Source organism: Papaver somniferum, chromosome 8, assembly GCF_003573695.1.
Source record: "Papaver somniferum cultivar HN1 chromosome 8, ASM357369v1, whole genome shotgun sequence".
Lineage (NCBI taxonomy): Eukaryota > Viridiplantae > Streptophyta > Magnoliopsida > Ranunculales > Papaveraceae > Papaver > Papaver somniferum.
Genome location: NC_039365.1, coordinates 2,162,501 through 2,234,589, shown reverse-complemented (window position 1 = coordinate 2,234,589; position 72,089 = coordinate 2,162,501). Strand labels below are relative to the sequence as shown.

Here is a 72,089-nt window from a genome sequence, read left to right as displayed (position 1 = left end):
ACCGCTTGTTACTAAGTGAACTCCATTAGCAATGCGCTCATCCTGGAGAAAAAACGTCCGGAGTTTTTTTGCATTGATCAGAACATTAGAAACCGGAGTTGATACTAATCCATGTATAGCTAACCGAAGCCGACGAATTTGAGATACATCATTTTGCATTTCACTTGCATTCAGAATCGTGACTTCTTAGAGCAAGAGCATGTACTAAATCATGCATTTTAAACCATTGGATGTCACCTAGGCGGTCCATCATCAAATCTTGAAAGAAAGAGTTAGACAACAGACTAAGGAAATAATCGCTACCAATATTTTCGAGTGAGATATTATTTCGTCCATTACATGGCTGAAGGAATCCTTCAGCCATCCATAGTCGAATCAGTTTTTCTCTGTTAAATTTCCCAATCTTTAGGAAATAAACAACAATATGAAAAACACTGTTTCAAATGAGAGGGCAAATTGTCGTAACTTAACTTTAATATTGGTATAATTCCGCCACTTGTATTTTCTGGCGTTTCTAAGCTTTTGTGGTCTCTGATAGATAACCAATGCCTTTAATCATTCTGTGAGTGCATAAGACCTCCCAGAAAGGTCGCTGCAAGCGGCAAACCTCCACATTTTTTAGCTATTTGCTCTCCTATGTTTTTCATATTTGGAGTCTCAGATGCTCCACCTGGAGAAAAAGCTTTGTTCTTGATAATGGACCAACACTCGGCTTCAGATAATACATTTAGATTGTACGGAGGAATTACACCCCGTACAACAGATGCAACTTCTTGTTTATGTGTGGTAACAATAATTTTGCTGCCCAAAGCGCCGACGTCTAGTACACCGTTAAGTTACTTTAATGTGCAAAAATAGCCCCCCCTGAAAACAAGCTTCCAAAACTGCCACCCTTAAGTGAAATATACAAATAACACCCTTTTGGGATTTTATAGACATTTATACCCTTATTTATAAAAGGTCTGGACCCTCTTGATTGAGTCATCTACCACCTCAGCAAAAAATTTGGCTGAGTCAGCTACCACCTCAGCAAAAATTTCACGGAGCAAATCTCTCTAATTCCATCCTCTTGTTATTTCCGTCACTTTCATCTCCTTCCCTATCAACTCTTCCCAGTTTCTTCCACTTCAGTTCTCTCTCAGAAAATAAAATTCTCTGCAAGATTGAATTTCATTGATTTCATCCTTAACCCTAGCTCTCCAACCCTTCCCTCACTTTATCTTACTTTTCTCTCAGTTTCATCTCAGATTCAATCCGCTGCAAGATTGAATCTTTCATTGATATGCAGGACAAACAATGAACGATTCACAGCAAAACACCAATACCCTATAACAGAAAAACCCTATATTTTTACATACCCAATTCGCCATCTATGAAGAACTAATAAATACGGATTAAAAGTAGGTATTTGAAAGAAGAGATTAGGGAAGAAGATTTGGATAAATGGAGAGCCAAGAGAGTGCAGGATAGAAAGATATAACCCCAACTTCAAAACCAGCAGAAGAAAGAAAAAAAGGTATGATTTAGGGTTTAAAATTATTTGTCATCAATCTGAAATTAGGATTCAATTTTGTTGGATATCAAATGAAAGTCGGCAATGTTTGGTTAGGTGTTTAAGATTTAGAATGATAAGTGGTTTTCTGAAATTTTATTTGGTTAATTGAAGATGAGATTTTGTCTTTAGATTTTTGGGGTTTGTGAAACTGAATCTTAGTTCGTTTGTTTTTATGTTAGTTTCTGGTATTACCATAGATTGTCATTTTGGTATTCTGGTGCTACAACATTCTTAAAATTATCATTTTCTGGTTTTGTGATAAGATGTGTAAATGATGCTTCAGTTGTGCTTATTGTAGGATGTTTGTGCTATTTATGAGTTTGTCTAATTCACACTGTGCACTTTGTAAATATTCACTTGTTGTTTATTATTTGGGCTAAGTCATAGAATGGGTGTTTCTATACTTATGAATAATCAGACTGACTTTATAACATTTGGCTGCAGATATGAGTGGAAGTCACTATATTGGAGATAAATGGAAATGAAATAGTTCCTCTTTTTTGTATCTGGATTTGGTACTTGCGTTTTTGGTTCTTGTAAGGATGAGAATAAACTAGTAAACCAGCATCTAATGAGAAAAATGATCCATAAAATTCATGTATGTGAAATGGATCTTCTGTTGTTGCTTAGAATGAGGAATTGAGGGTTCATATCATGGTTTAGATTGAATAATCAGGGAACTATAGTGATTGATGTAGTGTATGATGCTTACAACATTGGCTCTTGGTGGTAGGATTAAACGTTGTCAGAAGTTTTATTTTCTTCTGATATATGGCCATCAACAATGATTCTTTTGCAACTTAAAACACTGGCATGAACCTATTTTGAAATTTGATGCATAAGTGGTTCCTACTGTTGTCATTTAAGATTGCATTTATTTGGTTTGTTGAGTGTGAATGCTTTATCCTTCCACTTGTTTACCCCCATGCAGCCCAGGGTGGTTGGAAATTAGCTGTGAAGTAAATAGACCAGTGTGTGTCAGTAAAATAACGTATTTGCAAGATTGAAACGTTTGGTGGGTGTAGGGAAGGTCTACTGAAACTCTTTATTTTTGGTGTTCTTATGAGTGGGTGGTAGGGAATTTTAACTGTGACAGTATCCAGAACACAAAACTTGAAACTTGCAAGTTACGTTAAGGTGTTGCATAGATGTTGATAATTTTAGTCTTGCAAAAATAAAATATCGTTGATAATTTTAGTCTTGCAGCAATTTTAAGCTTAAAAACAATGCCTGCAATGTTTTCTTCGTTGCTAATAATGCCTGATACAAAATTGAGGTCGATTAAGCTCTATGTACAACCATGGATGAATGCTCAATTGTTTTGATGTGTGGTTTGCTTAAGCTTCATGGTTACCATTCTGACCTTCGTATTTTTCTGTTCATTGTTAGGTGATCAATAAATTCAGGAAGAAACAAATAAATCAATTAGGTTCGCTTCCTACTCTACTGTTTTTTATTTTATTTTATTTTGAAGTTGAGTGTATGCGAGAGATTATGCATAGAGCATGATGCCTAAGTCGGTGAAAATAGAAACCTGAAGTGTCCTTGCGTGAATTTTAAGAGCTTTAAATTCCAAAGTATAGCACTATTTTATGAGAATTTAGTATGCTCACAGTAAAAACTAGTTTATTGTTCAATTGGTAGCGGCTAGACAACCGTAGGGATGTGGTATCCACAGATAACGCTTTTAATTTAGTCGCCTTTTCTTTGTTAGTTTGTTTTGGTAATTAGAGCTTTCAGATTATTTATGCTGGTGCTCGTATGTGTGTGTTGGACATAGTTTTAGGTAGATAGGAACTTAGTTTTACTTAATCACTATAACTTTGTGTCGGGAGTTTACTTTGAGTAACTAAATAATCTCGATTATAATATGTTTGTAGGTTCTAAATTATGGGTGCAGGACAGAAGAAGAAGAAGTGTTCTAAAAAAGTGAAATTTGCTGATCATTTGGAGAAAATTATATCACCGAATGCCACTGTGGAGGACAAAAGAGTGGTATCTGACGATGGTGTTGAAAGGTAATAGGTGACATTTAGCCTAATGTACTGTGTCATGCCAAATTTTTTTTAATTGCTGGAGATTCATTGAAAGCTTTAGGAGAAACGACATGTGATAACAAAAGAAAGAGAGGGTATATTAAGTACTGAATTCATTTTTAATATGCTTCATCATTTAGGAATATATATCATGGCTTAGTATTTTTCCCTCTTCTAATGTCCGTTAGACTGTTAGAGTCTTTCATTTCATACATGAATTCATTATTGTTTTTTTCTTATTCTTAACTCTGATGGTACCGTTGAGCATTCCCTGTCAAATGCTGAAATGTATGCATTAATAGCCTATAAGTTAAATTTGAACAATGACAATAACAATAGTTTAGTTATTTATATATAAAAGAAAGTTAGATGCCTCTATGCGAATCCTATTTTTTCCATGTTGCTGCATTGTTCTTTCTAGGTGTATTTGGTATAAGCCACTTGTAAACGGAAACTAGACCGGTCATTCGTTGAGTCACTTTTATAACTTGAATACAGGTGGTTATTGGATTAGTTGGAATGCACGACTATTTATCTTTTTTCAATGTTGCTGCTTTCCGCTCTCAAATACTTAATTCTAAGAACTTGTATGTTGTAATTGGTGTAACTATTTATTTCTATGTTGTAGGATGTTTGTTCACCCTGCCAGGTACCGGGCTTATACGTGCAAGGTAACAACATACTCGATCCCGAAGGTTTTGAAGTGGGTGTGTAACCTGCTGTCTCCTGCCGAGCAAGAGAAATTTATGTCAACTACAATTGCCCCCTTACTGCACCTGCCGATGCAAACGTGGTCTAGTGCCTTGTTTCATTTTTTATTGGCTAGTCAGATCTCCACGGGTGATGAAGGTGATAAGGGTCACCGTGAAGAAATGCGCGTAATGGTTTGTGGAAAGGAACTCTCCTTCGGAAAGAAAGAGTTCGCATTGATTTCGGGGCTTAGTTTTAGGAAGTCGGACCATAATTTTTCTCGTCCCGCCACGAAGTCCTTCCTTAAGATGAAGCATTTCCCCGATGAAGGAAAACCAGTAACTGGAAAACGTTTGAAATTATTACTTTTTGTCAAAGTGGAGGAGGAGGAGGACGACGACGAAAAAAAATCGAAGAAATGTAGCAAAAAGGAGGAGGAGGAAAAAATATCGCGTGAATGTCACCAATCAAGCAACTCTAATGCTGAATGTGAAATTGTCAAAGTCCCACTGGAATCTGATGACAAGGTGAAATTGTCGTTATTATATGTTGTCCACAGGTATGTCCTGGGAAAGGGAGATGAAAAAGTAGTTGAGCATGATCACTGGTACCTGGTGGATAACCTCGTCGACTTCAACTCTTATCCTTGGGCTGAAATAGCGTTCAGCAGAACTATTGATAATAGCAAATCTTCCTTAGATTATCAGATTAACGCTAACAAGCCTGTTGGAAGTGAGGTGACTTACAAGAGTCAAGGAATGGCCCATGTCCTGGTGGTAAGAATCAGTTGGGTTGATATTTTCTAGTTGTCTAATTTTTTGTGATTGTTGTTTTAAAGGTTTTCCTTTTTTCACCAAGGTTTGGGGTCTGGAAGTGTTGCCGAAAGTGCTTGATAAGTTTGGAAGCAAGACTATTTTTGCAAATTGGCGCCCCCATATGCATAGTGTTACATGCGATTTAGTAATACACCATGAGCCTCTACTTACGATTTTGGAGGAGTCAAAGGTATGAAGTAATAACTACCTTAGTTACTTTATTTTTTTGTTTGCTACATTGTTAATTTGGTCGAATGACTTTATAAAATTACAGGGTGAAGTGTGTGATGACATTATGTGGCATAAAGAAGATGCAAAGAAACACAATTTAGCAAAGAAACACAAACTTCATGATCTGTATGAACAAAATAGGTTTATGTGAACCATTGGATTCTTAATCCGTATGAGACACAATAGATGGTTATTAGCCATCGATTTAGGGAGAAACCCTAAATGTCGCGAATTTGCCCTAAAGATTCACAGTAATTACAACCGTTGCCACCAATATAAGCAAAACATAACCCTAATTATCACTTTTACCTGATGTATCCCCTCTCACTTCATCAGTTCATTTGCAAACGAGAACAGACCAGCCAAAATATCTCCTCCTCTCTTTGAACTCCACCATTATCAACCATTTAAGCCCTATATGACAAAACCTCATTAAAATTCATTATAATTATTAACCTTCAACATCTCTCAATTGTGCAGCAGTTATGTTTGATTTTACAAAATCAGCAGGTACAGTTAGGGTTTTTATCAATTTTTTTTTCTCTTCTTGATTTTTTACTGGTCGATTTTCTTAACGGGGGTTTAACAATTATTTTTTATGGTTGGTTTCCGGTAGATCGAACAGCTTAAGTTGCAGTTCAGATCTTCTACAGGTAGATCTCAACATCTTTAGTCGCAGTTCATATCGGGTATACTTGATTTTATTCGATTTAGGTGATTTTTACCTTTTGTATAATACTGATGTTAGGTTTGGCTTGTTGATTTTAACCAATTTTTTTTGTTTTTGGTATTTTTATGCAGATGCATGGAGTTAGGTTTTAATATGGGATTTATCGGTTTGTTTTTAAGTTAGTTACTTAAATTGAATGACTTGAACTTTAATTTCATATGAAAGTTATGTATTGTTGTGATTTTTTTTTGTTGTTGATTTTGCAGGTTGAGAACCTAATGAAAGAAAATGAAAAACAAAATGAATGTGAAGATGAATAGAGAACTAAGTTAGGAACATGGAAACACGCCCAACTGAAGCTGAGAAGAAATTGAAGGACTCCAATTTGAAGCTAGTGAATGTAAGGACTTCAACTGAAGCTGAGAAATTGATATGGAAGTTGTGGATTAGTGTTGATGATATATATTTTTTGTTTGTTTGTTGTTTTTGATAAATTGATATGGAAGTTGTTACCTTATTGGAAGGAACTTTGTAACTACTAACTAGTGGCCAGTTTCCTGTTAGACCTGCATATGTATATACTTCCTTATTGGAAGTATATATACCTTATTGCTATATATACTTATTGTGTGATGATTGTTGAGTGCCCATCATATAGTTACGCGTTGACCAATATATGAATTATAGAAAAGATACTATGGTTTTTCTGCTAACAAAGGGATACCTAAATATAATTTTGATGGGTGTTTGACCCCCTTTGAGATGGTAACATTTTGAACATTATGTATGCATTAGTTTTCTTAGAAAACTATGTTGAAGAAGTTGAATTATGGTACATAAATACCTTTCTATATTTTATGAAAATGTATGTTCGTCTGATTCGGGATGTATTTTGATAGTTTTGTTCTGGATCAAACCTAAGCTGATGGTTTTGTTTGTCGTCAGTTATGCAGTATGAAGCTCGCTGAATACAAAGGGAGAGAAACAAAGTAGCAATGGAGAACTGCGATATTGTTCGTAAATTTATACTCTGAAGTACTATCCTGCTGCATTGCACTTGCACAACAACTTCAGTTACTACCAAGTAAACTGAACAGAAGATAAAAGGTATACTAAATTACCACTCATACACATTGCTCTACATAAACTTTTTTTTACCATAATACTGCAAGAGAAAATGATTGATTTTACTACCACTCCAGTTACATATTAGTCCCATGTAGAGCAAAATACTTCTTCCGATTAATCAATCTCCTATTAAGTACGTTATTCTCAGCTCTTATAGAATTAACACATTTGACCAGATTATTGTATGTATGGTGTAATAGATCTCCAAGAGGTGGCAACGGCGTAACTGGAAGACCCAAGTTAGCTGTTTCCTTTCTTAATCTACGACCTTCTTCAATCGCGTCATACCATTCCTCACAGGACATAACTCCATTGGCAGAAGTATCCAGATTTGTTAAAGACATACTTGAAGAACCATCATCCGCTGGTTTTGGTAGGTTGTTGGTTTTTTGGTTGCTTTGACGTCTTCTTTTTGAAGGAATTTTAGAAAAACATTTTTCCAAACATGAATTGCTCTCTGATCTTGAACCCATGTGATCGAAGTGGGTAGTTTAAATTGTAAGGAATCACTCCTAAGGGTTGGATGTCATATATATATATATATATATATATATATGTATAGAATTGTAGACTGAGAAAGCATCTTCCTACCTCACTCGTATCTAAGTTATTTGATTTTCCTTTTGTTTCTAATTTTTTTTTCTTTGTTATGTTAAATGACTCACCCATTTGCTTTGAAATTTGAATAAGCATTTACTTCCCAACTCCCACACCCCCACCTACTTTGACTTAAAATAAACTACAGGCCGCCACAATAATTTGTTTATTGGACCATTTTTATGCACAATTTTTAATAGTGATAGAGGTAACGGTTTGTCCCCTTATGGCATGGAGGTGCTGTGGCTAATGTGATGAAAAGAAATTGGTTTTCACTTTTCAGGTACAGATGAGAGGATTTGAAGGGAATGTTGTCAATGTGTGTAAACATTACCCAAGAATGGGACAAGCTTTAAATTTGCTTTTTTTTTTCTTCATCATCTCTTTTGTTTTTGAAAGGTAACACAACCCGTAAGCTGCCAGCAGAAGACTAATTGGGAAACGTGAAAAAAAAAAAAAAAACTTTTTGACTAATTGTAATTAGTCAAAAAAAGCTTGCTTTTTACTTTTCAGTTACACATGAGAGGCGCCAGCTATATTTAGTTGGCATTAAATTCCACATGTTTGCCAACATAAATATAAATGGACATCATTCAGATTCGTTTGTGCTTAATAATCTCTAGGGTAAAGAAAATCACTGTTATTATGTACATTTGTTTACAAGCTTTTATCTCAAATCATCTGAAAACAATGGCAGGATCCTCTCAACAGTCTGACGTAACCTCACTTAATTCAACTGCCCGAACAAGAAATCAATATACTACAATATATGGGAGGAATGGTGTTGCATCGGATGGTGATGAGTTTGTTGACTCTAAAAAACCTATTGCTAAGCGTGTAGTAACTAATTTCTACACAACAAAAAACGGTAGCCAATTCTGTAAGGAGTGGTTTGAGTTAGTAAAGGAGGATCGCCAGTTACGTGAAGAATGCAACAGGTTAAGGATCTCAGTCCCGGAGTCATGTATCATTTCGTATCATGGCAGCAGCGTATGGATCAAGGAAGAGAATTTTGGACAGAGTTTGTTTCAAGATCTTGCCCTTGTTGAGCTGATGAATGGTGCAATGAAGAACGATATCCGAAGGCACAAGAACGCAGAACTTGAAAAGAAAAGTGATGAAGAATGGTTTAAGATAATGTCTGATTAGTTTATTTTATATTTGAAGTCCTTTTTATTAGGTACGATGGAACTGTTTTTACTTCTAGGTTGTCCTAGTTATGGCTATATAATTTTCGTTGTTTCAATAAGAAAAGTAAATGAACATTAGCACGTTTAAAAGAGTGCATCACCTAGATACCAATCACTAAAACAACATGGTAGTAAATGATTTTTGATTCTTGTAATCAGTTCACATGAAACATGCCAGTAGAACTTACAATTAATAAACATAAGATAATTCCCAAATTCAATTACAAAAGACCTACTTTCTGTAATTTAAGGTTTAATATCAAGTCTGAGAAAAACTAATTTACCATGAGGATGAAAATATGACTAAATCCACTCTACTAATGATGCCGCCTAAACTATTTCAAACAAACATAACAAGGTAAGCAATGTCAGCAACCAAAATCACTCCAGTTCTAAGCCTTGGGACGACGTTTGCTGTTAGCATAATGCCCTGTCTGGTGACACCTTGAACAAGCTCTTTTCTTTCTAGGTTTTTCAATGGCGGACCTTTTCCTCTTGATGCTCCGACGACCAACTTCCGGTGTAGTTTTTGTAGGAAGCACCACCCGTTCTGCCACCTCCGCTGGGACATCCCAAGTTTCTGGGCTCAGCACACCATAGATTTTAGGTTCATACATAGATCTCCAAACCGATGTTTTATAATATTCCCCACAAAGGCCTTCTTCTTTTATCTTATATGTCTCACACACTGCAAGTACGTGGGGACACGGAAGATGCTGATAGTTAAACACTTTGCACGTGCAAGACCTTCGGTCAAGATAGACAGTGTGCTTCTCTTCATAGTCACCCTCGTCCACTTCATATTCGTCCCCATCGACATGGCAAGCCACAAACCTTTTTGCCACAGCCCACCGTTCTTTGATTATATCCCGTGCATGTTGACTCAAAGGATCTTGCCGATCACGAGCTAGTTGTCTACGTTCGCAGAACCATTCCATAAGGAACCTGCGAATGTAATCGACTAAATGACAGATTGGAAGACTTTTAACATCAGCTATTGTTGAATTGAAAGTTTCACAGGCGTTTGTAGTCATGAGAGTAGAACGACCTGTTCGAGCCTTCACCCTGGCCCACATTTCCGGTCCAAGATCCACTACAGATTTTAAAGCAGCGGGGCTCACTAAACCTAAGTCTCTCATAGCAAGTTCATACTCATCATTGCTAAACGCTTTTCCAGCTCTTGTAAATGCCACCGAAGCCGTGGCGTTGTGGTAGGTCTGTTTGATATTTTCTGCAAGGTCAAACATTACAGGATTGACCTATAAGTACAACATGAAGCATGCATATATATATATATATATATATATGTCTGAAATGTATCGTACAATAGGGTGGACAACAAAAATTGTTTGGACTGTACATATATGTGATATGATGCTATTGATGCTACAAAACTTGTTCTGCCACCTCCGCTGGGACATTATATGCAATATGATGCTATTGTCATTGACTTCATAACTCTATCTAGATACGCACACATAAAGACCTACAGTCTGATAAGTTATACTAAACACAAATAAAGGTTAACGTTGTATCCATTCAGATAACTAACATCAAATCTATTTAAACACAAAACTCGTGTGTTTGTAGTATATAAAGTCTTGTTAAATACCTGAAAGATGGTGGATGCAGTATACTTGATTAGCGCAAGGAAATGCCAACCTTATGGCTCTACCGATCGATGGGTGCCTGTCTGTTACCACAACAACATCTTCATTCATAGCATACTTATCGCCAAGTACTCCGACTAACTTTCTCATAAACCATTCCCAAGACTCATTATTCTCTGAATCAACAACAGCAAAAGCAATAGGATAGATCGACTCGTCGGGATCCATTCCAACGGCTGACAGTAGAACTCCTTGGCGTGGCTGGTAGGCTTCTAAAAGGTCCTAAAAATTATCCCCGGCCAAAAACTTGGTGGGCCCGGAGATATGTATAAAATTAAAGCGCAATGAAACGCGGGCCTACAGTAATACCGCAAGTGCACGGTCGTCGGTTGTAGCTCGTGCAAGTACGGGTCGATCCACAGAGATCGGGAGTGATTTGTGTGTTTAGCTATTTTGGGTTCCTAGTTGCTATTGGGCTTCTAATTGTTCTTTGGGCTTAGTGGGTTTGTTTGGATTAAATGTGAACTTATGGGCTTTTGGTCTTTAGAGTTGCACTGGGCTTTGGCCTTACAGGGAACTGAACTTGGCTTGGGCTTTGTACTTATGAGCTTTGGAGCAGCAGGAGCTAACAGGGCTGGACCTGGCAGGAGAAGTGGAGTGGCAGCAACACAAGGCAAAAAAGAGAAAGCAGCAGCAGCAGGGTTGCAGCAGCAGCTGCAGCTGCACAAGCAGTGCACAGCAGCACAAGGCCAAGAGGAAAAAAAAGAAGCAGTTAACAGGAAAAGAAGTAGCAGCAGGGGAAGCAAACAATGCAAAGCAGCAGTGCAATGCAGTGAAAGAAAGAAAGCAGCAACAACAGAGTTGCAGCAGCAGAGAAGGCAATGCAGCAGCAGCACAAGTGCTGCACAGCAGCTGCAAGGCAGTGAATTAATGATGAACCAAAGCAACAGAAGCAAAGGCCTAAGCAACAGGAAAAAATAGCAAACAAAAGCAACACAGGGCAAAAACAAGGAACAAAGCAAGTGAACCAAGGCCTAAGGCCAAGGGCAAGGATGTGAATGAAACTAAAATGAGCAAGGCTAAGGCAAGAATACAGGCAAACACAAATGGAATGGCAAGATAATCAGCTTGCTATGAGCACTGATTTCTTCCATTGCACAATCAGCACATTGCATCCTAAGCATACAAAAGGAATGGCAAGATAATCAGCTTGCTATGAGCACTGATTTCTTCCATTACACAATCAAATCAAAGCTTCAAAGGCTTCTAGCCTAGCATTCCATCACTTCATGATAATGAATTGAAACACAGTGAGCATTTAAACTAACAAAGGCACATTAAACAGAGTAAACACTTAACAGGATTAACATTAACAGGAACATAACAGGAAATTAAAAGTATGCATATCAACAGGAACATAACAATCATGAACATAAATGAAATTGAACTGAAATTAAAAACATTAACAGGACATGAAAGTCCTGGATGCTGGCTATTCCAAGCATAGTTTTTACATCATACCCACAAGGCTATTTATAGTCACAGACCCAAATTTCTCAAAACCACAAAATTAGGGTTCTTCCCCAAAAATCAGTTGAATTAGGTTTACCTAATTTCTTTGAAATTGATCCTTGAAATCGTCGACCCATGCTTTGTAATTGCTCCCTGACCTCTTCTCATGCGCCAATTGCAACTCTAGGTTACCTAATTTATCAGTTCTTCACGCCTAGGGTTTCAGGCAAAGAAGCGTGAAAAAGTGAGAAAATAGGGAACTAGAGGGATAGGGGGGAGATGGGTTTTGGTTGTTGGGCGATAGGGTGATGATGGTGGAGGTGTGGTGGTGGCAGTGAGTTGGTGGCAGAGGTGGAAAGGGTGGTGGTGTACGGTTTCTGCAGAGGGAGGTGATGGAGGAGAGGGGCTCGATGGTTTGGGAGAAGGGTGCGTTTGGGTAGGGTGTAGGTGCTCGGTCGCTAGGGTGTGAGGCGGGTCTATCAAGAGATGATGTTTCGTGAGATGGGCCGTGGGATGTGAAGCTGGTTGGTAGATCGGACGGTGATACGGAGGCAAGCGGGTATCGACCGTCGGATGAATGGATACAACGAAACGGACGGTACTTGATGGAGTTAGGTACTGTAGTGTAAGGCGGAGATATCAAACGTTGATGAACAGCAAGGGAGCGACCGTTGGATTCAACTACCATCTAATCTGAAGGCTTGGAATTTCAGCGCTGTGGTGCTCGGCAGAGACTTCGGATTTTGATGATCTATGAAGGAGCGACCGTCGGATGCTTCTGAGAACTGATCTGATGGCTGAGAACGGAGGCGCTTTTGTGTGTAGAAAATGAGGTTGTGCGCACCATTCTTCGCGGCTTCCTTGCGTAATTTCTCCCGGCTTTTCACTACTTTTCTGCTCTTTTTGCTCCGCGACTCATCCCAACTTTATTTATTACCTAAAAATGCAAAATTAATTAATAAAAATATTTATTCTTGAAAACAATGAAAATACAGAATATGGGATAAAATGTAGAATTAATGCATAAAAGATGAGTTAAATGCCAACAAAAAGGGATAGATATATACAATATTTGGCACTCATCAGTGGCCCTGTAAGATGTGTACCATCAACCGCAAATGCGGGTCTGAAACAGTTTTTGAATCCTTCAATACATACTCCAAAAGCAAAGAAATAATATAGAAAAGAATCATCCGAATCAGTTACAATCTCGGTAACAGTACCCTTGTTACGAGCACCAAGCATGTGACTATAACCAACGAGGTGTTGGTACGATTCATCAGGGCTACCTTTGATCAGCTTAATACCACGCTTGCAAGCGCTGTATCCCTGCCGGTAATTGATAACCATTCCATAATCCCTTTTTATATACTTAACCAGTTGTTTGGGCGTAAATGCCGCATCTAGTTCTTTGAATTTGTGCTTGAAAAGCTCTGCAATTCCAGTAGCGGCCGCTTTGGTTCTTAATTCAGGGTCAGTCCTTTTGTTGCTTTCACAAGTATGCACATCGTTTGCAACTGTGAGTTTCCACCACCCACAAGAATCTAAGGGAACTTCTCGCAGACGCCACTCGCATGTCTTGTCTTTGCATTTGGTAATAAACCTCTGGCTGTCGGATTTAAAAGCTTTGTACTCAAAATTTCTTTCTACTTTGGCTATTGCAAGTTTAAGTTTCAGCTCCCCCTTGCTTGTGAAAGTGTTACCCACACATAGATCATTGTACTTCATATCCTTCGGGGGTTTAGGAATATCCAGAACCGGCGCTGGAGTTGTTGTCGCATCATGAAGACATCGGAGTTTCTTGGCTGATGGAGTCATTACTGGTTCAAGACATCTCTTAGCCTTTGTACCACTAGTACTCGCTGAAAAAATAAAACACTCAACATTAGTGTGACTATTTGGTCAGGAAAAACATAATACAAAAGTACAATAACAAGAGGGACAAATAAACGTACCTTTAACACCACCATCTCCCTTGATAGTTTCATTCTTGGACTGATAATCCTCACTGGAACACGACGTGAGATTGTTAAGAGGGGTCAAGGGAGTGTGGGGAAGCATCTTGGATCCGCTGTAATCTCCAGTAGTTGTTTTGGGAGTCATGGGAGGAATATCTACTTTTACTTCTTCGCCATATTTTATTGTGTAAAAGCTTGGGACTCCACATGTCTGGCCAACATAAAAAATCAATATTTCTTCACTAACAATTTTAATCCTTTGCTTAAATGAGGTTCCCGAGACATCTATGAGGCCATACACATCAAAACAAGGTTTGTGCACGAAACCTAAAACATCCATTGATCTCTTCTTCACTTCCTCAAAAGTGTACTTATCAGGTACCCCCGCAAGATGTGTCATACCTTTGTAGTCATCATTACCTTTGTTGTGCACCCATTCACCATTGCAGTGGATGAGAACAGCTTTGCTAATCATGGCGACGACAATTTAGGGTTCTAAAATCAACTGCATTTCATGGTGTAGCAGCTGCCATGAAAAAGAAAAAAAAGATGAAAGAAGGAAGAAGAAGAAGATGAACCGCTAAAAAAAAAGAATGAAGATGGGTTATGTAAGGAAAAGAGGGGTGTAACGGGGGTGTAAGGAAGGTGAAGCGTTAGGGTCCCGTCAAACGGTAGGGTCCAGACTTCGAGAGTCTTGACCCTTGTAAAAATGTTATCACTTCGTTCATCCCCGTTGTCACCTACATGGCACCTACGTGGTCGACTTGAGAAAGGTCCTTAGCTAAGGGTCCCGACTTCTTAGTTAAAGGTCCTGACGCTGGTGCAATAGGTCCTCACCTTGTTCGTTCTACTTGTCATCTACATGGCGCCTACATGGCACCTAGGTGGTCAAGTTAAAAGGTCCTTAAACTAAGATCCAGAGGGTCCTGACTCCTGACCTTCTTGAAGGGACCCTGCATACTTAAGTACATTAAAAAAAACGATTTCTAATATTTTTTTAATATACACTTAGGGTTCGGTAAAGAGTCCGGACCCCTTGTATAGGACCCTGGCACTAAATAACCACATAAAAAATAATTATTTTAATTTTTGAAAGTTGGAAATAATATCAAACAACTAAGGGTCCTGTACTATTAGGGGCATAAATGTCATATAGTGGCATTTTTGGTAGGTTGGGGTTAGGGGTGGCACTTTTGGAAACCCATTTCCAAAAGTGGCATTTCCACCAATCCATTCCATGAAATCTTCATTCCATAGATCATCAAGTACCAGCAAATAAAGTTTATTTTCCAATTCATTTTTAACTTTATCTACCAACAGGTTCTTTAAACCCGTGAAAATGCACGGGCTACTTCATGAACCTGCCTAAAGAAGAAGTGATCAGTGTAATTCCTATGAGTGGGCCATTTATCTACGAAACTTCCTTTAAGATCATCCACATAAAATATTATGCCAATGGCATTTTGAGGAGAGCACATTTTACATCAAAGATTCAGGTCACGAAACATAAAATATTATGCTAAAACATAAACATAAAATATTATGCTACCGAAATTTGACTCTTGTAACATATTTCTTGTTTCTGCTCTTGCGAACCTAACGTACTTTTCCATCCTTAATTGCCATGAACTTTCTTGATTTCATCCATATGGTAATGTCAAAAGGGTCCTTTGCTGTTTCTTTTGTATTTCTATGGTTTTTGACTTTCGTATTTCTTATGTTTCTGCAACATGCTTCAGAATATTCCTAATATATGTCAGAAAACGCTATATCAATAGTGTGGTACTCATCTGTAATTGGCTTTTTTTCTTCTCCGGAGAATAGTAGGATGACTATTTATTTCTAAGGTTAACTTTAAGCCAGATATATCAAATGTGAATAATGACAGAAAGATTAGTAAACACACATTATATGTTAATAAATGTCATTCGAGTTTACATATCAAACAGGGGAGCTATTACAGGACAATAAACATGGAATAAACTTATGTTTCCTATCATAAATCTTAAATCTTAACAAATACAAATAAGCCAATGATTCAGAGAACTTAGGAACTAATGTGAACCTAGAAAACTCATTAATAAGCGCAAGTTCGGACACGTTCGTAGAGATAGTAAGTGTTTGAAAGAATTGATCATATAGAAGTGTGTTACCTGAAACTGAAATTTGTAGACAATATGTGTTGGGGCAATTGGTATTTAACCTAATGCTCTGATACCAATTGTTTGGACAATTGGATCGCTCTGATATCAATTGTTGGGGTTCAAAGCTATCTACGTGCTAATCTTGCGGAAACATATTAGCTAACAAGAAACGCTTGATCTCTCGGATTGCTCCATGAACCTTACTCTGATCTAGGATAAGAAGAAGAGAAAGAGAACCACACAGATGCAAGCCATAAACAAAAGAAAATAAGTAAAATACTCACAGATTTAACGTGGTTCAACAATATACACAATGTGTGTAATATTGTCTACGTCCACCAAACGGCTACGACCTCTTTATTCATTATAGAATCACCACTGAGAATACACAACTGATTGACTAAATCAATCCATCGACTCACCATAACGTGACCGAACACAAGAACTCTCATAAGCACCCTATAAGATCCAAAGTAGAGTCATTGTTTACCACATTATCTACCACAACGAGACGATCTTCTCTGCACACCCTGATATAGATTATCATGGACGCCATCAGCTCAACACTAATAATCTAATCCACCACCACCAAGATGATCTTCTCCTTAACAAGATGTCTTACCAACATATCCACATGAATATTCCATAACGACATATCTTCCGACATCGATAAGTATCCCATAAACACCATAATGATATACTCCTTCCACCATTAGGTCTCTCACATAACCACCTCAATAGGTGGGATGAATCCCTTACATCTCTACAAGATTTACATTGAAGATTGCATGACTAAAACACTTAGCCTAGAGCTCCTTATATAGGAGTCACAAACTTGGTTCCCAAGTCTTGGCCTCCTTGGATTAGGAAACCGACTCATACTAGGAAACCATGGTCAATTTAGGTATCCCATCTTAATATGGTAATTAAATCAAACTAATAATTTAACCTAAACTAGGAAACCCACGTTTCCTTACAATTCTCCACCTCGGATCATGCATTCATGCATGAGACGATCAACTGTTATCCCTTCATCTTCTGAACATCGATTGCACCATCACTGGTTGCCTACATATCCCCAATAGGAATCAAACCGAAATGTAGTTAACCCAAACTTGTTCCATAGAACCTCCACCAGAAGAGAGCAAACCAAACTTGAACTTCACCAACTCAGACTTAACAATCCAACCTTCCGGTGATTGTACAAATCTCCACCACGGTGAAAAATCCTGACCATCGAACCAACAATCATCATATGATCATCCGTTATGCAACATCTTGAGAAAATACACCTTACTCCTTTCTGTTCACAACTCCGCATTGATTGGCATAATTCTAGGTGTATTGCATGCCAACTCAATCAGACCATACACGATAATTTTCCATATGATACCAATCGAACTTAGTTACAATCATTATGCGCCTTTGATCCTTCGCCACCTTCGAACTTGCTCCATACTACGAACACATCTCCGTCTTGGCCTGCCTTGCTCCACCTAAGTTAATGTTCCTCTCTTCTAAGACACTAACTCCAAGTTGCGCACCACATCCATTAGGGTTGACATCCATAACTAATCGATCAACAAATAAAACTACCACAGTAGCCTTCATGCGTATGCCTAAGCATTAACTTATCATAACCATAGTTTTCATCTTCATTTCTAAACTCCAGCCGAGTCAATTGCTTATTTAAACAACTGATCACATACTTGCTCTTTTCCACGAGCATGTCCACGAAAGCGAGTTAACGAGATACTTTGTGTTAGTTTGTAACAAACCAACCTTTATGTTAGCTTCCAAGAAACTAATTAACCATATTGTATGTACCAAAGCATATTGAGCATGACCCTAACTGCGCACCAAATACAACCAATTCATGGATCATTTCCACTGCGTGCCAATCTCGAGCTCATATCTAGGAATCTTTCTTTACGAGCCTATTCCGATTGGATCATGATTCTACGATTATATTTCCCCAATTCAGGTTTACTCCTTTAAAAAAGCTCATAATATCTCCAACCATTGCATACATACCAAACATGTGTCCATCTTCACGGAGACTTCAATAACTGACACACCATCATTTTCTACATCACCTTAGCAACTTCAACGGGCTTTGATAACAATGTCCTTTTACAGGCATAATTGTCAAGATAGTCTTTTATCAATTTATTAAGCAAGCATGTAGTTTCGACTTCATGACAGTCAAACTGCAACACAATCGGACTCAGATAAAACTGTGACCATCGTCGAAGAATTCACTGCTACCCTCGTAACAATGCATAAAGTCACACATTCTGTCTTATGCATATCCCTTTACCAGTCTTGCTCCAAAAACATACACCAACGTTCAAAATCTGATAATCCGTCCTCACACAAAGACCCAATCACACCCAGCCATAATCTGAAACCTTCGTTAACTTCCTCAAGCTCCAAGAAATTCAAGACGCTGTTGTTTTTATAACTTGACGGAAACTATATCGTTGCTGAAAAAAATTTCTCAATAGAAATTTCTACCTTCATCTCTACAGGCTCTGTCACTATTGAAATCAATTTCAATAACTATAGCAGATGATCAAACCCCCAAATATTATCATTGTTATAATATTGCTCTCTCCAACAGAAAGTATCACACTGATCATCGGGAAATCAAATAGCCAATGCATAATAAAAGGTTGATGGAAAAACATGCCGAAATTGTATCCACTCGAATTCATGCACCGTGTTTTCTCCAAGTAGTATGCGCTAGCTCCCGTAGCCACACCACCATACACGTTGTAGTATTGTATCTTTATTATTCAAACTCTTGAAGTTTCCAAGCGATACATTTTTAATTCCTCACAATGGGTCTTTACCAAAATAAGAATGTATCCGCAACACAAATAGACCAACCTGTTTCTCACAACGGTCTTGCACTTTAACTAGCTCCGATCGACTTCAAATGGTTTATAACAAAAAAAACTCTTCGACAGAACGTCATCGACAAGAATCAAAAGATCACAAACTATCCAACTTCTCCGTCGGAAACAGTACGAGAGAAACTCCAGAAAACATTGTTCTACTCGACACAATGTCAAACTTCAACACAGACAAACAAACCCTACAAACTGTGTCGACTAACTGCTTCTTATACGATAATAAGAATCCATAGGTCCACCACAAAAAATATCACATCTCATCCAATGATCCATGTCCTGCAACTTATTTGTATCCCCATGCTTCAAATACTCAGGCTAAAAATCAAACTCTTCACTTCTAGAACATATCAAACCCTGACCAACAGTAAATACTTCCAAAAAAAAAAAACTACTACGAGATTTCCCCAAATCCTTATTGTAAACAACTAAGGCAGAACGAGTATGAATCCATGTTCACATTCTTCAACTTCAGGTTAAATACAAGTAGCAACATAATCCAATTGATGACGATTGATAACCAAATTATTGTTTCCTTGGTTTGGAACAATAATGAGACTTTGGCATGCTTATATTCCATATTTACTTCCACAAACATACAAATCAATATTTGTATCCCAACTACAATATTCTTGCCTTCTTGTGTCTTGCCAAGAAAACACCGATTAATTGAAAACCAATATAAGCAGGTCTTTCAAACAGTTCCAAGAATAGTACGAAGTATAGAGAATAAATAAACTTACTTGAAGGCATGCATAGGGTTTACGCTCCAATAAGTATCAATATCAACTCTCCAATGTAGAGCACCATAAACATCAAGACAACAATTCTTGACCATATCGAATGTAGATCACCTAATATAATCCCATTCCTTTAGAAGTACACTTCACTTTGCTTTGTTCCCAAAACTGATGAAATCAAATCTCATATTAACTTGAAAACATCAAACTATTAATCTTTGGAAGCTGTAACATCAAATCCTCAAATACTTGATGAAACCAAATCCTTCGTCTTCAAAATTTTCTTCCAACCAGAAAATCCAAAACTTTCTCTTCAAATCTTCTACCCAACCTATAGCTCTGATACCAATTGTTGAGGCAATTGGTATCTAACCTAAAGCTCTGATACCAATTGTTCGGGCAATTGTTATCTAACCTAATGCTATGATACCAATTGCTGGGACAATTGGATCGCTCTGATACCAATTTTTGGGGTTCAGAGGCATCTACGTGCTAATGTTGCGGAAACATATTAGTTAAAAAGAAACACTTGATATCTCGGATTGGTCCATGAACCTTACGATGATCTAGGATAAGAAGAAGGGAAAGAAAACCACACAGATGCAAGCCATAAACAAAAGAAAATAAGTAAAATACTCACAGATTTAACGTGGTTCAACAATATACACAATGTGTGTAACATTGTCTACATCCACTAAACGACCACGACCTCTTTATTCATTATAGAATCACCACTGAGAATTACACCACTGATTGACTAAATCAATCTATCAACTCACCATAATGTGACCGAACACAAGAACTCTCACAAGCACCCTATAAGATCCAAAGTAGCGTCTTCACCCATACGAGATAATGTTTACCACATTATCTACCACAATGAGACGATCTTCTCTATACACCCTGATATAGATTATCATGGACGCCTTCAGCTCAACACCAATAATCTAATCCAGCACCACCAAGATGATCTTCTCCTTAACAAGATGTCTTACCAACATCTCCACATGAATACTCCATAACGACATATCTTCCAACATCGATAAGTATCCCATTAACACCATAATGATGTACTCCTTCCACCATTAGGTCTCTCACATAACCACCTCAATAGGTGGGATGAATCCCTTACATCTCTACAAGATTTACATTGAGGATTGCATGACTAAAACACTTAGCCTAGAGCTCCTTATATAGGAGTCACAAACTTGGTTCCCAAGTCTTGGCCTCCTTGGATTAGGAAACCGACTCATACTAGGAAACCATGGTCAATTTAAGTATCCCATCTTAATATGGTAATTAACTCAAACTAAGAATTTAACCTAAACTAGGAAACCCACGTTTCCTTACAATATGGTTCTTGATCAAAAGGAGTAGTCACAAATCTTTGATAGATATAAAAATAGAAGTAATTTCTGAAGTCTGAACTAAACCCATTGTAGTTATCCATCGTTTGTGGATGGTGATGCAATGAAATGGTAGTGATAGGTAAAATTCCGATCAAGTAGTTTAACCACGAATAAGAGACCAAAAGAAAACTATATGCAATCTTTACATGGCGACGATTTTGTTGTATATATTGTGTTGTGAGACGGTTTTCATTGAGGAAATAAAAGTATGTCTTGAAGAGTTGTATCTGCTGATGAAAGACATTAGTCAAAACTCGAAAGATCTTGTTATTGCTTTCAATGATCACATGGTTCCTTGTAGAGAGAGTCGCATCTACTGTGAAAATATATGCCAAGAAAGTGCTGCGGAACCTGTGATCCTCTTTTATTGCTTTTCCTTAAAATGTATCTGCAACATGTAAATTTCTTGTATTCGTGAGAGTAAATCCAGATGATGGCCTCTCTGAATACAATCCTTGCAAGTTTATGCTTCAATCAGTCATTATGAACCAACCACAAAAAGAGAACTCGTGAAGATAACTAAAAGAAAATTGTCTCGCCGTTCAAAATGTTCCTGAATCCTGGATATATTATCAAAGGCCGTCCATTCTTCATCACAAAAAGTAAAATTGAATTAGTTTCTTCTTTTACCTGGAGCTAATAGGTATGCATGCACTCGATTCAACACCTACTTCTGCTGTTCTTCACTTTCAACAGTAACTTTATTGTCGGAATCATCACGATGAGGAAGACCTTTGTAAGTATCCAAAATCCACTAATGGGAATATATATAGGCTGCGCAAATTCATCACTAAAAAGGAAATTAATTTCAGGTAACAGTGTTGACCAAAAAATCAAACATAAAATTGGATAACATGCAGGCAGTGATAGAGCAAACCATATGAGTCAAACCATTACGGTTCAACATATGATCAGACAAAACTCTGAAAAATCAGATCTACAAATATTGATCAACGTAGATGTCAGGGTGATCATACCGGCCATCGCAATGATGAGATTAGCAACGGATAATAACCTAAAAAGGGGGTTAAAAAACGTCTCTTTCTTTCTGTTTGAGTATCCAACGGGTAATCAAAATAGCCGCATCAAAAGCCATGTATATTCTCTAAATTCTGGAGCAAAGGAAAATAAATACTCTCAGTCTTCTAGTATGGTTTACACTTTACACACATCCTTCGGTAAATTTCTCTAAATATGTATCTCACATGGCTTCCTTATTGGGAAGTAAACATGATGAGGATGTAGATTGGGAACGTAAGGAAAAAGAAATTCAATCTTTCTTCTTCCAAGCCGTTGCTAGATTTCCAAATCGAATCCCAAATTTGCATCACCCTGTTGTCTTCTTCTTCGTCTAGACCTGCTTGTTTCATGATAGGATTACGACGACTTTAACATGGTGTTGAACCGTTTGCTTATGCTTTATAAAAGTTCGTCCCTGGTCAAAACGTTACAACTGTTCGGAACTAAGAGAAAGAGGGATTCTCATAATGTGCCTATCCACAAAAATGATTCCAAGCGACGTTGCCTTTTCAATTTTTTTGGAGCTTTCCTCAAATTATGGCGAGGACACGTCAGATAAAAGTGTTAAAATTTAACCTGAGAACGACACGTCAGCATAAACATTCCCCCTTTATATAAAGAAGTAGTGATACATTAATGTTAGAAAAATCTGGGCATTTAGAATCAGTAGCGGACTCCATAATGTTAAGTAAGATCTTATAAAAATCAAACTCATTAGACACACAAACCCATATTTTCGTTTCGAAGTGTTTTCCTACTGACTTGTAGATGGATTGAGCCAACGTAGTATTTCCCAATCCCCCCATACCCACTATGGATATGACGGAGTCTTTTTCATGTTGATTAAAATTTACAGAAGAAGATGATGATATTGAGGAGTTTAACAACAGCATTAATATCTCCGAGTGATCATGCTCTCTTCCTACAATTGTTAAATCATCTCCGAAGAATGAAGCAGTTAGGCGCTTACGCAAAGGAATGGCAGTAGATAATTTATGTGCGCTTTGTGGTTGTAATGATGAGACACAAGATCACCTTTTTCTTCATTGCAGGGTTGCCTTCAGGGTTTGGTCAATACTACTCCCAAGTTCGTGTTGCACTTGGGTCACGCCAAGGAATATTAAGCCGCTGGCTAATTGTTGGTATCACCCGAATTTCACATCCAATGAAAATTACATCTGGAGCTTAATCCCAGCAGCTATATTCTGGTGTTTATGGACTGAACGAAATAACCGCATGTTCAATGTCAATCACGTCTACAAGACAGATGATGACCTAGGTACTGAGGCTAAAACCTTAATTCTCCTTTGGTCTTCTGCAGCAGGGAAAAGAGTGCATGTGAACTTATCAAGTTCAGTGACGACGGATTGGGAAAATTTATTCTTGTAACTAATCTTGTTTTTTTTTTTTTTTTTTGTGTTTCGCCTAGTCTGTTACTCCTTTTCTTTTAGTCTACTTGGGTAGACTTTTGTACATTCTTCATTTCTAATATATTTTCTGTTTTCCGATCAAAAAAAAAAGTTAGGCGCTTACGCTTCTCAGCAGTTTGGCCAACATATCGACTAGTCCCACTAGTCGATTCAAAATTAAACCATTGCATACCAGTTGCAATTTGGTTGAATTGTTTATTAATAGCTTTGATTTTGTGAGCCATTTTAAAACGACATGCAACTTGGTTGGAGGATGAAAAAAAATCTTGTACCTTACTGTTCATTTCAAATCGACGCATAGCTTCATATGAAAATTCATCCAGAACATCATCATCATCATAAGCAGCATCCTTAAGTCTCTTTAACCAAATTGAAACTTCAGCATTGTTCACCTGCTTCGTATCCGCATCAGATGTTTTAGCGTCGATCAACTCCATTGTTTCTCTAAGCTTTTTTAGCTCATCCTTGACACCCCAAGCCAAACTAATCTCACTTGCAACAACAGAAACCAGCCTTTTCAGAGTTCCTGATGCACCATTAACAAAAATATCTTCGACCACCATAATAATCAAGAGAATTTCAAACAGATTAAAATGATGAAAATCAAGATGAGATTGGATTGTCTCTGTATGAATATATTAACAAACTAAGAGAGAACAAAAAAAAAAGATGTTTAGATATAAAGTGTTTATGGAGATATGTTAATATTAGAGTGGTGGTATCTATTTGTATAAGATATATACCAAACTCTATCTTACCGTTAGGCACCGCACAGACCACATCGCGAAATATTTTATGTTTAATACTTTAACAAAAGTATAACCCATCTGGAATGGAGCCTTCGAGTACACTGATTCTCAATAAAGTAAAGTTAAACTTGAATAAATTTTCGAAATTATTTTGGTGGAGCGTCGGAATGTTTGAGTTATCTCCGAATGAAAATGACTCGTATTCCCACTCCTCTATTTCTTCTTTACTGTTACGATGGTTCGTGGTTCATGAGAAAATATTAAAGATAAGAAAAAGTAAAGAACGCCACTACATTAGTCTATAGAGAAGATAATATGCTCGGCCCAATGAAATTATAGGGGCATCTGAACATTATGTATTGGCCAAGAGAAAGCAAACGAGGAATTATCATTTTGAAAAGAAAACATGCAATAATGGTCCTTTAGCAAAAAGATTATCGATTCAAAACTAATTCCAGACATAAGAAATTAAGTGTATTGAAATAAGTATAATTTTATCTTGGTTAATAAATCATCGCAGATTATTTTAAGAATCATATTATTAGGGCCGTAGGGAAGATGTGTTTTGGGGGCTTAATGGGGTCATGAAATAGTGGTTTTGATAACCCCTTATCCTCTAACCCCATAATCCTTAAAATACCCTTGATTTGATTAGTGATAATTATGACGATTAAGTAAACTAATCACGATTAGCAATTGGATTATGCTAATTTAATGATTAATTTCTTGAGAATCAAAACTTTCTTTTTTCTTTTGTTTTTGATCTAGAAGAAGAAGAAGGATGATTTTGATGAACTTTCTTTAAAATTTTGAAGAAAAACTGATAAAACCTATCCTGAAACTAGTCTAGAAAACATTTCAAATGAACCCCCATTTGAAATTTTGATTGATTCAAAACCGGTTGAAACGGAAAATTTCTGAGTCTATTTAATACTTACGGCTGGGAAAATGTTATCGTCCCAGCCGTAATAGGTATTTATAGTCCGAAGATTAAGGATTCCATGCTGTAATATAAATTAACGGCTAGGTTTTTAAGAACTTCTGGCCGTAATTCAAACAAACGGCTGGGTTAGTAAGAACTCCTGGCCGAATAGTTCTGTGTTTCAATTACGGTTCAACACCCAACCGTAAACGCAATAAACAGCTAGGATACCCAGCCGTTTGTAGGCATGAACTCTCTCAACCAATGCATTTAATGCATTGCTTGACTTCTATTTTTAAACTAAACAACTAGTTTTCAAAAAACATAACTGTTATGTCATTAAACCCTATAAAAGGAGACCATTATATCATCTCTTGCTCACCCAAATCTTAGTTATCATGGGAAAGAGTTTCAACAAAATGATAGCTATCGCATCTTAGAAAATACTACCTATGATTTTGACTGATACGAATAAGGGTTTTAATTTTTATGATCTATCTTATCAATGTAATGAAATATGTATGTTTTTCCGGTTCAATGAATGAAACACCATTTTGTTTTATATTTTTTCAAGTATTTACGATCATGTTTTAATGCAGAACGACCTAACTGTTTTGACCATAATACTGAAAATTCATATTTACGGCTGGGTTTTCATTGTTTCCAAACCTTAATTGATATATCGGTTTGGAAGATGATTTCTCGGTTGGGATTTAAAAATTTACGGAAGCATATTCTGGCCGTTATTTAAGATTCCCATGTTTACAGAAACTTCCGGTTGGGTTTCCAAGCCGTAACTTTGGTTGACTTTGTAAATTTTGTAGTCGTATTCGATCAAATTTTTCACTTTCCATTCATCAATAATGTTACCATTACATAAACCATGGAGTAATACACTTAAATAATCAAGGTTGGTTGTAAATCTGAATAAACTCTCTCGCAATCTAATAACATTTTTCATGCTCAAATTCTTTGCGACGAATAACTTGGTAACGGCCAACAGGCCAGGCGACCTAAAAAAAAAATCAAAGTAAAGTTAGTGTTTTATTCAAAACTTACTTAATTAGAAGACATTTGCACATACTCACTCTATTGAGAAAGGACATTTCTGGACTCATCACCTTCACCTGTGCTAATTGAACCCTAAAAACTTCCATATCTTGGTAACTCTCCTTGAACATATCCTTTATTTGGTTCATCAATCTTCCATTTGGATTACCATTTATGGCCACAAAGATCATAAATATACGGATTAATTGAGAATCATCACTTTCACCCGCGTTAATGCCTTGATTTTCGTCATGCTTTCTCACCGTGAGCGTCGCTCTAACGATTGCCATATCTTCTTCAGTGGTGTAAGGAGTCACCATGTTTCTTCCTTTTTTTCCTACAATTGTGAGAGAGATAGAGAGGGAGCGTGTTCTGTGTGAAAAAGTAGATGGGAGAAGGGTCATTTTATAGCCAAAAAATGACCCACCGGATAATTTTTGAAAAAACTAGCCGTTCCTCAAAAACGCAACGGATTAACTCAATGCAGTTGGAGAATTACGGCCAGGAAACATATAAACTTCTGATCGATATTAGCTAGTTAGGGCTTGGAGTTTCTTCACTTCCTGGCCGTTTAAACAGGTTACGGTTTGGTTGTTTCATGGATCCAAGCCGTAAATCTGAACTTTATCCGTTTTTAATGCGTCCCATCTGTAATGGTGTTACGGTATGGTTTTATGATGGATCCTAGACGCAAATTCCTCTGTGATATCGCTGTTCATATTTTCGGCTTTCCTACCCAACCGACATAAACCAATACGGCTGGGAAAACTATCAAACCCAACCGACATCTAACATCACGGCTGGGAAAAATTTACAACCCGACCGACAAAAAATTCACGGCTTGGAAACTAGTAGAACGGCTGAGAACCTAGGTTTCGATTGGGAATTCCCAACCGATGTGGGATCATTTCCTTATTGTCTACAGATACAGAGCAATTAACGGATGGGAATGTCCCAACCGTGTGTTAATATATTTATGGTTGGGAGTTCTTTTAGTCCCAACCTTTTTGCTATTTTAAGGTTGGGAGTTCTTTGAGTCTCAACCATGTCGACCCAGTTACGGCTAGTTCGTAAAGAACTCCTAGCCGTAATTTTCCCAGAACCAGTTTTCTTAAACCATAGATTCTTTGATCTTAACTATTAAACCAATTTAAGAACAAAATAAATGGTGGATTTTTGAATATGTAGTATTTTGGAGGATTTAAATGTGTTTTGACAGATTCATTCGTCTAATCTTTAATCTCTAATTTTTGGTACAATGTATTTATATACAATAAAATCATAACAAGTCTATGATAATCTAAATCGTTGTGATCTTCTCATATTGAGAATAAATCTTAATAAAATTCAAGGTTTTGTTTGATTTGGATAAAAAAAAATCAATGTTTTGTTTGATTTTGAGAAGAAGAAGAAAAAAAAAGGTTGGGTGAATTAATTTTTATTTTGAAATTTGATTTAATTTTGATTTTAGGTATAGTAATGGTCAAGGATATATTTGACTTTTCAAATAACTTAGTTTCCCCTTATCCCCTTAGTATGTTTCATAGCACTTTAAGCCCCCAAATTCCAAACACTTTAAGCCCCAATAATAGGATTCTATTTTAAAGGAGCTGTGTTGCATTCTGATATCGTAAAAACCGTGTTAAGAAATTCAACTATAAATACAATCGAATTTCGATAAATTAGTCCTCGATAAATTAATTACTTCACTAAAATAAAAAAAATTTCTGATCCCAACTAGATTTGGATAAACTAAATTTTAAATCGATAATTTTTTTTGATCTCAACCCTATTATTTATCGAAGTTTTACTGTATATACATAGCATACGGTTTCCAAATTTAGAGTTATTTGTTTCTTCGTTTTTCTTGGCATAGTATTTTTCAATTATTCAAATATTCAAGAGTCAGTCCATGTGGAATTGTTCCTCCCTTGGAGTCTGGAGTTACCTTGAGCTAAATCCAAGTATTACAGGGCATCGCTTGGCTTTAAGGTGGAGAATTATCTTGACTAAGCTAGTGAGGAGACTTTTGCATTAGGTAACAAAAAATGTTGTAATAAGTCGTATTATCGGTTCCATGAGAAAAATGAGCTCTAAATATTGCGAGTACGCTGTACATAGCTAACATTATTAACAACCTGACACTTTTGAAATTGTTCCCCTAAATTATTATGCTTTACAGTCCAATCTTGACAAATGAATGTTCGATAAATGAATAAACTCGTCAAATAAATAATTTTCTTTGGTCCTGACTTGGGCCAAGGTGATGAATGAATAATTTTAAAAATATAACTTTTTTTTTAAAAATAGAACTTTTTTTTATAAGCATGAAATAGAACTTAGACCTATGCCCAGCATGATGTTGGAATTGAAATAGAACTTTGCCAAGGAAAATAGAACTTTCTTTCGAGCATCAAATAGAACTTACACCTATGCCCAGCATGCTGTTGGAAATGAAATAGTAAAATTATATACAGAGAGAGAAAATTACAAATATTTATATGTCTTGCTGAACATTATGAATTTACTGCTTCACCTCCATCAAATTATTGTTTTCAAGCATATCATCATACAGTTCTTCAAGAAAGGGGAGGGATTTCTTGAGATCATACGGCACTGACTCCTTCAGTTTTTTGCATTCAAAGTAGGGGTGTAAATTCGGGTAGGCAGGGCCGCCCGACCTAAAAACTAAGACAGGCCGGGCAGGCCAGGCTTAATATTTGTGAGCCCGTAAATAAATTTAGGCCGGACAGGCCGGGCACAAGTAGATAATTTGCTACCCAAAGACCGTCCAAAGCCCGCTTTTTATACGGGCAGGCCAGATCGGGCCGGACAGGCCACTATTTTTTTTTTTTTTTTTTAAGTTTAAATTTTCAAATGAACGGTATTAAATACAATATCCTTTCCTTTCCAACATCGCATATCGTAAGTGATAGTATTATTTTATATTTAAATTACACTGATAAATTTTTAATTTTAGCCTATAATAAATAATTAATTATAGTACAATAAACTTTCTAATAAGAAAATATATTACCGATAATGTTTTGAAAAGGTTAATTATAAGTAAAAAAATAATTATATATTTTATTTTTCTTGACACAAAATTGACAATTATAAAATTGTAACTTTTAAATCTTTTTAAGAGGATATTAAATGATTAATGGCACATAAAAGGCTTCAGGCCGGGCACCAGGCCGGGTATCAGGACGGGCATCATAATTAATCGCAAAGCCCGAGACCGCCCAATAAATTAATCCAGGCCAGGCCGGGTGGTCCATCACGGGCCATTACAAGCTTTGGGCTACTTCGAGTACAGGCGGGCTCGGGCGGATACAGGCAGGCCGAGTATTTTCGGGTATTATTTACACCCCTAATTCAAAGATACTTAATTTTCGAAGAGAAGTCCATAACCGTAAATCCGGTAGAGATGTCAATATATCGCAAAAACATATATATAGATCCTCAAGGACAGGTAAGGAGTTGTAGGGTCGTGGAGGGGTAACCCATTTTTCTAGATTTTTCATACATTGAATGCTCAACTGAACTGGCGAAGGGAATGATGATGTTGTTGTAGCCGTAGCTTTTACAGAACCTTTGATTTCTTCTTCTTCTTCTTGGTAATAAAAGTCTTGACCCAAAAAACTGACAGATTCCAATCTAAACAGACAAAGAACCTTAAGACATGGGAGCATACCTAGTGCTGGAAGTTTCTCACATCTATAGCAATTTGATAAATTTAACTTCACTAAATTCAGAAGATAAGAAAATGAACCCATCCACTTCGGAAACTTCGAACCGTAGAATCCTTGTATATTCAATTCTTTTAAATTAGGGTGAGGTTGGAGACCATCTAATACCATATCTTCTTCTTCATCTGATTCACCTGATTCTTCTTCTCATTCTGTTGACACTAATTTCCAATAAAGACCCAATTCTCGAATGTTTTGCTTGTCTTTTAACATTGCCCTCTCTGCATCAATTTTACCTCTCACATTTTCTAATTGTTTTATGTTTAGCTTCTCAAGTAAATTCAGGTTTGCTAATTCTTCGATCCCACTAGAATCACTCCCGACGCAGTCCTCATCTTCTTCCCTGACACAGCACGAATCTAATACTTCCAAGAGACTTAGCATTTCTATACCTCTAGTCTCACCCTCTGTGTCGTATTTCAGATTTTTCAATTCCACCCAATTCTTAATATCTTTGGGAATCTTGCAAAAATATCCAAGGTCCACAGACTCTAATTTGCAGACGTTAGTACACAAAGACTCGGGCAATTATGTTATTCCACTATTTCTCAAATCAAGAGACTTTAATTGTGTCAAAGCTCCAAAGTTACGAGGTAATACTTTTAATTCCCGACACTTCTTGAATTCCAACCTCCTTAAATTATATATTCGAGTGATGGAATCGGGTAATTCTGTGATTTTTGTTTTTGAAATATCAAGGGACAGAAGGTTTTGGAGAGATCCGATATTTACAGGTAATTTTGTGATATCTGTATCTGAAATATGAAGGAACTGCAGGTTTTCTAGAGATACAATATATATGGGTAATTCTGTGATTCCTGTACATGAAATATCAAGTGACCGAAGGTTTTCAAGTGATCCAATGTTTATGGGTAGCTCGGTGATATCCGTATACGAAGTATCTAAAGTCTGTAAACTGGTGAGCTTAAGTATAGAATCCGGTAACACTTCAACGTCTGAACCAGAGAGACCTAGATGCCGTAAATTTATCAAAGAACCAATCACGTTGAGAATCATTTGAACATCTTTTGCATTAGTAAGGTTAAGAGTCTGCAGGTTATAGAGTTGACTTATGGACGCGGCATGAGCATCTTCAATTTTGCAATTGCTAAGGAAAAGGTACCTCAAGTGTATAAAAGGTGAAAAGTGTGTAAAAGATGAAGATATAGTTTCCAGGGTGTCATGATCACCAAGCCGATATAACACACGTAAACGCTTGTTACTAACTGGACTCAAATTAGAAAAACATTCACCTTGGTAGAAAACTGTCCGCAATTTTTGTGCTCTGCTCAGAATATTAGAAACTGATACTTCTCCTTCCATAAGTAGTTCTAGACGACGAATTTCTGACAGATCATTTTGCATCTCACTTGCATTCAGAATCTTGACTTCATGGCTGCCAACGACACTTCGTGCAAGATCATGAACTAAATCATGCATTTTGAACGCTCGAATGTCACCTGCGTCGTCTTTTTTCACATCTTGAAAGAAGGAGTTAGACAACAAATCAAAGAAATAATCATTACCTATATCTTCCAGTGAGTTTTGATTTCCTCCATGATATGGATGAAGGAATCCTTCAGCCATCCACAGATGAATCAGTGTTTCTCTGTCAAATTCCAAATCTTTGGGAAATAAACAACAGTAAGTGAAACACTGTTTTGAATGGGATGGCAAATGGTCAAAGCTCAATTTCAATATCGGTATGATTCCAGCACTTTTATGCTCTCGGGTTTGTAAGCTTTTGTCATCTCTGATAGACAACCAATGCCTTTCATCATTCTTTGAATGCATAAGACTGCCGAAAAAGGTTGCAGCGAGCGGCAAACCTCCACATTTTTTAGCTATTTGCTCTCCTATATCTTTCATATTTGGGGTCTCTGATGCTCCACCGGGAGAAAAAGCTTTCTTTTTGATGATGGACCAACACTGAACTTCGGATAATACACCAAGATTGTACGGAGGAATAATACCCCGTACAACAGAAGCAACTTCTTGTTTACGTGTGGTGACAATAATTTTGCTGCCTGCAGTACCAACGTCTAGATAGCTTTTAAGTTTATTCCATTCCATGAAATCTTCATTCCATATATCATCAAGTACCAACAAGTAAAGTTTATTTTCCAGTTCCTTTCTAACTTTATCTACCAATACATGAGTGTTTGAATATTTAGGGCATTTAGAGTCAGTAATGGACTCCAAAATGTTTCGTAAGATGTTGTAAACATCAAACTCATCAGACACACAAACCCATAATCTTATTATGAAGTGTTTTTCTACCGACTTGTAGATGGATTGAGCCAAAGTGGTCTTTCCCAGCCCCCCATACCCACTGTGGATATGACTGAGACTTTTTCTTGTTGATTAAAATATACAGAAGATGATGAAGTCAACAGCTTTATTAGTTCAGACTTATCATGCCCTCTTCCTACGATGTTTGAATCATCTCCAAAGAATGAAGCAGTTAGGCGCTTGCGTTTCTCAGCAATTTGGGCATCGTATCGACTAGTATCACTAGTCGATTGAAACTGAAATTTTTTCATATCAGTTACAATTTGGCTTAGCTCGTCATTGATACCATTGATTTTTTTAGCCATTTTAATACGAAATGCAACTTGGTTGGAGGATGAAAAAAATTGTTTTACCTTACCGTTGCGGTTTTCAGATCGTCGCAAAACTTCATAGGAAAATTTATCTAGAACATCATCAGCATCGTAAGAAGCTCCCTTGAGCCTTTTTAACCTAAGTAATACTTCAGCATCATTCACCTGCTTCCTTTCCACATCAGAGATTTTAGCATCGATCACCTCCAATGTGTCTTTAACTTTTTTCAGCTCATCCTTGATACCCCAAGCCAGACTAGTCTCACTGGCAACAAAAGAAACCAGAGTTTTCAGAATTCCTGATGCACCACCAACAAGAGTATCCTCCAGCGCCATTATAGTTGAAGATGAGGAGTATGAGATTGGATTGAACGCAGCAGCAAATTCAGAGAAAAGAAAAAAGCAGAAGATTAAGAAAAGTCTTTGTAAGTAAATGATGATACAGTCGTGGTATCTATCTATTTGTAGAAGATAGAAAACCCATTAATCAACCACTTGATACAAATTTAATAAACCAAATTGAAACAAATTAAGTTAATTTGGATGGGTGGAATCCATTATTGGCACCTAATTTCATGCCGTTAAACACGAAACCCTGACAGAGAACACCCTTACAAAGACTTTTGACATATATGGTTGAGTTTCTAAATAGATAGGGCACAATAATTAACCAAATTGAGTTAGTTCATTATCATAATAAGTTTTCTTGACAGTTGTTTAATTTGTTTAACCAATCAAGTGGCAAATACCAGTTCAAGTTGTTCGTACTAATTACGCTGTGTTCTATATATATTTTAATGCAACTGGATGAAAACACCAATCAATCCGAATTCATTTAATCAACTTGATTAAGACAATTTCAGTTTTTATTTGGTAGAAAAAGAAGAAATAGATGTGAACAGGTTTTACGTGTTGCTAAATGAATGTATGGCAATTACTGGAATGTAGAAGGGATGACTATATACAATCTAAATCATGGAAGCAAACACCTGAAATATGAAATTAGTTTAGAGCATAACTCCGTGACTGAAGCTTGAATCACCACCAATTCAGTAGCAGAAGAAAATCACATGATGGCTGTTTTTTTTTACACCAGGTTTTTGGATACATTGGTTTTCAAGGCATTCTTGACTTTTTAGCAGAACGGTGGATGTCAAAAAAGAAATAATCAAAAAGCCAAGTTATGCTATTTGATATTAACCTGACCACATCCCTTTGGATATGGCTCTTTATGGGCTAACTTTTTTCAAAATATATCTTTTTATCCAACATTGTGGTCGATGCTAATGGTTCTACACGATTTTCCTCTTTTGAGGGTGTAGCTTGATCTGGGAATTAAATGTCATGAATCATTGAGTCCATATTTTCCACCCAATGGTTAAATTTTCTATAGGATTTGCAAAATAAAGAATTGATTTCTCTAGGTAGTCTATTTTCAGACTCATATCTTAGCAGTATTACTCCCACATTAATTTTACGGTTTTGGGCATATGACCCATTTTGTGGTTCGAGTATAGAAGAGCAAATGAAGGGAGGGTCATACTAAAGTAAGATATATCATATATATATACATCCATATTACAACTTTATTTAGATGTCTAATACATTTAAACATCAAGCCCAACATGTAGTGTAGACGCACATATATATAGTCTAGGTAGATCAAACTTGTCTACTCTTCCTTGAGCAAATTGGCCTCCAATTCCTTGGTAAAAACTTCCAGCACTTTCATAAAGTATGTTGGATCCGGGACATCTTTATTTGCTTTCTGATATTGTACAGACCACTTCACAAGGCTTTTATAGTTTCCATCCCTCTGTATTGGAGTGATAGCAAGGTTGATAGCAAAACTTGTGTAGCAATTTCTGAGATCTCCTTCCAGAACTGTGTTAGTAAGTGACAAGTTTGTATGGTCCATCGCAGTTATCTTCACTTTCGCCATGACGGCAGTGGGTTTATCTCCTATATATAATCATGAAAAAAAAATATATTGTTAAGAATTAGTAATTACCCATTCAAAGCACAAGATGAAAACAATTAGATGTCAGACAACTACAGACTTTACGTACCCTGTACTCTCTGTACATAGTCCCAAACAACAATACTTCCCACACCAACTTCACAGTGTCCTGGAAGAACTTGGATATTGTGGATCGTTTTAGGAGCATATTTCGGAAGCTTGTGTATATCACGAGTCATCAAAGCGTAAAACTTATCTGCAGAGCACTTGACTTTATATTCAACTTCAAGCTTATGAATTTCAGCCATTGCGCTTTAACAACAGTCTCAAGGTTATGTGACACTGAAGTGAATGATAATGCTATTCGGGTTTATATAGCCCAAAACTATATATGCTTATGCAGACAGTAACAACCATCCAAGGACCAAAATGGGACACTGATTAGAGCAGCTACGGCTCCAAGGTGGTTTGCTCTTTTTTTAGTTTACCTGTTGCGTACATTAATTAACTCTTTCCAATTCAGGTAATATAGCACCCGTTTTACGTTTCTTTTGGAAAAGCCAAAACTCATAACAATCCAAGCTGGGATAATGGATATATCTTAACCACCAAAAATAAAAGAAACCATCGTCTCGAGTCTTCAAATTGGGTACTGAGGTCATACGCTTGTGTTTGAACAGTTTCTAACGGAGGTCTATCAAACATCGGTACAATTTGGCTGGTGGTAATGGAATAAATATCAGAAAATGGGTCATTTGTCCAAATATTTTTAAAACATGGTTCAAATGGACGAATAAAAATTATTATGGGTGAAATGAACACCAAAAAACTAGCAAGGATGAAACTGGATTCATCCTGCCTTAAACTTAAAAAATAGCAAGGATGAAACTGGATGCATTCTGATGTAAATTAAAAATAAGAAAAAGTATTTAAAAATGGGTAAGATGAAACTGTATACATCCTGGCTATTTTTATATTTTTATCCATTTAAACAGTATCAAAATCTAAATGTCCTTTTCACCCAGAAATTGTTGATTTTGGTCTTTTTAACCAATTTTTTGAATAAATATCCCTTGTTTTGATGGACTTCATAAATATCCTTATCACACAATAAATATATTCCTTTTTCTCCATAAGTCCAATTGGGTCCATTAACATTTTATTTTATTTCCATATTTATCTGGTGATGATTCTGGTGGCGGAGGATATCAAATCTATGTTAGTCAATGAAACTGAGTGATTTTTCTTACTGTATTCCACAAATCTCTATTTTCACTAGTTGATAATGATGGTGGTAGTGGTGGAGGATATTGACTCTCTGTTTTGTCAGGTTTTGTTGATGATGATGATGATGATAGAGGTGATAGTCATGGCGGTGGTGGAGGAGGAAATCAATTCTCTATTATATTTAGATGATGGTGGTGGTGGCGGCGTTGGATGAGATTTCAGATCTACGTTTCTCAATCAAAATCTCAACGAAATAAAAGAATTTCTACGTACGTAATTCTAATCATACCGATATCAATTTCAACAAGATTGTCTCTCATCCCCAGCTCGTATAAAAGTAAAATCCAACGAGTTTTATTACTTCGATTTTCAATATGTGTTCTTTTCATTTTGTGTGGTTGTAGTGGGTAGCTGGTGTTATATGTGTGTTAGTGGTGATTGGATTTTTGCTTTGTTTTGATTCAACTGCTAACGTTAGAGGTGGAATTAGTGGGGTCTGAAGTTTGTGGGATTGGTAAAAGTTAGTGGAATAAGGTGTGGAGGTGGAGTTTGGAGGTGGTGCTGGTTCTGAAATTAGAGTTGAGGTCGTTTTTGGTTGTGGAAGTGGTTAAGAAGTCGAAGGTAATGCAGGTGGAAGCGGAGGATTAGGTGATAAAAGGGTGTTGGTGGTGTATTTTTCCAAATGTATAATTTTTTGCCAAAAGTATACAGTATTTGCACACAGGAACATATAAGGATAGGTGATGCTATTGGTGGAGGAATTGTTGTTGTTTATATGTTTTTATGGGATCAATTGTTGTTGTTGACCCTATTTTCATGGATCAACTACGACTGTTGATCCATTTATGGGATCAACTCCGGTTGTTGACCCAATTTTTTATAGGATCAACTACTGTTGTTGATCCCATTTATTGGATAAATTCCTGTTATTGACCCAATTTTTTATGGGATTGTTGATGGTGGTTTTTAGCTTAGGGTTATAATCGTAAACCTGTACAACTGACATGACGTCACTTTGACCATTATCACATTTATTGAATCGATCAACATGCCTACGTAAGAATTATCAGGGTACCTTTTTTTTTTATGTGTCATGTTCCACGGCAGAACCCTTAACATTGACCGACATCATCTATGCCAAACCCTAATTATTATGCTACTACGCCAAGGCATGCCATCCGCACCACTGTGCCAATGGCAAACCATGCCATCCACATCTCCGCGCCAAGGCATGCCAACCATGCCAATCGCACCACTGTGCCAATGGAAAACCATGCCAGCCACATCTCAGCGCCAAGGCATGCCAACCATGCCAGCCGCACCACTGTGCCAATGGCAAACCATGCCTGCCACATCTCCGCGCCAAGGCATGCCAACCATGTCAGTCGCACCACTGTGCCAATGGAAAACCATGGCAGCCACATCTCCGTGCCAAGGCAGGCCAACCATGCCAGCCGTACCACAGTGCCAATGGCAAACCATGTCATCCACGTTTATCGCGCCAAGGCATGTCAACCATGCTTGACGCACCATGCACGAATGGCATGCCAAACCCTTGGCCCCACCATGCCAAGCCAACCGCACCTTGCCTTGGCCCCAACCATGCTAGCCGCACCATGCGCCAATGGCATGCCAAACCCTTGGCCCCACCATGCCAAGCCAATCGCACCTTTCCTTGGCCCCACCATGCCAAGCCGTCCGTACCAAACCCTTGGCCTCGCTATTCCAAGCCATCTGCGTCATTGGCCTTGGCCCCACCATGCTGGCCTTCCCTATGCGGCTACCAAAACGAAGGCGTGTGACGATCAACGTCCATCCTTCCATCCTATATGCAAATCCTAGCCGTCCAAGGTCGCCACACAATTCATGGTAACCTTTGGCACGAAATCCTAGTTTTGGCCACGCCAAACCGCGCCAAGGCATGCCAATGGCATGCCAACCACCTTATCGCGCGATACCATGCTGGCCTTCCCCATACGACTACCAAAACGAAGGTGTGCGACGATCAAATCCCACCCTTCCATCCTAGATGCAAATCCTAGCCGTCCAAGGTCGCCAAACAGCGCATGGTAACCTTTGTCCCAAAACCCTAGTTTTGGCCACGTCAAACCGCGCCAAGGCATGCCATGCCACATATGCTAATGGCATGCCAACCACCTTACCGCGCCATACCATGTCGGCCTTCCCCATGCGGCAACCAAAACGTAGGCGTGAGACGATCAACGATCACCCTTCTATCCTGGATGCAAATCCTAGCCGTCCAAGGTCGCCAAACAACGCATGGTAACCTTTGGCCCAAAACCTTAGCTTTGGCCATGCCAAGGCATGCCATGCCACATGTGCCAATGGCATGCCAACCACCTTGTCGCGCCATACCATGTCGGCCTTCCCCTTGTGGCTACCAAAACGAAGGTGTGCGACGATCAACGACCACCCTTCCATCCTAGATGCAAATCCTAGCCTTCCAAAGTCGCCAAAAAATGCTTGGTAACCTTTGGCCCTAAACCCTAGCTTTGGCCATGCCAAACCGCGCCAAGACATTCCATGCCACATGTGCCAATGGCATGCCATCTACCTTGTCGCGCCATACCATGTCGGCCTTCCCTATGAGGCTACGAAAACGAAGGCCTGCAACAATCAACGACCACTTTTCATCTAAGATGCATATTTTAGCCGTCCAAGGTTACCAGCTAACACATGGAAACCTTTGTTCCTTGTTTGGTCGCGCCTAAACAAAACCAAAACCCTAACTTTTGGCCGCGCCTAAACTGGGCCATATTAAAGCCATAGTGATCATACGTTCATTCCACTGGCTACCAAAAGAAAGGTTTCAATAATCAACGGCTACCTTCCTCTTAAGATGCAAAATCTCGACCGTTGAAGGTCACCACCGAGCCGTCAAGTCTCCCAAGCTCAACTTTCCAGACAACAAAAACATGTTACATGTTTCCCACGAAAATACTCGAGACATCAACACATGTCACAAACTGGGGGATGCTCATTGGGTATTGGTTTGACGGTTTACAGCGTGCGGCGTACACTACGCTCGTTATAAGAAAGTGTCATAAGGATGAGGCGGTTAGTAAATACATGGAGTAATGGTGAAACGCTTTCTTTTATGGAAAATCAATTCCAAGCGTTACCGGTTACTACCTCCTCCCATTTACTCACCCGTTTTCCATTTATTAATGAGACCAGAGTACGTTTCACTTCGACTTGTATAAATACGCATTACCTATATCCACCGAACAACAAGTTCTGTTCAGGAGCATACAACACTCAGAAAACGTTTGCTAGCTTTCCTATCTGTTAGCTTCCCACTTTCTGATACAAGTCACAAAACAACTACTCTTCCATAATCAACTATTCTGGTCTCAATACTCTCTTCGCTTCCGTCCCCAAAACCAACCCTTCTCCTCCACTTTGTGACCGAAGAAAGTCTGGAACGGCCATTTCTTGGTTTAGGACGGACTTGTACAGATTGATCTCTCGAATCTAAAGTACTCCCTTGCAGTATATTGTTTAGGGTTTAGATTTGTTTCTCACCCACATCACACGAAATTACCGAAACCAGCAGAAACTGGTTTCACCCTCAAACAATTGGCGACCACATTGGGAGATTAATCTCTCGATTACAATATCAATTTCCAATTCCCGATCTCATACTTCAACCTAGACATCAAGGTGGTAGAACCAAACGATCCGCTCAGGGATCGATGACTCAGTTACCAAACGGCCTAGTTACCAGTCATGACACGTCAAGGGATGACTAGGGACTTCCCAGAGTTTAGAAGCAAACGATCCGACCAGGAATTGACGACTCGGTTATCAACCGACTCGGGGACGACTGGGGATTTTCCAAAATCACGGCGGTGCTTCCCACAAAACTCGGACTTACACCCGGAAGATTCATTTTTCGTCAGGAGATCCGAAAAAACCGAGTAAGTCTTGCTTAGACAAAATACATGGTTTACTACTTCAAGTTTTCACAAGAATGATGAAACCGATATCTATGTCATATTTTATCCCATGCTCTCTACTGACACGCAATGCTCACGGTTCCATGGTTTTCCTGGGATGTACATAGATGGGATATGCCTGCCCACTTTATTGCTACCGCTAACACCAGGACGTGAGAACAAAGATACGAGATAAAAAGGGAAGCCAACCCCTTTCATAGACACTTTTGGAATTTGAATGAGGAAATGATTTTCTATTTGAGCTACTTATGGAAAGAGGCAACTGGCCCGCAAGAGCAAGTCCGCGCCACGCCAAGCCAACGGTACGCGCTATAACCAACAGTCCGCGCCATACCAAATCCAAGCTAGAGTCCACGCCAAGCCAGCACCCATTCCAAGTCGATCCAGCACTAACAACTTGCATCTTTCCAGCGCCGGCAACTTGCATCTTTTCCAGCGCTGACAGCTTGGGTCCTTCCGGCACCGGCAGCTTGCATCTTCCCAACGCTGACAGCTTGCGTCCTTCCAGCACCGGCAGCTTACGTCTTTCCAGCGCCGACACCTTACATCTTTTCCAGCGCTAACAGCTTGCGCCCTTCCAGCGCTGGAAGCTTGCATCTTTACAGCAGCTTACATCTTTACAGCAGCTTGCATTTTTACAGCAGCTTGCATCTTTACAGCCGCTTGCATCTTTCCAGCGCTAACAGCTTGCATCTTCCCAGCGCTAGCAGCTTGCATCCTTCCAGCGTTGCACTTGAACGCCCAGTATAAGGGAATCAGCAATCCAATTTCATCACACGTAAAGATCAGGAACGACTTCTTCAAAATCGAAGCAAAGAAAATCAGCAACCTCCCTGAGTTCACAAAGACTCTCTTCCTGTCAAGAGATGCGTGATTTCTGGGGATTTCTCTCACAAAACTGTGCAGTCTATGATGAAACATTTATGCGAGATTCTATGTTTCCCCAAGGAACAACGTCAAGACATATTTGCAGCCCTCAACCGCACTGCATCAGGAAAGCAGCTGTTTTCAGCCAGGAAGCAGTTCCCAAACCCCAACCTCTCTTGTAAAGCACGATTGATAGATGAAACTGGGGACTCCTAACCAATGTTCGTTTGAAGGGTGTCCAGTTTGATAGCACACTGATTGACACAGTCTCTCCGCTTCGACGTTCGCTTCAGCAGGCATCCTCTTGAACGTTCGCTCCAGCAGCCGCTCCGCTTCAGCGTTCTCTCCATAAGCCACTCCAGGATCCGAATATGAAGCTTCAGCATTTTTGCTCCATAAGTTTCAACTTCCTCTCCAAGAACCGAACCCACTTCAACACCTCCTTCCCGCAAAGGTCGTGTCGTAGCCGCCACTCCTTCTTTCTAAAGATCTTGTCGTAGCCGCCGCTCTTCCTTACCGAGGATCGTGCTGTAACCGCCACTCCTTCCTTCCAAGTCTCTTCTGATCACATCTGCTTCCAAGAACTGTTGTTGCCCGTTTGTTGATACCAGCCAGAGCTTCACCATGGAAACAATCACTGTAAATCCTGCCGAGCACACAAGATAGAAACATGCAAACCACACTTGGGGATTGGGAATCTACACAGAATCTCTTCACTATCAAAGATCAGAAGACATGGTCAACCAAAGGTCATATCCACGACAAATTCATCTGCTCTTCAAGGGTGTAGCGTAAGAATATCATCACCTCTCTGTCTAGAAGACTCTTGCAACACTCTACGAGGCCGCGGCGGATCCCAAGCCTTCCCATAGGAAACAACTTCAGAAACTAAAGAAAAGCGCGACTGGGCACTGTTCATCGCAGTCCATCCCGACGACCATCAAAGATTCATGAGATAACTCCAGAGACGCGGCTGAAACATTTTCCTGAAGAAACAGAGGGAGCGATGATAAACAACATAACTCTATCATTTTCTACCTCTTCGCTATTCAGAATATTTCATCTATGTGATATTCTGAGCATCCCGGCATCACATCCAGAAGAGTGCAATACGCTTGCGTCAAATCTCGTGGACGTGAATTCAAGGAGATGCAATGAAAGTATGCTACACATTTGGACTACCAGCATGGGACGCTTGCACTCCCCTCAACCAGGTTATTTCTAATTTCAACATCATCACTGTTAAAGTTTTACACAAAAATTTCTCAACATGAAGCCGTACATATGCATCGAAGACTCCAAAAGCACGCCACAAAGATACATTCACATATTTGGCCATGACCATCGGATCAAACAGAAGTATAACTGGGGACTACTCACCACATCCCATTCCATAGGATAGTCCAAGATTAAGAAGATGGTTCGAAGGATGTCGCTTGGAATAAAGTCCTTGAAGACTTTGATAGAAATTCACCGACAACGCAACCAAAATATCTAATATTATCCCTAACATTGTCGTCACCGAGCACATATTTCATCCATCCGTCCCAAGAATGCGATAAATTTTGGAATCCATTGGAGAGACACTGCAGACGAAGGCGCGGATCCGGAAGGGCAACAGAAAACAGAAGAAGGTCAATATCTCTTTTCATGCGGACGGAGTTTCTAGAGTTTGAACAAAATAAAGATTCCTTCTTGCTCCATGAAACGGATGACTGGGCGTGACTATGCCACCTCGGTCCCGCAACATCCATCTTGAATTCTTCATGAATTTTACTGTCGATCTGTTTTCACCTCCCGAACGAGCTCAAAACCTAAATATTCCCGCGAAGGGGGGGATAAGAAATACTTTCTATTTAGAATGAAGGGGCGTACTGTCAAAATCCGAGTTCGTACAAGAATTCTACATCAATTTTAGTAAGGGGCGCTAATTAGGGTTGCAGCATGCTAAAATCTGAAGAAAGTTTTTACCTTCCCGAAGCCAGTCGCCACCTTCCCAGGGAGCTGAAGCAAGTTGTTATATTCCCGAAGCCATTCGTCACCTTCCCAGGGAACTGAAGCAAGTTGTTATCTTCCCAAATCAAGTCGTCATCTCCCCACGGGACTAAAGCAAGCTTCCATCATTCAACGGGCCCGCAATTCTTCCTGAATTTTATTGTCGAGCTCTTTTCACCTCCCGAACGAGATTAAAACCTAAATATTCTCGAGGGGAAAGATAGAAAATTCTTTTCCGTTCAGAATGGAGGGGCAGACCGTAAACATCTGAGTTCGTACGAGAATTCTACAATGATTCTAGTAAGGAGCGCTAATTAGGGTTTCGGCATGCCAAACCCTAATTTAGACAAAGTTGTCAGGCGCCATCACCACCATTTGATAGCCGAAGTTCTAGCGTCATCACTATTTCCACCATTCCAAGCCGACCAATGCTAGCGGCTCCATTCCAATCCGACCAATGCTGACGGATCCATTCCAAGCCGACCAATGCTGACAGCTCCATTCAAAGCCGACCAATGTTGTCGGCTCGATTCTAAGCCGACCAACGCCAACGCTCCATTCCAAGCCGCACAATGCCTGCGGCTCCCATTCCAAGCCGACCAACGCCAGCGACTCCGTTCAAGCCGCACCAACGCCAACAACTCGCTAAGCTAGTACCTCCGCGTTCCCTAGCACATCCTAAATGACGTGTGACCAAGCCAAGCCGACATTCTGCATCTTAACCAGCAATAGCCTCTACCATTTCACGGTCTAACCAGCAACACTACAAGTAGAATATACGCAAGGCCGCCAACACGAGAATCACGAACTCTCCTTAACTATAGAAAAGGTTAGTCAGATCTTCCTGACCATCTTTCCATGACTTGCCATTTCGATTTTTTCCAGGCCTGTCACCATCTTATACTTACCTCGCAACAATAATCCTGTTCCGAGCTAAGCAGAGAACTTAATGTTGATGGTGGTTTTTAGCTTAGGGTTAAAATCGTAAAACTGTACAACTGACATGACGTCACTTTGACCATTAGCACATTTATTGAATCGATCATCATGCCTACGTAAAAATTACCAGGGTACCTTTTTTTATGTGTCATGTTCCTCGGCAGAACCCTTAACATTGACCGACATCATCTATGCCAAACCCTAATTCTTATGCTACCGCGCCAAGGCATGCCATCCACACCACCGTGCCAATGGAAAACCATCCTAGCCACATCTCCGAGCCAAGGCATGCCAACCATGCCAGTCGCACCATTGTGCCAATAGCATACCATGCTAGCCACATCTCCGCGCCAAGGTATGCCAACCATGCCATCCGCACCACTCTGCCAATGACAAACCATGCCTGCCACATCTCCGCACCAAGGCATGCCAACCATGCCAGCCACACCACTGTGCCAATGGCAAACCATGCCATCCACATCTCCGCGCCAAGGCATGCCAACCATGCCAGCCGCACCACTGTGCCAATGGAAAACCATGCCAGCCACGTCTACCGCGCCAAGGCATGCCAACCATGCTATCCGCAACATGCGCCAATGGTATGCCAAACCCTTGACCCCACCATGCCAAGACAACCGCACCTTGCCTTGTCCCCAACCATGTTAACCGCACCATGCGCCAATGGCATACCAAACCCTTGGCCCCACCATGCCAAGCCAATCGTGCCTTGCCTTGACCCCAACCATGCTAGCCGCACCATGCGCCAATGGCATGCCAAACCCTTGGACCAACCATGCCAAGCCAACCGCACCTTGCCTTGTCCCTACCATGCCAAGACGTCCCTACCAAACTCTTGGCCTCACTATGCCAAGCCATCCGCGTCATTGGCCCCACCATTCCGTCCAACCCTATGCGGCTACCAAAACGAAGGCGTGCGACGATCAACGACCACCCTTCCATCCTATATGCAAATCCTAGACGTCCAAGGTCGCCAAACAATGCATGGTAATCTTTGGACCAATACACGCCAAGGCATGCCATGCCACATGTGTCAATGGCATGCCAACCACCTTGCCGCGCCATACCATGCCGGCGTTCCCCATGCGGCTACCAAAACGAAGGCGTGCGACGATCAACGACCACCCTTCCATCCTAGATGCAAATCCTAGTCGTCCAAGGTCGCCAAACAACGCATGGTAGCCTTTGGACCAAAACCCTAGTTTTTGCCACGCCAAACCGCGCCAAGGCATGCCATTCCACATGTGCCAATGGCATGCCAACCACCTTGCCGCGCCATACCATATCGGCCTTCCCCATGCGGCTACCAAAACGAAGGAGTGTGACGATCAACGTCCACCCTTCCATCCTGGATGCAAATCCTAGCCGTCCAAGAACGCCATAAAACGCATGGTAACCTTTGGCCCAAAACCCTAGTTTTGTCCACGCCAAACCGCGCCAAGGCATGCCATGCCACATGTGCCAATGGCATGCCAACCACCTTACCGCACCATACCATGCCGGCCTTCCCCATGCGGCTACCAAAACGAAGGCGTACGACGATCAATGACCACCCTTCCATCCTAGATGCAAATCCTAGTCGTCCAAGGTCGGCAAACAACGCATGGTAACCTTTGGCCCAAAACCCTAGTTTCGTCCACGCCAAACCGCGCCAAGGCATGCCATTCCACATGTGCCAATGGCATGCCAATCACCTTGTCGCGCCAAACCATGCCGGCCTTCCCCATGAGGCTACCAAAATGAAGGCCTGCAACAATCAACGGCCAATTTTTCATCTAAGATGCAGATCTTAGCCGTCCAAGGTTACCAGCTAACACATGGCAAACTTTGGCCCTTGTTTGGTCGCGCCTAAACAAAACTAAAACCCTAACTTTTGGCCACGCCTAAACTGGGCCATATTAAAACCATACTGATCATACGTTCACGCCACTGGATACCAAAACAAAGGTTGCAATAATCAACGGCTACCTTCCTCTTAAGATGAAATATCTCGACCGTTGAAGGTCACCACCGAGCCGGCAAGTCTCCCAAGCTCAACTTGCCAGACAACAACAACATGCTACATGTTTTCCATGAAAACACTCGAGACATCAACACATGTCACAAATTGGGGGATGCTCATTGGGTATTGGTTTGGAGGTTTACAGCGTGCGGTGTACACTACGCTCGTTATAAGAAAGTGTCATAAGGATGAGGCGGTTAGTAAATACAGGGAGTAATGGTGAAACGCTTTCTTTTTTGGAACATCAATTCCAAGCGTTACCGGTTACCAGCTCCTCCCATTTACTCACCCATTTTCCATTTCTTAATGAGATCAGAGTACGTTTCACTTCGACTCGTATAAATAGGCATTACCTATTTCCACCGAACAACAAGTTCTGGTCAGGAGCATACAACACTCAAAAAACGTTTTCTAGCTTTCCTATCTGTTAGCTTCCCACTTTTTGATACAAGTCACAAAACAACTACTCTTCCAGAATCAACTATTCTGGTCTCAACACTCTCTTCGCTTCCCTCCCCAAAACCAACCCTTCTCCTCCACTTTGTGACCGAAGCAAGTCTGGAACGTCCATTTCTTGGTTTAGGCCGGACTTTTACAAATTGATCTCTCGAATCTAAAGTACTCCCTTGTAGTACATTGTTTAGGGTTTAGATTTGTTTCTCACCCACATCACACGAAATTACCGAAACCAGCAGAAACTGTTTTCACCCTCAAACAGGGATCAACTACTGTTGTTGATCCTTTACACTCCTATTGTTGACAACATTTCCTTGGCTAAGTACAATTATGCTTGTAGTTTAAATCATGCAATTTTCTTCTAATGTTGAACTTGTGATGCAATGGAAGCATGACTGACTCCATGTCAGATGATGCGTGTTCGACTCACGCCAAGTTCACTCCATTTACATGAATCAACTTTCATTGTTGATCCAATTTAGTGGATCATCTACCATTGTTGATCCCCTAAATTGGATCAACTTCTATTGTTGATCCTTTTTTTTTGATCAACTACCGTTGTTGATCCCTAAATTGGATCAACTTCTATTGTTAGTTCTATTTTTATTTGGATCAACTCTTGTTGTTGATACAAAAATATCTGAACCAGTAGTGGCGGCAGCGGCGACGGACTAGTGATGGTGGAGGACTGTTGGTGGTGTAATGGTGGTGGTGAAGGAGGGGTGGTGGAATATTGGTGGTGGTGGTGGCGGTTGGTAGGTGGTGGTTGTTGAACGGTGGTGGTTGAATGGTAGTTGAATGTTGGTGGTGGTGGTGCTATGGTGGTGAAGTGGTAGAGGAAGAAATTTGTTGCATTTTGAAATAAAAAAAAATATCATATGGATGAGGGTATTCATGTAATCTAATTTTAAATGAATAGGGTTCTTAGAAAATAGGGATATATTTATTGTTGTATAAGGATATATTTATTGGTTGTGAAAAATAGGGGCATATAAAAAAATGTACCCGCTCGGCTGTCGTAAAAGGCTGCAGATACTAACGTATCTTCAATGAGCTGACTAATTTGTGTGTTACATGGAAATACAAAAACCCTATGCACTAAGCTGTCGGTTAATTGTTGGGAGGGAGAGTAACGTTTCACATAAGGAACTTTGACTTGCCGATGAAGTAGCAAAACATAGGTATGGAGGTCACTAATTTATACATTTATTTATTTATTTAACTGTCAATTAAAAATAGTGATATTTTATGTTTTACTTGTTGACCAAGAGACTAGTTGTCCAACCACTTACTCCTTTCTCTGTCCAGGAACGCGCATCGCATCCAATTCTTATCGGCAACAGAGTAACTATCTGCTATTGCACCGATATGAATAGAATTGCAGCAATCAAGAGACAATCGCAATATTAACCCAAACTCACGAGATATGACTAAAACGTATACTCAGTTATTTTACCGACCATGGATATCATGCCTTCAATTTTGCATTAACAGGAACATCGAGTCAAAAGCAGCATAAGGTTCAAATGCCAAAAATACAAATGAATAATGTCTCGTCGCGTAATTACATTCACTACGCATCGTTCAATGCCAACACCCTGTCTCACTGCCTTTTCATAAGATATACTGAGTCACTGACTCCTTCGATTGCTTGCATTTGAGCACAATGATAAGTACTGGCAGTGGTTCAAAGTTTGAACTTCAAGCCCATATAGCTTGGGTTTTGTTTTCCAATTATGATTTTGGAGTCATGGAATTTGTGGATATTTGTATGAATCCTGTTTTGAGGCATATTAGATTCTTTTGAGGCATACTAAATAATGTCAAAATAGAGTCACTAAATAAAAAACAACATTACCTCTTGTCCATTCTTTTTGATAATGGCATAACTATCCTTCCATAATTAGTGTTAATGAGTAGGATTAGATTTGATTAATTAGGAATTTTAAGGATTGATTAAAAATTAAATTGTTAGTGTTAAATTAGTAGAGAAATCAAATTTATGTGAGAGAGTTGGAATTTTTGAAAGGAAGAAGAAGAAGTGAAAAAAAACTTGGGTTTTGAGATTTTAGTGATTAGAAGTGACCAAAGTGTGTGACTCAAATCAGAGGTAGACTTCTATACGAGGTTTAATATTCTTCTTCTAAGTTGAATCTATCAAAAAGTTGAATTTTTAAAACCCAGATGAACAGTTCGGCTGATAACTTGTCAGCCGAACTTCCTTCTGTAACTCATAAATTTAGGTTCGGCTGATTCGAACAAAATCGTTGTTAGCCAAAGCTAGGTGTATTTTCATAAAACAAAGGTTCGGCTGACAAGTTATCAGCCAAACTACAATCTGTAACTGACGAATTTAGGTTTGGTTGACTCGAAGAAAATCTAGCAAAATCGCATTAGCCGAACATAGTGTTTCTCTAAATCATATACTAGGTTCGGCTCAAAATTGATATTCCAAGATCAGCCGAACTGATCTTCTGAAAACCCTAATTTCATCTTTGAGATCATATTTTATAGATCAAACAAAATAAAATCAATCAAAAACAAGATGGGTTTGTTACAAATGCATTCTAAAATACATCTAAGAGCAATTGAGATTTGGATTTCGCACTCCAACATCGCTCACTTCGATTCGTGTTTCCTTTGATTGATTGATTGCTTGATTGAATTGGAGTCCAAGATGTTTAAGTTTAAAGGTTATTTTGATTTTTGATTTTAGATTTTTGAGGATAAGGACAATCTAGTAATTAGATTGTTTAAAGATATATAGGTAATTGCACTACCTTTAGACACCCCTTATAAAACCACCCTAGATGGGATAATAAATAAGTATGCCTCAAAAAAATTCAATATGCCTCAAAACAAGTTTCATTTGTATGTGCGAAACAGTCGACCAAACCTATGTAGTCGATTTCGGCCGAAATTTCGGCGAAATTCCGGATTTCGGTCCAAGAAGACACGATTTTGTTAATTTCGGTCGGACGAAATTTTTGCGAAAATTTCGGCCGTAAACGCGTTTTTCGGTCGGAATTGATTTGTCTTGGCCGGATTTTTTTTTTCTTTTTAAATTGAGTGGACTAATCTCACGTACAAAAATTAAAAAGATTAATTCACTCACTAGTATTATTATTGCTTGTTGTTGTGTTTGAATTTCTTGAGCTAAAATTATTATTTGGTGTTGATGATGAGGAAGGTGAACAACCAGATTTACTAATACTATGTTTCTTTTAAGTGATTATCGATACGAGGATATAAAATATGAAACCGAGATTTTAAAACGAAATTTCCCCGAGACAAAGTTGTACCAGTATCTCGGTGTCGACCGAGACAATCCGAAATCCGAAATTGACTAACTTGGACCAAACTGTGTCTGATGATAGATTATGGTCACCACTGTAAATGTTTTGTCTTGGTGTTAGTGGGCTTTCCAAAAAAAATGTATATATTGGTGTTAAGACTTTGTTAGATCTAGTTACATAGATGACTGGACTCCAGACAGAAGCATAAAGCAAAAGCTGCACGGTGAAGAGAATAAGAGGTTCCAATGTCAGAATTGAAACATGTATCATTGTGATATTACTTACATTCTGGACCGTTACACAGAAACACCCCTCTCACTGCATCTCTGACGTACATAAATCAGGTCAATGATAAACACACAACTGAGGAACATGTCATAATCTTATTACAGTCGATTACGATCCTATCTATACAAGCTCAGAGATAACTCAAGCTGTTTTAGAAAGAGGCGCTACAAACCTCTCCTGTTCTTCCAGTCATTCCCCTTTCTTAACCGTCTCATCCACCGCAGCTGAGCTCTCAACAAGTGAAGGGATGAGAGCAGTGGTAGGCAGGATACGGTTGATCTGTCTTCACTGCCTATAAGACTCCTTCATAATGCCATGGCATATTGAAGCTTCTTTGACAGTGCATCCGCCTGCAAAAAAAAAAATTATTACGAGAGATAAAAAGCTTTGAGCGAGCTTATATAGGCTTCAGACATGAATTACTAAGAAAAAAAGTTACTGAAAAAGCTCAAAAATTAAATAAATAAAGCTCGTCAAAAATTAAACAAATGATGACGGTGTTGTTGCTGTAGATTTTGCAGAACCTTCGGTTTCCTCTTCTTCTTGATAATAAAACTCTTCACCCAGACATTTGACTGAACTCATTGCACCTATACGAAGAACCTTAAGGCATGGGAGCATACCTAGTGCCCGAAGTTTCTCACATCTTATGCAAAATTTTATTTTTAATTCCACTAAATTCGGAAGACAAGAAGATGAACGCATCCACTTTGGAATGTTTAAACCAAAGAAACCAATGTACTGTCAATTCTTTTAAATTAGGGTGAGGCTGGAGACCATCTAACACCATAACTGAATTATTAGCAGCCAATTCTTCTTCTTTTTCTAACCAATGAAGACTCAATTCTCGAATGTATTGCTTGTCTTGTAACTTTGCCCTCTCGGCGTCTATTTTACCTCTCACATTTGCTACACCCATATGGGTTCCTGTGTAGTGCTCTTCTTTCCTAACCGAGTAAGCATCTAATATTTCCAGGCGAGTTAGCATTTCCATACCTCTATTCTTTCCTCTGCAGCCAAGTAAGAATCTCAATTCCACCCAATTCTTAATATCTTTTGGATTCCTGCTAGAAAATCCTCCAAGGTTCACCAACTCTAATTTGCAGAGGCTACAAGTTATAGAGTCAGGCAGAACACTTTCTCTAGTTCTATACAAATCAAGAGACCTTAATTGTGTCAATTCTCCAATGTTACAAGGTAATACCTGTAATTCCCAGCACCCCCGAAACTCCAACTTCTTTAAATTACGGATGCAACATATTGAATCGGGTAATTTTCTGATTTTTGTATCTGAAATATCAAGGGATGATAAGCATTTTAGTGATCCAATATTTTCTGGTAACTCTGTGAGTTTCGTCCAAGAAACATCTAAAGTCTGCAAATTGGTGAGCCTAGATATAGGATCCGGTAACACTGCAGCATCCGAAGAGAGAGACATAGATGTGGCAAACTGTTCAAAGGACCAATTCCTTTGACCACCAGTTGAACATTTCGAGCAGAAGAACGGTTGAGAGTCTGCAGATGTTAGAGTTGACTAATGGACACAGCATGAACATCTTCCACTCTAGAAGAACTGAGGTCAGGGTACCTCAAGTGTATAACAGGGAAAGATGGAGGTCTCGGACCAGCATGAATACCAAAACCAGGCGGATATATTGCACGTAAACGCTTGTTGCTAAGTGGATTCCAAAAAGAAAAACACTCACCTTTGTAAAAAGCTGTCCGCAATTTTTTTGCATTGATCAGAACATTAGAAATCGGCGTTGATACTTCTCCTTCCATAATTAATCGAATTTGAGATACACCATTTTGCATTTCAGTTGCATCCAGAATCGTGACTTCATGACTGCCAACGACATTAATTTTTTGCAAGATCATGTACTAAATCATGCATTTTGAATGCTTGGATGTCACCTAGGCCATCTTTTACTGCATCTTGAAAGAAAGAGTTAGACAACAAACTAAAAAAAATAATCATTACCAATATCTTCGAGTGAGATGTGATTTCCTCCAATACATGGATGAAGAAATCCTTCAGCCATCCACAATCGAATCAATGTTTTGTTAAAAATGTAGACTTGATTTTTAATTTAGAAGTGTGTAGAATTATCTAGGCCCAACTAGTCGGTGTAGACTAGTCTAGAGTACTCTAGCCAATCTAGAGTCTTCACGGTTAAAGAAAAGATTAGAGCCCAAGTTCTCTAGAATATTCTGGTCAGTTGTAAAGTAGTGAATGAGTCATGAAAATTCTAGACCAAACTAGAGTAGTTAAGAGTCGGTTGAGAGCTCCTAGAAATAGGGCAGTATAGATCGTGGGGAAGGTGTAACTGAGCGGATAACCAAAGTGAGGTATAGGTATCTGAGTGTAAGAAATAGGAGTCTGTTGTAAAAGTCTGAATACGACCAAGTTATAGTGCAATAAAATTCACTTTTGGTTAAACACCAATAAAATTCAAATCATTTTCAATACCCATTTGACCTTAATCCCAAAATAATTTCCAACAAAGTAGTATCAGAGCCACAGATCCTATGGCTACTGAAATGTGTTGAATCGTAAACCTTTTCTTGACTTTCTTCACCACCTAACTACTGTGCAGCACCTAATACGGTTGTGGTGTTCATTGTCTTTACGTCTCAATTATTTTGTTGACTACATATACCTCCTCATGGAGACGAATAAACTTATCCAACATTTTGGTTGATGAACCTTGAGTTTGACATGGTATCAGAGCACCATGGTGAGATGAGTTCTTCTTTTTAATAGCGGGTGCTTTGACTTCATTGATTATGTTGGAAAACGATTAATAAAAAAATAATTTTTTAAAGTTTTAATAAAAAATTAAAATTTATTGTTTTCTTTTGTGAATGAAACTTTTTAGTCTCACATTGTGGAGTTTCCAATTTTTAGTAGTTTTAAGAAACTATATAAACTTATTAGTCCCACATTGTGGAGTTTCCACTTCTTAAATTGTTTTATTCCATTATATAAAGAAATTCACTACTTTTGTAAAATCTATGGGAAAAGGGTTGCTCTATATTTTAGAGTGACCCCTAAGGGAAAATATTTTATAGCGTTTCTTAAGAGTTCGCGATTTTCCTTAACGGTTTTTTCAGAGTTGCGTAGTAGGGTGTTTTAACCTGGAGATATCCGTCCTGTGAGGGCTATAGCATCACTCTTGAGTGTAGCCGGGCGCTAATGTCTTAAGGGCAACGTGTTGAACACGTGACTCACTCTGTTTTTCCAAAGTTTTGCCTTGTTGCTGTTGTGGAGATATGAGAAGCTCGTTCGTTTCGTCAATCGATCGATCAATTCCATTATAAAGGAGCTAAGTATCAATAACTTTTGCTTATTTTATTTTTTCTTTATTTTGATTATTGCACCCAACAATCTTAAGACATTATAATTTGTAATAATCGAAAATGGTTGGTTGGTTTGTGAATCAAGGATGTTAATTGTGGAGTGAAAAACAAAAACAATTTTTTGGTCAGCTGTAGAGTTTCGGGATTATCTCATAACCTAGAAGGAATTTCGATGAACCCTTTTGGCACAACGTAGTATACATCCTGATAGTTACCCACGTAAACTTTCAGAATTTTTGGAGTTGTAAAAGTATTTTTTTGATATTTTACAAAACAGACAAATGTTCCTGAAAAGTTCTGACGGGCAAACTTTTGTTGTTAACTAAAGTATTTTTATGGGGTAATCATGAGTTTTTTGATATGGTGGTTCAAACGAAGTTTGTAAATCTAGATATTATCTTCAAAACTCATATTTTATCTTCCGTTTCGGAACTAAGGTTTGTGAGGTGTGGTGTATTAGGTGATTGGGAAATTACCGTGTCCGTGGTCAGAGTATAAACGAAGATTGTGACATGAAATTGAAAAGGAAAATGGCTACCAGGCGCATGTGGATGAACACAAGTCTTACAAAGCTGACAAAGGCGGGAATATCAAACACAACTCTAACCGTAGTCTTCATAAGAAAGGTATGTTTCGTAAAACTGAATCCGGTGTTACTTTAATTAAGGGTGATTGTTATGTTTGTAAAATTCCGGGCCATACGATAGTAAAGTGTAGACAACATAAAACCTTAATAAGTAGAAAGTTAATGCTAATTTAGTTGAAACAAATTAGAACGAGTTTATTGACATGATGTCGGAAGTTATTTTAACAACCAATGTGAGAAACCAGAAGGTGGACTCTGGAGCCACCAAGAATGTTTGTTGAAACAGAGACCTGTTCACCTCCTATCAGAGGATAGGGGATGTCGAGAAACTCTTTTTGAGTAACTCATCTGCAATAGAGGTTGCATAAAAGGAAAAGGTCGAGCAGAAGCTCATATCTGTAATACTCTCACATTGAATGAAGTTTTCATGTTCCAAGCATATGCAAGAATCTTGTATCTTGTTCTATTGTAGATGGAAAAAGATTTAAGATCTTAATTTTTCTGGAAAACTTGTTGTAACAAGGAAGTTATTTTTTAAGCAAGAGTTATAGGACTTTGGGTCTATATAAGCTTAACGGAAAAATTGATGATGTGAACATAGTTGATTCTTGTGCTTTTTTATGTGATTGATTGTTTTATGTGGTAAGCTTGTAACCGTAAACTTATAAGTCAATGCTTAAACTGGATAGCATAGGCTGCGTACCCAAATTTAGTTTGGACTTTGAACACAAAAGTGAAATCTGTGAAGAATCAAATTTGCTTTAAAACCTTTTAGCACAAATGTTCAGAGTAATTCTAAGCCTTTAGAATTAATTCAGTTAGGCCTAGATGACATGAGTTCAACCTAAAATCACTGTGGTAAAAGATGGTTTATAACTTCCGTAGATGATTGTACGAGGTACTGTCTTGTATACTTGCTTAGGGATAAGGATGATGCCTTAGAAGCCTTAAGATGTATAAACTTGAAGTTCAAAACCAATTAGAAGCCTTGAACATAACAACTGTATCCTTAAGAAGATGATAATTCATGTTGATTAGTTCAGGATTACCTGCGGCCTTGTGGGGGGAGGCAGTCATGTTAACTAGTATATCCTGAATAGAGTACCCTTAAGGATCAGATAAAACTCCATATGATTTATGGATAGGTAGATGACCTTCTTATGAATGCGTCGAAGTGTGGGGGTGTTTGACTAAGTTTTCCATTCGTCTTCCTAAAAGAACTAGATAGAAACCAAAAATGTTGATTGTGTTCATATAGGGCTGAGTATACTTCTACATATAGATTTTTGGTTGGTGTTCTGATTTTTCAGACTTTGGTGTGATTTTTCTGACTTTGTTGTGAATACTATTACATAATCTAGGGATGCTGAGTTCTTTGAACATGTTTATTCTTAAACTGTACCTCATTAGAGATGTGTTGTTGATCCCCTAGATTTATTTTCAAATAGTCAAACTTATCTTAAAGGAAGATGAAGAGTTGAGCCTAAGAGAAGTAAAAATTAGACTTGAGACTTCTTATGAAGCCGACTTCATAACATGCCTAGCTTAGTAAGCCTACTTGTAAAGAAGCCTTGATATTACTGAAACCCCATTCTGGTAAGAAGCTTCATTTAGTGAAATGGACTCAGTCCGTCGGAACCTGACTTGGGAGGTTTATAGTTTACCTCCAGAGAGTAAGACCATGAGATGTAAATGAGTCTTTAAGAGGAAACATTAGGTATATGGAACTGTAGAAAAATATTAGGCTAAGTTGGTAGCTAAAGGCTATAAACTAAAAGAAGGTGTATATTTCCTTGATTCTTATTCACATGTGACGAGATTTACTTACGTTGAGATGCTAATTGTTATTGTTTCATAAACAAATTAGAGATACATCAGATGGATGTTAAGACGCTTTTCTAAAATCGTGAATTAGATAAAGAAATTTACATAGACCAACCTGAGGACTTTGTAGTGAAAGGTTATGATGACAAAGTTTGTAAGTTGAACAAAATTTTGTATGGTTTATAAAATAAGCACGTAAACAGTGACATGGAAAATTTGATCATGTGATAATGTGTAGTGGATTTAAGTTAATGAATCTGACAAGTATATTTACAAGTAACTTGTTAAGGATGCCTGTGTGATTGTATGCTTGTATGTTGATGATATGCTTATACTTGATACAAACATAGATGTGATTAATTCCACTAAAAACATGCGCTGAATGAGAACGTTGACTTGAAAGACTTAGGCCCTGTTGATGTAATCTTAGGGATGAGGATTAGAAATAATCTACATATAGTCTTAGTCATTCTCATTATGTTGAATTTGTGCTTAAGAGATACAATCAGTGTGATTGTAAGCCTGCTTGTACTCCGTACGATTATTCTTGTAGACTCAAGAAAAAAGGTATGGAGTATCTTAACTTGAATACTCAAGAGTTATAGGATGTCTGATGAATTTAATGAACTGTAAGTCCAGACATTGCCTATAGTGAGTAAGTTAAGTAGATATACTTGTTAGTCCAGAGAAAGAGCATTGGATGCACTAGTAGAGTATTATGGTACCTAAAATACTCTATTACCTTTTGTTTGTTTATGAAAGGTATCTTGCTGTCCTTGAGGGACTTTGTGATGCAAACTGGATAGTTGACTCAGAGGAGTCTAAGTCTACGAGTGGATATGTTTCACTCTGCAGGAAGGTTTGTTTTTGGAAGATTTCCAAAAAACATATATTGCTCAATTCATTATGGAATCTGAGAGTATTGATAGATAAAGCACGAGAGGGGGCTGAGTGCCTAAGATGCTTTTTAGAAGACATTCCTCTCTGGCATAGGCTGTGCCAGCTATATCTATCATTGTGTTAGCCAAGCTATAATAGCTAAAGCTAAAAATAACTAATCTCAATGGCGTTATTTCCATTGATTGGATAAAGTCCAAGGAGAATATCGCGCAACCTTTGACGAAAGGTTATCCAAGAGATGTTAGAAAACATCGAGGGGAGGGGCTTAAGCTCATAAATTAAACTTGCCATGAAGGATACTCAACCTTGCTGACTGGAGATCCCAAGATCAAGGTTTCGAATGAGACAACTAATTTGTGGTGGGTAAAGGTAAACACTATCAGAGAATTTTATTCTTGTCCCTTCCCTATGGTGTAGACGTGATAGTGTGACTGCATGTGAAGGATGACTTTTAAGAAGTCTTAATGAGTTCTATAGTTTCAATTTAAGATTGAAGTGGGGTGTAGCAGTAACACTCTTTATGGAAACTCACCTATCTGAATGAGGAAGTGGGCCGCTTCCTATGAGAATATGAGCTTTGATTCTCTAGAGCATTCTGAGAAACAGGATATGTCCAGGGCCAAATTGGACAAAACGGCACGAGCTTGGCAGCAATCTTGGAGATATCACCCGTGGTTGTTATCGCGAATTACATCAAATGCTAGCAGTTCAAGACATAGTTCACTGTCTCTAGCAAGTAATTGGTAATATCTCACTAAGCAAAGGTTCAAGACCTCATGGACACCTCTGCCTAAAATGGTATTTCCTGCGCTTTTTATGTGATTTTCGTTTTGATGGTTTTGGTATTACTGGAACTTAGGACCTAAAGGTCACTAAGGGTTCACTAGTTCATGCTTTTTCACTTTGGTGAAAGATACCTATAGTCTCACCATGTGAGAACTAAAGATGAAAGCTCTCAATACTATTATGATTTATGCAATCCATAGTATGACCCTGGGGTCAACACACTTTTGTGTGAGGGAGAGGACGTAGAAATGACTAGTATGATTTCAACACTTGCACGATCAGTCTGTTTGGATCGTGAGGTTGGGATGTTGATTTACCAAGATCTATCTGTGTTTTCATGTTTTATTGAGTTTTCATTCATGTGGGGGATTGTTGGAAAACGATTAATAAAAAAATAATTTTTTAAAGTTTTAATAAAAAAATTAAAATTTATTATTTTTTTTTGTGAATGAAACTTTTTAGTCCCACATTGTGGAGTTTCCAATTTTTAGTAGTTTTAAGAAACTATATAAACTTATTAGTCCCACATTGTGGAGTTTCCACTTCTTAAATTGTTTTATTCCATTATATAAAGAAATTCACTACTTTTGTAAAATCTATGGGAAATGGGTTGCTCTATATTTTAGAGGGACCCCTAAGGGAAAATATTTTATAGCGTTTCTTAAGAGTTCGAGATTTTCCATAACGGTTTTTTCGGAGTTGCGTAGTAGGGTGTTTTATCCTGGAGATATCCGTCCTGTGAGGGATATAGCATCACTCTTGAGTGTAGCCGGGCGCTAATGTCTTAAGGGCAACGTGTTGAACACGTGACTCACTCTGTTTTTCCAAAGTTTTGCTTGTTGCTGTTGTGGAGATATGAGAAGCTCGTTCGTTTCGTCAATCGATCGATCAATTCCATTATAAAGGAGCTAAGTATCCATAACTTTTGCTTATTTGATTTTTTTTTTATTTTGATTATTGCACCCAACAGATTATTCTTCCGCCTGCTTAAGGATCTTCTTGTTTTATTTCGACTACCAAGTAAGTGGTACTTACTTTTCTTATGTGATTTGTGAGTACTTAAATCCTTTTATTGGATCTTATTTGCTTTACCGGATCGTTGAATCATTAGTTGATTTTATGATTGTTACCTTTTCCAGAATTCTAGTTATTCCTTTACGCACTTACTGAAACAAGTTCTACCGAATCTTATGATAAACATGTTATTCTAAGTTTTTCTCGAATCCTATTTAATCTTGCTAATCCATTTATCTTGTACTAGTTATTTTTTGTCTTAAACCGTTTGTGTTTTTTGCGATTTGAATCTTGTTATCACTATTTTATGTTCCATACAAACAGTAGTCAGTTTTTTGATGAAGATCGCCTTACCTTTACGACTTGATTAAGTGTTTTTACCTCACTGTTTTTACCTTGATTTTGATCTTGCTAATCAATTGATCGATCTTGTTTGTTAACTTTATAGTTTTGTGTTTTTTTTGCTAAAAATAATTATCTGTGACAAAGAGCAATTGATTTGAGCTATTACCATTTTTACCGTTATAGGACTCTTTCCTACACAAGTTCATCCATATATTTCTTAGTTAGTTTTATCTAGCTGATTTGATTGTCGGAGTTACTATGTCGACAGTAAGATTTTGTGTTTATTGTGGAAGTAACCCACATTATGTAGAAAGACGTTCGAAGAAAATTGGGTATCCAGTTGGTGGGAAACCTATAGAGATCAAACGAAGAAGGACCAAAATGGGGCAGATATATGTCCATCGCTGGTTACGGAAATAACCAACACTCCTTCCTCCGTCGTCGAATCTCATTTTTTGGTTAATCCGGACGTTTTACAGCAATCTAGTAAAGATGATGTGGCTTTACTTACTACAAATTCTGAAAAAGATCATGTTGGGTACTTGACTTCGGTGCCACTAATCACATGATATTTGAAGCATCTACTTTGAAAGACGTATGTGCAGCTGAATGCTTAACGGTTTATAGTATCAATGGTGTTCCGTGTCCCGTTATTGCTGCTGGGAGAGTGGATTTGAATTCTTCCTTGACTTTAGAACATACTTTGTTGATTCCTTCTCTTTATAATAATTTTTTATCTGTATCACAAGTGACTGCACAATTAAATTGTGTAATATTGATTTACTCGACTTTCTGTTTTCTCTAGGATCTCAGTGACGGGAAGATAATAGGGCGTGGTACTAAGAAAGGGGGTTGTATTATGTAGATGATGTGTGTGAAGGACGGTCTTTGTTAGACAAAGGGTTCTCTCGTGCATTTGAAGATCAAATATTATTATGGCATCACCGGTTGGGACATGTTTCTTTTGGTTATTTACAACATTTATTTCCCACCTTATTTTCAACCTGCAAACCCTCTGATTTTAACTGTGAAACTTGCATCTTACCGAAGATCCACCGTACTACTTATCCTGATAGTTTTATCAGAAGATTAGTTCCATTAGCTTTAGTTCATTCTGATTTTTGGGGACCTTGTCGAATTACTAGTACTTCAGGATTTCGTTGATTTGTTCTATTTGTCGACGATTGCGCGCTTATGACTTGGTTTTATTTGTTGAAAAATAAAAATGATGTAGCTGGTATTTTCGAATCTTTTCATGTAATGATTCAAACACAATTTTCCACCACTCTAAAGGTCCTTCGTTCTGATAATGGTGGCGAATATGTTAATGAAGTGTTACAAGGTTATTTCCAGGAATATTGTTTAATTCATGAGACTACTTGTCCTTCTACGCCACAACAAAATGGTGTTTAAGAGAGGAAGAACAAGCAGTTACTTGAGATTACTAGAGCTGTTTGATTGGAGCAAACATGAGGCCACATTTCTGGGAAGAAGCTATCACTAATGCAGTGTATCTTCTTAATCGTGTACCGACTAGTGTTTTTAAATTTCAAACACCCTTGGATAAATTGGCTTCGTTTGTGACAATTCCTTATCAGCTTAAAGTCCCTCCACAGTGTTTGGATGTACCGTTTATGTTCACATTCAAAAACATTTGCGTATCAAGCTGGACCCATGTGCACTAAAGTGTGTTTTCGTTGGTTATCATCCGTAGCAAAAGGGTTACAGGTGTTATCATCCTTTTACTCGCAAATTTTATGTTACCATGGATGTTACCTTCTCCGAGCACGAGAAGTTTTATTCAACATATGAATCCAGTTCTCCTCTTCAGGGAGAGAGTCAAATTGAAGATTTGAATTGGATTGATTTATTTCCAACTAATAGTGAGATAAACCTTACAGTCAGTGAAGAAATTTCAAGTAAGACTCCTGATTCTACTGATGTTGGTGCGATCACTGTGACACCCACGGAAACAGTTCAAGAGGTCGAAAATATTGAAGAACCCATCCTTTCTTCACCAGTAGTACCTAAAACTAGTTACCCTTTTGCTGAAACTCCTGAGGTAAACCTCAATCTTTCGATTAATACTGACAATACTTGTAAGTTACTTGAAACTGATAAGTACCAATTTCCACAAAGAAGTAATCGTGGAGTTCCACCAGATCGTTTTTCACCTGCAGCAATTAGGAAGGTGAAATACCCTATTTCAAACTACATGTCTACTCACAGATTATCAGAAGCTGGCAAAGCGTTTGTCAGTCAAATGGAAGATGTCACTATTCCCAGAACAGTAGAAGAAGAATTGTCTAATCCAAAATGGGATGGTCCTATGAAAGTTGAGATGGTGGCGCATGAAGCAAATGGTACATGGGATATAGTCTCACTACCAGAAGGGAAGAAACTAGTTGGCTGCAGGTGGGTATATACTATCAAGCATAATCCGGATGGATCGATTGATAGGCACAAAGCAAGAGTTTTGGCTAAAGGATTTACCCAGACTTATGGTATTGATTATCAAGAGACATTTGCTCCTGTTGAAAAATCAATATTATTCGAGTATTGTTATCTTTGAAATCAAATTTAGGCTGGCCTTTTCAACAATATGATGTTAAAAATGATTTTTTACATGGTGATTTACAAGAAGAGGTCTACATGTCACTACCTCCAGGTTATACTGCTTCGAACGATGCAAACGTGGTTTGTAAGCTAAACAAGGCCTTATATGGTTTGAAGCAGTCTCCCAGAGCTTGGTTTGGTAGATTTCTTCTGGAAATGAAAACGTTTGGGTATACACAGAGTAATGCTGATCATACTTTGTTCCTAAAAAGGGTAGATGGCAAGGTAACCGCGCTTATTATCTATGTAGATGATATGGTGGTAACAGGAAATGATCTTGAAGAGATGAGTAATCTGAAGAGTTGTTTGTATTCTGAGTTCGATATGAAGGATTTGGGTGGACTTAAGTACTTCTTGGGTATTGAATTTAATCGATCTAGAAAGGGAATTTTCTTGTTTCAGCGAAAATATATGATTGATTTGTTGAAGGAAACTGGTATGAATGGTTGTGCGCCAATCGGGTCTCATATGGAACAAAATCATGGTCTTGAAGAATGTTCTGATCAAATACCAACAGACAAAGGACAATACCAGAGGTTAGTTGGTCGCTTAATTTATATTTCTCATACAAGGTCAGATATTGCCTATGCTATAAGTGTTGTAAGCAGATTTATGCATAATCCGGGTCAGTAACACATGGATGCAGTCATCAGGATACTAAGATATTTGAAGTCCGCACCAGCAGAGGTTTGATGTTTTCAAAACATGGACATCTTGATGTATCGGGTTACACTGACTCAGACTGGTGAGGTAAAAGTGATAGGAGAAGATCGACATCTGGGTATGTTACCTTTGTTGGAGGCAATTTAGTGACCTGCAAGTCTAAGAAACAACAGGTTGTTTCCTTATCCAGTGCTGAAGCGGAATACAATGCAATGGTGAAAGGCATTTGTGAATTGTTATGGTTAAAGAGGCTTATGGAGGAGCTCGGTTTCCCTACTAGAAAACCTATGAAGTTGTTTTGTGATAACCAGTCAGCAATCAAAATTGCATAGAATCCAGTGCAACATGATCGAATGAAGCACGTGGAAATTGATAGGAATTTCATCTATGAGAAACTCGAAGAAAACATTATTGAAGTACCATATGCCCGAACAACACAACAATTGGCGGATATTCTAAGCAAGGAAGTATCGAATAATATATATAACGATTCTCTTGTCAAGTTGGGCATTTGTGATATATATGCACCACCTTGAAGGAGAGTGTTGAATCGTACACCTAGATAGCATAGCCTTTAGAGAAAGTCCTTGTGTTAGAGCATTGCTCGGTCGAATTCGCATGCGTTTCTATCTCAAGCATGTTTTTCAATGTTAGTGATCAAAACTATAAGTCTTGATTTCTAGTCTACTATGGCTATGGTCTCGGACTAGGATAGAAAGTGTAGTTGATCTCAAGAACTCCATTGCAATCATCATACAAGACGAAGCACTACTCAAGGAACTGGTGGATCTTCATCGACTAAAAGGTATGTGGATACTTGAACTTATCTATCACTTAAAAGTCTATTTATCTCATATCTTGAGACAAAAGTCGTTTTGCTATATAGACTTAGATCATACACATTTGGTATTTCGAGCCGAGTTTACCTCGCCTATCTATTTCTCGAAATATGTGTTGATAAAGCTTTCGCTTTAGCCAAGTTCATCTTTACCTAGTGACGAAATTCATATTATGTTTCAGTCACTTTGAAAATTGCTCTGACGAAAAATGGTTTGTGAATAACAACTATATAACGTCCTCTGAGAATGTTTCAATGATTGAAATGAAAGTATAGACTATATAACCATTTGGAGGATATAAGCATTGTTTTGGAAACACATATATGTATAAGTCCTTATTGCTTGAACCGAAGTTTGCGAACTTTGTTTATCAAGTGAACCGGAGAAGTGTGTGAGCTAAGTCCGCGAACTAGCGAAGTTCTCAAACCCGAGAATTTCTGATAGAGTTTACGAACTTAAGTCCGCGAACCCAGTCCGCGAACTTGAGTAGGTTATGTCTAGAAACGATGTTTAGTGAACTTATCTTTATAAAATAATGAATGCAACTGCAAACCGTGGCTATAGAGTTCATGAAACGATTCATGTGAACCAAATCGTTTTTTCTTCAATTGTGTCTTGTGTAGTACATGAGATTTCCTGGCAATTGAACAACTCTCTAACTAGTTCATTTGAGTCATTTGAACTAGTCATGGTGCATAAGAATATGGTTGATATTAAAGTGATCATATGGATAACCATTTGGTTAACTATTGTTGAACCAACTAATGTACAAGTTTGGGTACGGTTACACAAGACCAAGTTTTTAAGGGTGAAAACAGTTTCTGTTGGTTTCGGTAATTTCGTGTGATGTGGGTGAGAAAAAAATCTAAACCCTAAAAAATGTATTGAAAGGGAGTACTTTAGATTCGAGAGATCAATCTGTACAAGTCCGGCCTAAACCAAGAAATGGTCGTTCCAGACTTGCTTCTGTCACAAAGTGGAGGATAAGGGTTGGTTTTGGGGAGGGAAGCGAAGAGAGAGTTGAGACCAGAATAGTTGATTCTGGAAGAGTAATTTTTTTGTGACTTGTATCAGAAAGTGGGAAGCTAACAGATGGGAAAGCTAGCAAACGTTTTCTGATTGTTGTATGTTCCTGACCAGAACTTGTTGTTCGGTAGAAATAGGTAATTCCTATTTATACAAGTCGAAGTGAAACGTACTCTGGTCTCATTAAGAAATGGAAAACGGGTGAGTAAATGGGAGGAGCTGGTAACCGGTAACGCTTGGAATTGATGTTCCATAAAAGAAAGCGTTTCACCATTACTCTCTGTATTTACTAACCGCCTCATCCTTATGACACTTTCTAATAACGAGTGTAGTGTACGCCGCACGCTGTAAACCGCCAAACCAATACCCAATGAGCATCCCCCAGTTTGTGACATGTGTTGATGTCTCGAGTGTTTTCGTGGAAAACATGTAGCATGTTCTTATTGTCTTGCAAGTTGAGATTGGGAAACTTGCTGGCTCGGTGGTGATCTTCAACGGTCGAGATTTTGCATCTTAAGAGGAAGGTAGTCGTTGATTATTCCAACCTTTCGTTTGGTAGTCAGTGACTCAGAGGCATGAAAGTATGATCCGTGTGGCTTTAATATGTCCCAGTTTAGGCGTGGACAAAAGTTAGGGTTTTGGCTTTGTCTAGGCGCGACCAAACTAGGGACAAAGGTTTCCATGCGTTAGTTGGTAACCTTGGACGGCTAAGATCTGCATCTTAGATGAAAAAGTGGCCGTTGATTGTTGCAGGCCTTCGTTTTGGTAGCCACATAGGAAAGGCCGGCATGGTATGGCGTGGCAAGGTGGTTGGCATGCCATTGGCACATGTGGCATGGCATGCATTGGCGCGGTTTGGCATGGCCAAAGTTAGATTTTTGGGCCAAAGGTTACCATGTGTTGTTTGGCGACCTTGGACGGCTAGGATTTGCATCTAGGATGGAAGGGTAGTCGTTGATCATCGCACGCCTTCGTTTTGGTAGCCGCATGGGGAAGGCCGGCATGGTATGGCGTGGCAAGGTGGTTGGCATTCCATTGGCACATATGGCATGGAATGCCTTGGCTCGGTTTGGCGTGGCCAAAACTAGGGTTTTGTGCTAAAGCTTACCATGCGTTGTTTGGCGACCTTGGACGGCTAGGATTTGCATCTAGGATGGAAGGGTGGTCGTTGATCGTCGCACGCCTTCGTTTTGGTAGCCGCATAGGGAAGGCCGGCATGGTGGGGCCAAGGCCAATGGCGCGGATGGCTTGGCATAGTGGGGCCAAGGGTTTGGTACGGACGACTTGGCATGGTGGGGCCAAGGAAATGTGCGGTTGGCTTGGCATGGTGGGGCCAAGGGTTTGGCATGCCATTGGAGCATGGTGCGGCTAGCATGGTTGGGGACAAGGAAAGGCGCGGTTGGCTTGGCATGGTGGGGCCAAGGGTTTGGCATGCCATTGGTGCATGGTGCGCCTAGAATGGTTGGGGTCAAGGCAAGGTGCGCTGGCTTGGCATGCCAGTGTCGCATGGTGCGGATAGCATGGTTGGCATGCCTTGGCGCGGTATACGTGGCTGCCATGGTTTGTCATTGGCACAGTGGTGCGGATGGCATTGTTGGCATGCCTTGGCGCGGAGATGTGGCTGGCATGGTTTGCCATTGGCACAGTGGTTCGGCTGGCATGGTTGGCATGCCTTGGCGCGGAGATGTGGCTGCATGGTTTTCCATTGGCACAGTGGTGTGGATGGCATGGTTGGCATGCCTTGGCGCGGTAGCATGAGAATTAGGGTTTGGTATGTACGAAGATGATGTCGTTCAATACTAAGGGTTCTGCCGTGAAACATGACACATGTATATAAAAAAAAGGTACCCTGGTAATTCTTATCGTAGGTCTGTTGAATGATTAAATAAATGCGCTAGTGGTTGTAGTGACGTCATGTCAGATGTAAGGTTTTACGATTTTAACCCTAAGCTAAAAACCACCATCAACACCAGGAACGTGTGTTTCATTTGTGTATAACAAGCTATGTTTTCGATCTAACAGTTGATAAATATTAGCTTGAATCTAAATCAGGTTTTCATCTAACGGTGAATATTGAATGCTTTGTTACCAAGCTAACATTGATTGCAAACCCTAATTTTAAAGACTATATAAGGGATAACTCTAGCAACTAGGAAAACTAATCCCCACACGTTCTGTGTGATACTAGTTGTGCTAAGCTAGAGTAGATTCTCCTTTAACCTTTGGTTTCTTCTTCTAAACCAGGTTAACGACTTAAAGACTTCATTGGGATTGTGAAGCAAGATCGATACAACTTTTCTTGTAGTTGTATGATCTGATCTTGCTGTTTCTATCGTACGAGTACAATTGTAATATTTGGCTTGAGATTTCTATCTCTGATAGGCAAGATAAAAAGTAATCACAAACATCTTCATCTCATCGTTTCTGATTCCACAATATCTTTTTTCGCTGCGTCGATTAAGACTGTTGTGAGGTGATTGATAATACTAGGATGTTCTTCGGGAATATAAGTTCGGATTACCAATTGGTTCTTGTTCACCTTGATTTATCAAAAGACGGAACAAAAGTCATAGGTATATTCGTGGGAGACGAATTTATCTATTATTGTAGACTATTTTGTGTGCTACAAATTTGTTTATTAAAGTCTTCGACTTTGGGTCGTAGCAATTCTTAATTGTGGGTGAGATCAGCTAAGGGAATCAAGTACGTAGTATCTGCTGGGATCAGAGACGTAGGAACATAATTGTACCTTGGATCAGTGTGATATTGGTTGGGGTTCAACTACAGTACCGACCGAAGTTAGTTTGGAGTAGGCTAGTGTCTGTAACGGCTTAATACAGTGTGTGTTCAATTTGGACTAGGTCCCGGGGTTTTTCTGCATTTGCGGTTTCCTTGTTAACAAAATTTCCGATGTATGTGTTATTTCTATTTCCGCATTATATTGTTTACCTTTATAATTGAAATATCACAGGTTGTGCGTTAGGATCAATCAATTAGAATATCTGACCTTTTTGGTTGTTGATTTAAATTGATTGACACTTGGATATTGGTCTTTGGTACCATCCAAGTTTATGTCTCTTGTATTTAAATTGGGACTCGCGGTTTTATTGAGTAAGATTTAAATCGAGAGATAAATATAAAAACTCTTTGATATAATTTTTATCTAGATTGAGTCTGACTGTCTAATTGATTCTCTAGAAAGTATATTGGAGTTTGTCCATACAGATTTCTAAGCGAAATATTGGGTGTGGTTGTTAGACCCCCGCTTTTTCACTTTGTATTTACTTTTTCTTGACTTTCTTCACCACCTAACTATTGTGCAGCACATATTACGGTTGTGGTGTTCATTGTCTTTACTTCTCAATTATTTTGTTGACTACATATACCTCCACATGGAGACGAATAAACTTATCCAACATTTTGTTGATGGACATTGAGTTTGAAAAAATATTTCCCTTCCAAATTCCTAAACTCACCAAAGATAATTATGAAAATTGGAGCATTTAAATGAAGGCGTTACCAGGCTCTCAAGATGCATGGGAGATAATAGAAAAAGGTTATGTCGAACCGAAAGATGAAGCGGCGCTACCACAAAATGAAAAGGATTACAATTTTCTCCCTATTGGAGAAGTATGTCGCCGTTAGGGAAGAGATGTTTGAGAAAGCTAAAGAGTTTGACTCCAAGATCGTTGGTTTTGAAACAGCTATTATGAGGCCTTACTTCCATGGATGCTGAAGCTAGTGACCAGGGCATTGAAAGAAAGGTTAACCCTGATGATCTAGAAAATTCTCTTAAACTTGTTAGTGCTGGCTTAATAGAAGCAGATGAGTTGGAGAAAATATATCTCTCTTTTGTCTCTTTGCAGAAAGTGAACCAATAAATTTCGAAGAAGCCGTCGAAAGCGAGAAATGGAGAAAGGCGATGGATGGAGAAAGGTGATGGATGAAGAAATCAGGTCTATTGAGAAAAATAATACCTGGGAGCTTGTAACACTTCCGAAATGACAAAGAGCAATTGGAGTGAAATGGGTGTACAAAGCCAAGAAAAACGTTAAAGGGGAGGTTGAAAGATACAAGGCAAGATTGGTTGTAAAAGGTTATAACCAAAGAGCGGGGATCGATTATGATGAGGTATTTTCTCTTGTCGCCCGTCTTGAAACTATTAGACTAATTATTTCTCTAGCTGCTCAAAATAAAATGGAAAGTCCATCAAATGGACGTCAAGTCTGCCTTTCTAAATGGGCATCTTGAAGAAGTAGTATACGCCGAGCAGCCACCTGGGTATGAAGCCAGAGGACATGGAGACAAAGCCCTTAAGTTGAAAAAGGATTTATACGGCCTAAAACAGGCACCAAGGGCGTGCTTCAGCAGAATCGACAAGTACTTTGAAGAAAATAATTTCATTAAGTGCCTGCAGGAATATGCTCTCTATGTGAATGTGAATGAAAAAGAAGATATGTTGCTCGTCTGCCTGTACGTAAATGATTTGATCTTCATGGGCAATAACCCGACAATGTTCTAAGAATTCAAGAAGGCGATGACGAGAGAATTTGAAATGACGGACATCGGTCTTATGTCATACTATCTCAGGCTTCAATTAAAACAACAAGAAAATGGAATATTTATATCTCAAGAAGGATATGCGAAGGAAATCCTTTAGAAATTTAAAATGGAGAAGTGTAATCTAGAAAACACTCTCGTGGAATACGGAATCAAGCTATCAAAAATCGATGGAGGCGAAAAGGTCAATTCGACTCTTTATAAGAGTCTTGTTGGAAGCTTGAGGTACTTAACTTGTACAAGGCCGGATATTCTCTATGCAATAGGGTTAATCAGTCGCTACATGGAAGCACCTACGACAACTCATACGAAGGCTGCCAAGAATTTTGCATTATATAAAAGGTACACTTCATTTCGGTTTATTTTAGATTTTTGTTATAGGGAAAGCCAAAATAAATTTGGGGAAAGCTGCCTACGGTCAAAGGATATTGAGTTTGGGTTGACATAGCGTGGAACTAAAAATCCTTTAAACTTCTCCAATCACACGTTATCTTTCCACCAAATCTTAGATCATATTCTTTGAGAGTTTTGATTTGGATTATAGGGTTTGTTGTTTTGTTCATCGACCAAAACAGAAATAACTTACGATACTTGGCCGGTTTCTTCCATATAAAATCGAAGTATTACTGCAAAATGAGTGTAAACGAGTGAAATGAATGGAAACGAGTGATAACTTCATTGACTTGTTACCTGGATATATACTTGATGACAATCTAATCAAGTTATGAAAAGTTAATCAATCTTCTTAATTAATCTTTAGTGAATTTATGAGAACGTTATCTCCTAGCAACATATCGGTCCTTTGAAAAGTTAATCAATCTTCTTAATTGACTTGTACAATGATTAATTATAGTCCCCATTCCACAAAATAACTAACAACAATTTTTGATGACACCGATCAAAAAAAAAAACAATTTTTGATGATGAATGATATCAAAGCTTCACTAAATTAGTTGTTGTATTGCATATATAACACATGTTTTCGAAGAGATAATTACACAAACGAAAAATAATCAATCAGGCACAGATTTTGGAGAGCCAAAAAATCGACTGACGGTGGGAAGAATGGTAGTTTTGTTAAGTTACATAGACGGTGATCTATCGGGTACTGATGATGGTGGTGAATGAAAAAAACGGGTACCCACGATGGTGAATGAGGGATATTTTTTAAAGTATCCCTGTTTTGAAATGTACACTTCAAAAGTATCCCCGTTTTTTACAAATTTTCTAAAGTACCCCGTTTTATTCAAAAGGAAAATTCCATCCAGTTAAGTGCTAGGTGACAGTTATCTTTCCTATTAAAATTCCTATTTACCCCTGAACTACATCTCCTTGGTAAAGAGGATAATGATTCGACGATCCTGAAAGAGGGTGTAACGATCCTGAACTAGGATCGACGAAACTGAAAGTGGTGTAACGACCATGAACCGGGCTCGACTAACCGGAAAATATTGTAGAAGATTGATTCTCCACCAACCAAAAACCCCAAGACAGTCGGGAATGATGAACCCTTTCAGGGAATGATGAAACGAACCTTAAAATGATGACACGATCCTGAACCGAGCTCGACAAATTGAAAAAAATGATGTAGAAGGTAAACGTACTAACAAGTAAAGGGTAAAGAAGTAAACATTAAAGAAAGTAAACTAGTGTTGACTAATTAGGATGGAAAACTAAACAGTTGGGGCATTTTAGAAAATTTCTAAAAAAACATGGGTAACAAAAAAACGAGGTCACTGAAACGGGGATACTTTATATATTCTCCCGAAAAAAACTGAACATTAAGAGTGCCCTTCTCTTTTCTATTTCACCCCCATTGACTATAAGTCAAATTTGTTGGACTGGGAGTCAGCTCTCCCCTTAAACGATTTAGCTTTCCCAATAAAAATTATCTTATTTTACTCGTCGTCAGACAAGTACAAACTCGTTGGATATGATGATAGTGATTGGGCGGAGATTTAGATGAAAGGAAAAGTACTATGGATTTGTATTTTTCCACGGAGATATGGGCTTTACTTGGAGTTCTAAGAAGCAACCAATCGTCACACTCTCTACTTGCGAAGCTGAGTACGTCGCAGCAGTATCATGTGTTTGTCACGCGATATGGTTAAGGAGTTTAATGAAGGAGCTTAAAATGGAGCAGGAAGAACCGACTACAATAGCTTTAGCAAAGAATCCAGTGTTCCACGACCGCAGCAAGCACATAGACACACGATACCATTTTATCCGAGAGTAAGGTACAATTAAAATACACAAAGTCTCAAGACCAAGTTGCGGATATATTCACGAAACCACTAAAACATGAGGTCTTCGTTAGATTGTGAGAAATTCTTGGAGTTACTTCAAATCAAGTTTAAGGGCGGCTGTTAAGAATGTAGACTTGATTTTTAATTTAGAAGTGTGTAGAATTATCTAGGCCCAACTAGTCGGTGTAGACTAGTCTAGAGTACTCTAGCCATCTAGAGTCTTCACGGTTAAAGAAAAGATTAGAACCCAAGTTCTCTAGAATATTCTGGTCAGTTGTAAAGTAGTGAATGAGTCATGAAAATTCTATACCAAACTAGAGTAGGTAAGAGTCGGTTGAGAGCTCCTAGAAATAGGGCAGTAGAGATCGTGGGGAAGGTGTAATTGAGCGGATAACCAAAGTGAGGTATAGGTAGCTGAGTGTAAGAAGTAGGAGTCTGTTGTAAAAGTCTGAATACGACCAAGTCTGAGTGCAATAAAATTAAATTCACTTTTTGTTTTTGAGTGATTGTGAGCCTGTTTATTCCTTCCAATACCCATTTTCAATACCCATTTAACCTTAACCTCAAAATCATTTCCAACATGTTTCTCTGTTAAAATTCCAACACTTTGGGAAATAAACAGCAGTACGAGATACATTGTTTCAAATGGGAGGGCAAATTATCATAGCTCAATTTCAATATCGGCATGATTCCACCACCTTGATTTTCTTGGGTTTCGTAGCTCTTGTGTTATCTCTGATACACAACCAATGCCTTTGATCATTCCGTGATATTGCATAAGACCACCTAAAAAGGTTGCAGCAAGCAGCAATCCTCCACATATTTTTAGCTATTTGTTTTCCTATTTTAATCATAATTTCAGTCGGAGATGCAGATGCTCCACCAGGAGAAAAGGTTTTGTTCTTGATAATGGACCAACACTCAGCTTCTGATATTCCACTTAGATTGTACGGAGGAATTATACCCTGTACCACAGATGCAACTTCTTGTTTACGTGTGGTGACAATAATTTTGCTTCAGGCAGCACCAACGTCTAAGTAACTTTTAAGTATTCCATTCCATGAAATCTTCTGTCCACAAATCATCAAGTACCAGCAAATAAAGTTTGTTTTCCAGTTCTTTTTGAACTTTATTTACCAATACATTAATGTTAGAGAATTCCTGGCATTTCGAATTAGTACCGGACTCCATGATGTCTATTAAGATTTTGTAAATTTCGAACTCATCAGAAACACAAACCCGTAGTCTTTTTACAAAGTGATTTTCTACTGACTTGTAGACGGATTGAGCCAAAGTGGTCTTTCCCGATCCCCCCATACCCACTAGGGATATGACAGAGACTCTTTCTTGTTGATCCGAATTTACAGAAGAAAATGGTGTTGACGACTGTTATAACCAATGGCTCTTCCATTCAAAATCAATCAAGAATTGAAATAGAAATAAAATCAATCAAATTAAACACACACAACACAAAGATTTATAGTGGTTCGATCAAGATGACTTGCAAAGATGACGAAATGATTCCACTATGATGATCAAACAAGTTTACAAGGTTTCTCCCAAATCCCCT

General features: G+C 38.6%; 4 protein-coding genes across 7 annotated transcripts; all 4 read right to left on the bottom strand.

Moving 5' to 3' along the window:
* Positions 1 to 9,304: 9,304 nt before the first annotated feature.
* Positions 9,305 to 10,750, bottom strand: LOC113304177. Its single transcript, XM_026553235.1, has 2 exons — positions 10,525 to 10,750; positions 9,305 to 10,143 (listed from the first exon to the last, which is right to left on the bottom strand). The coding sequence occupies exons 1-2, from the start codon at positions 10,748 to 10,750 to the stop codon at positions 9,305 to 9,307; spliced, it is 1,065 nt and encodes a 354-aa protein (XP_026409020.1).
* A 10,514-nt stretch (positions 10,751 to 21,264) lies between these two features.
* On the bottom strand, positions 21,265 to 24,288 carry LOC113303568 (disease resistance protein RGA2-like). The gene is made up of 3 exons (XM_026552613.1): positions 23,923 to 24,288; positions 21,831 to 21,974; positions 21,265 to 21,588 (listed from the first exon to the last, which is right to left on the bottom strand). The coding sequence occupies exons 1-2, from the start codon at positions 24,211 to 24,213 to the stop codon at positions 21,861 to 21,863; spliced, it is 405 nt and encodes a 134-aa protein (XP_026408398.1). The 5' UTR covers positions 24,214 to 24,288; the 3' UTR covers positions 21,265 to 21,588; positions 21,831 to 21,860.
* A 5,268-nt stretch (positions 24,289 to 29,556) lies between these two features.
* LOC113303567 (putative disease resistance protein RGA3) lies at positions 29,557 to 33,254 on the bottom strand. 4 transcript variants are annotated; one of them, XM_026552609.1, is made up of 2 exons: positions 32,769 to 33,254; positions 29,557 to 32,651 (listed from the first exon to the last, which is right to left on the bottom strand). In XM_026552609.1, the coding sequence occupies exon 2, from the start codon at positions 32,194 to 32,196 to the stop codon at positions 30,652 to 30,654; it is 1,545 nt and encodes a 514-aa protein (XP_026408394.1). In that variant the 5' UTR covers positions 32,197 to 32,651; positions 32,769 to 33,254; the 3' UTR covers positions 29,557 to 30,651. The 4 variants fall into 2 exon arrangements, with proteins under 4 accessions (XP_026408394.1, XP_026408396.1, XP_026408395.1 ...); XM_026552610.1 differs by having other exon boundaries at positions 29,557 to 32,150.
* Positions 33,255 to 34,266: 1,012 nt separating this feature from the next.
* On the bottom strand, positions 34,267 to 35,016 carry LOC113301459 (major latex protein 146-like). Its single transcript, XM_026550234.1, has 2 exons — positions 34,796 to 35,016; positions 34,267 to 34,688 (listed from the first exon to the last, which is right to left on the bottom strand). Exons 1-2 carry the CDS (start codon positions 34,992 to 34,994, stop codon positions 34,399 to 34,401), a joined length of 489 nt encoding a protein of 162 aa, XP_026406019.1. The 5' UTR covers positions 34,995 to 35,016; the 3' UTR covers positions 34,267 to 34,398.
* Between the last annotated feature and the right edge of the window lie 37,073 nt (positions 35,017 to 72,089).

What these genes read in the sequence shown, in the direction of transcription:
- LOC113304177 (XM_026553235.1), bottom strand. Translation starts at nt 10,750, where the DNA reads ATGGATCCCGACGAGTCGATCTATCCTATTGCTTTTGCTGTTGTTGAT. An exon ending in CTGCATCCACCATCTTTCAG is followed by an intron (nt 10,144 to 10,524) that starts GTATTTAACAAG and finishes TTGACCTTGCAG; the next exon opens with AAAATATCAAACAGACCTAC.
- LOC113303568 (XM_026552613.1), bottom strand. Translation starts at nt 24,213, where the DNA reads ATGGTGGTCGAAGATATTTTTGTTAATGGTGCATCAGGAACTCTGAAA. An exon ending in GATTTGAAATGAACAGTAAG is followed by an intron (nt 21,975 to 23,922) that starts GTACAAGATTTT and finishes GAATTTGCGCAG; the next exon opens with CCTATATATATTCCCATTAG.
- LOC113303567 (XM_026552609.1), bottom strand. Translation starts at nt 32,196, where the DNA reads ATGGAATGGAATAAACTTAAAAGCTATCTAGACGTTGGTACTGCAGGC.
- LOC113301459 (XM_026550234.1), bottom strand. Translation starts at nt 34,994, where the DNA reads ATGGCTGAAATTCATAAGCTTGAAGTTGAATATAAAGTCAAGTGCTCT. An exon ending in CTATGTACAGAGAGTACAGG is followed by an intron (nt 34,689 to 34,795) that starts GTACGTAAAGTC and finishes GATTATATATAG; the next exon opens with GAGATAAACCCACTGCCGTC.